This window comes from Contarinia nasturtii, unplaced genomic scaffold, assembly GCF_009176525.2.
Source record: "Contarinia nasturtii isolate CC-2019 unplaced genomic scaffold, AAFC_CNas_1.1 Cnas_scaffold_1182, whole genome shotgun sequence".
In the NCBI taxonomy this organism is placed as follows: Eukaryota; Metazoa; Arthropoda; class Insecta; order Diptera; family Cecidomyiidae; genus Contarinia; species Contarinia nasturtii.
In genome coordinates, this window is record NW_022198526.1 from 431,088 (window position 1) to 503,176 (window position 72,089).

General features: G+C 34.2%; 4 protein-coding genes across 8 annotated transcripts in view; 1 reads left to right on the forward strand and 3 right to left on the reverse strand.

Moving 5' to 3' along the window:
- Window positions 1-12,028: 12,028 nt before the first annotated feature.
- Window positions 12,029-54,845, reverse strand: LOC116344737 (dachshund homolog 2). 4 transcript variants are annotated; one of them, XM_031773433.1, is made up of 13 exons: window positions 52,820-54,845; window positions 52,118-52,511; window positions 42,844-42,870; window positions 28,621-28,754; window positions 19,838-20,042; window positions 19,697-19,756; window positions 19,497-19,570; window positions 19,095-19,226; window positions 18,673-18,939; window positions 18,108-18,191; window positions 16,314-16,460; window positions 15,997-16,068; window positions 12,029-15,505 (listed from the first exon to the last, which is right to left on the reverse strand). In XM_031773433.1, exons 1-13 carry the CDS (start codon window positions 53,211-53,213, stop codon window positions 15,378-15,380), a joined length of 2,118 nt encoding a protein of 705 aa, XP_031629293.1. In that variant the 5' UTR covers window positions 53,214-54,845; the 3' UTR covers window positions 12,029-15,377. The 4 variants fall into 4 exon arrangements, with proteins under 4 accessions (XP_031629293.1, XP_031629291.1, XP_031629292.1 ...); XM_031773431.1 differs by having other exon boundaries at window positions 19,095-19,280; XM_031773432.1 differs by lacking the exon at window positions 42,844-42,870 and having other exon boundaries at window positions 19,095-19,280.
- An 11,080-nt stretch (window positions 54,846-65,925) lies between these two features.
- LOC116344797 (NADH dehydrogenase [ubiquinone] 1 subunit C2) lies at window positions 65,926-66,840 on the forward strand. The gene is made up of 3 exons (XM_031773548.1): window positions 65,926-66,211; window positions 66,283-66,426; window positions 66,680-66,840. Exons 1-3 carry the CDS (start codon window positions 66,025-66,027, stop codon window positions 66,727-66,729), a joined length of 381 nt encoding a protein of 126 aa, XP_031629408.1. The 5' UTR covers window positions 65,926-66,024; the 3' UTR covers window positions 66,730-66,840.
- A 670-nt stretch (window positions 66,841-67,510) lies between these two features.
- LOC116344862 (galectin-4-like) lies at window positions 67,511-70,981 on the reverse strand. 2 transcript variants are annotated; one of them, XM_031773674.1, is made up of 7 exons: window positions 69,734-70,246; window positions 69,518-69,671; window positions 69,222-69,352; window positions 68,914-68,986; window positions 68,607-68,858; window positions 68,415-68,510; window positions 67,511-68,339 (listed from the first exon to the last, which is right to left on the reverse strand). In XM_031773674.1, exons 2-7 carry the CDS (start codon window positions 69,572-69,574, stop codon window positions 67,896-67,898), a joined length of 1,053 nt encoding a protein of 350 aa, XP_031629534.1. In that variant the 5' UTR covers window positions 69,575-69,671; window positions 69,734-70,246; the 3' UTR covers window positions 67,511-67,895. The 2 variants fall into 2 exon arrangements, with proteins under 2 accessions (XP_031629534.1, XP_031629533.1); XM_031773673.1 differs by lacking the exons at window positions 69,518-69,671; window positions 69,734-70,246 and adding an exon at window positions 70,568-70,981.
- Window positions 70,982-71,741: 760 nt separating this feature from the next.
- The window catches only part of LOC116344824 (protein amnionless), a 1,691-nt gene continuing 1,343 nt past the window's right edge, over window positions 71,742-72,089 (reverse strand). Inside the window, exon 2 of the mRNA XM_031773600.1 lies at window positions 71,742-72,089. This exon is cut by the window's right edge and continues 183 nt beyond it. Coding sequence (XP_031629460.1) covers window positions 71,806-72,089 — 284 coding nt within the window. The 3' untranslated portion in view covers window positions 71,742-71,805.

Consider the following 72,089-nt stretch of genomic DNA (forward strand, 5'->3'; position numbering starts at 1 on the left):
TCGAGGTGTTTCAACCTGCATGCTGTTTCATCCTGCATACCCTTCCCCTACAATTATTTCAAAATAATCGAAAAATAATCAATAAAAATGTGAAATAATTCTGAATGAAATATGAGGGGCTTAGAGGAAAAATGTTATGTAGAAAAGATCCGCGGAAAAATATTCGGGAGCTAAATGATATCAGTTGTGTAAATGCTGCAGAAAGTAGAGAACATACGTATTTGAACAACCTTTTCAATTAAAGTTGTTCAAGGTAGCAAGATTTTTCCTTTGATCGAAGCAAGTGTGTTTCGCTGGAATCAAATGATTAATCAAACAAAATGTGAAGGATAAAAACAAATCCCTTTTGCAAACATTTTAAACGTGCCATATAAGCCAGTTTTTATGTTTCGACTTCGAAGAAAATTTATTTCAATCATGAATGAGAACGACGATGAACATAAAATGAAAAAAATCTTATTAATTAACACTCAAACTATAAATGGTCTGTCTTAATTGATTTTTCCTTCCGCCGATGAAACTGCTTAGCTAATGTTAAAGTTAATAATGTAAGTTATTTTGGCATAGTATTTCGGAACTTTGAATATTTAGTTTATTGATGAACATTTTAAAGAGGTACGCAAGTGCCTTCCATTTTTTCGGATTTTATTTTTTTGATAATCTGAAAAATTGAATTGTACTTAAGCTGATTTGCATTTTCACCATTAGGCAATGCTCTTCAAAGTAAAATACTTTAAATATCCTTATTTAGAGATTTTTTAGTGAACTCCATACAAAACCCATTCATTCATATGAAACAGTGCAAATAACTCAAAACTTGAGCGAAAAATGCGAAGTGTTTGCAAAATTGCATAATTTATTTGAAGGAGATTTGCAAATTGCAAGCAAAAATATGCAATTGAAGCATTTAAATCAGCACATAGCCTGCAAAAACTTTTGGCTGCTTCAACATGGATTATATGAAATGGTGAACTATACGATGTGAAAACTTTTCCTTTCGTTCAGTCAAATAAATGAAGCTCGAGTTCAGAATTTTCTGATTTGTACACAATCTGTTATACAGGGTGGGCCAGAATAAGTGTCGCTTTTATATATGCTCAAAAAACGTATTGTTTTTTACTAAAATTGAACAAAAACTTAATTGGGATTTAGAAGAGGGTCCAAAATTTTGGATTCATGTTTTGGTTTTGAATCTTCCTCCATTTGCACGGACCACCAAACGCAAACGTCGTAAAAACGATTTACACGCGGCGCGCACCATTTCGATGGGAATATCGTTCCAAATCTTGACGATTTTCTTTTTGAATGCATCCAATTTTGTAATTTTATTAATTTTCATATCATTTAACTTCGATTGCATGTAGCCCCACACAAAATAATCCAACGGATTTAGGTCTGGAGACAATGGCGGCCACTCATCTTTGTTCAAAAAATCAGGCACATTTTCTCTTAACCACTGTTGCAATTTGTTTGCTCGATGTGCCGGTGCCCCATCTTGCTGAAACACCCACGGTTCATCACCAAACACAGCTTCGGCATGTGGCAACAAGTTTTTGCGCAATATTTCTTCTTCATACACAGCTGCGTTAATTTTAACGCCTTTTTCAACGAAAACAAGGGGAAATTTGTGGTCGGCCGAAACGGCGGCCCAAACCATGACACTCGATACATTTTGAAATCGTTCAACGACTAAATCATCTTCAGAAATGTCCTCAATTGACGCTGCATACACGCGATCATTTTGCGCATTGAGACTTGGCTGCAAAAGGAACAACTTTTCGTCTGAAAAAACAATGTTTGAGGTTGCGCGCCGGTGTAGCAGTTCTTTGCATTTTTGCTTTCTATCTTGCTTATTTTTGATTGTCAAGCCGTGTTTTCGGGTTTTTTTTAAATGGTTGAACTCCCAAATCTTCTTTCAACACTCGTCCCATTGAAGATCGACTGATATTGTGCTCACGAGCCAAGATTCTAGCGCTTCTTTTGTTATTTCGACGAATTTTGTCTCTTACCTTTTTGACCAGATCTTTTGTTCTTACGGATTTTTTTCTGCCCGGTTTTCGCTTCACATCGACTGTTCCATGTTCCTTGTATCGTTTTATGGTGCGCTGAATAAATCTAAAATTGATATTGTCGCTCTGAAGCTTCCGAAAAATATCAACTTGTCGCAAACCTTTTTTGTGCAAATTCAAAACTAGTTGACGTTTCACATCCATTGCTATTGTAAAGTAAACAAGAACTGCGCAATACTGTGCATCGTCACCTAGGGGGTGACCACGCTTTTTTATCCACCAACATTTAACTTTATTCTTAAAATCTGATTAAAACTCAAATATCTCAAAGTATTCAATTATAACTCACAATATCTCAAAGTATTCAATTCTGGAAGTTGGTTTTGGTGGATCCTCAGGATCATCAGAACGCTCCCAGTTCTGGAAGTGGACTCCCAGGATGAGCCAGGGCATTGTCAAACCATAGTCTGGTCCATCCTGAGGATCCACCAAAACCCACTTCCAGAACTGGGAGCGGTTCTGATGATCCTAAAGATCCACCAAAGCCCACATCCAGAATTCTTTTTAGATGAGAATGTCTGACAATATCTCCCAAAAATATAAATTTGCATTCATATCTCTCGATAGCTCTTGAATTCGTTGAAAACTCCTGAATTTGTTTATATTTCTATATATTTAAAATCGCGGTTACCCCCTAGATCATCACAGTGGATTGCACAAACATGAATAAACATAACGGTGAACCAAAGGGTGATCGGAAATCATTGTAGTTGAAATTACGTAGGTGCAAAAAAAAGCGACACTTATTCGGGCCCACCCTGTATACTAGCACTACGAGTATTCTATAGCGTATGCGTATCTCAAAAAAAGAATATGTGAACTAAGTTCATTCAATCTGCAAAGTTTAATCTGCTTATCCGGTTTTGCTCCGTTTGAAAAGTTTTTTTTGAAATATTTATGCAATTCACTCTTCGTGAAAGAGACAAACTCAAAGAGCGCAAAAGAGAGATATTACGGATAAAAGACGGTTCTTTATTTATTTGGTTCGAAGTCTCGACGATGCCATGCGTGTTATTTACAATGACAGTGCGAAAATTTCCTGCAATTTATGTAGATCAAAGAGAATATTAAACTTATTTGCTTTATTGTTAATTTTCAATTTGTCTGCCATGCATATTCTGGCGCATGTCGTTTGTGTCATCAAGTAAGCAATTTTCTTGGAAATTGCCATTTTTCCATTGATTTTCGATTTAAGATGAACAACAACAACACAAAGACATCACAATGAAAGCAGACATTTATATGCAGCTATAATTTACGTTAATTAAAAGCATTTTATAGTGTTCCTTTATTGTGCTGAGTAGCCGAGCTGTGCTTTTTTCTCCATTTTCCTCCATCTTTTATCTTTGAGATGCAGTGAACGTCACCAATACAGATACAGATGAATAAAAATTGTAAAGAGAGAAACCCCATCGTCCTCCTAGTCAAGCTATTGAACGTTGAGCCAGAGCGAGAAGAAGCTTTTTGAAACATATCGAATACGAAATCGTCCCGATGTGATTTCGGTTTGGTGTGTGCGCTTTTGCATTTTTATCGATTTCTTTGCTTCAATTTTTTCCCGTTTGATTCGCATTTTTGTGATATTTGTTTCAGTTGGTGTTGTGCAGGAGGAGCGTAGCAAAGAAATGCTTGAGATTTTATGCCAAATGAAAAATTAAATACAAAAGCCTTACACACCCACATTCAGTCTGTTCGGATGCAAAATGAATACAATTCCAAAGTAGCAATCACAAACACGACACACAGAGGAAAAGAACCTTCTTCGCTTTCAACGGAAATGAGTTCGCTTTGTTGGAAAATTATTTCTACGTAGGCTGCTCCATATATTTCTAGAAAAGACTTATACTGCGACGGTGGTTATTTTTTCTTAATTCACCAAACACTTTTGGCAAACAAATGGTGGTGTACCAGTCAGAATTGACTGTTCTACGATCCTCTAGTGGAACTGTTGCCACATGTCCACTAATTGCGAAAAAACAGGCGACCATTTACTTCGCAACACTTCGAGCGCGAACAGCTTTCGTTGGATTATCTTCACTTTGGAAGACCCATACTGTCGACTGCTGTTTAGTTTCGGGCTCATACGCATATATCCACGATTCGTCGCCTGTCACGATGTTATAGACGGAATATGATGCACCGCGGTTATATTTGTTGAGCATATCTTTGCAACAATTCACACGAGCTAATTTTTGGTCATCGGTCAATTTATGTGGAATCCAACGAGAGCAAATCTTTTTTACGGCCAAATGTTCATGCAAAATCGTGAGTATGCTTCTCATACTAATGCCCAAGGATGCCTCAATCTCACGGTATGTGACATGACGATCTTGCTTTATCATGTTTCTGACAGCATCGATAGTTTCTGGAACAACAACCGATTTTGGACGACCTTCACGGAATTCGTCGATGAGCGAATGACGACCACGATTGAATTCAGTAAACCAGTGATATACAGTGGCCTTGCATGGAGCTTCATCGCCAAAGACCAAATGAAGTTGATCAAAACACTGTTGTTGAGATACACCCAATCCAAAGTCGTAGTAAATTATCGCACGAAAATGTTCACGAGTAAAATTCATTTTTTTGTTGAGACGCAATTTAGATGTCACTATAAACAATACAAATAGCGCGCGTATGACAGAACGTTCTGAGATCGTTTATGCTACCAAATGTTAAACTTAACGAATATGACAATGGTTTGTATCGGACAACACTAAATATTGCCAATTCTAGAAATATATGGAGCAGCCCTTGTACATTTTCATTGCAAGAAAGAGAGATAAAAACACTTCATTCATTACATTCCATCGGAACTATCAAAGGCTTAAGGGCGTTGCTTTTGAACGACGGAGAAATTTGGTTCTACTTCGTTTGAATTGAGGTGAATGCCCTCTTATGTTTGATTGAAATTAAAAAAAAAACAGACGAGTTTTCAGTTATTTTGTATGCGAATATTATAGTCTTTCAGACATTATAGTTTCAATTTCATGCATTTATGATTTTCTCGAATGCTCAACAGATTGAATGCCATTTTGATAAGATCCAAAACGAGCGACGAAGAATAAAAAATAATATGTGGATTGTTTGATGCAATATTTGTTACGCCAAGTCTATCTATTCGAAAAGCAATAACATCACAAATGGATACATGCTAAAAAAATCTCAGCCGAGAGCGTGTTGAAATATCATGTCCTCTCTGCAGTGATAAAAAAAAACATTTTGAAATTGATGGAGCCATTTTCTTTCATTTCTTTTTCTTAATATACTTTTATTGTACACTATTTCTTATGTGATTTTCATCTTTTTAATATTATTGCATTGTTTGGAATATTGATAGCTTTCATCGAACCATTTAGCTCTCTCACCAGCCAAACAAAATCGTGCCGTATCGATATTTTTTCTTCTACTTCAATAAATTATCTCAAGTTATGAACCGTCTGTACTTTTGATTCCATTCAGAATTGATAACAAGTATCTATGATATGAAATGTATGAGAGAGTACTCATGTACATTAATAGTCTCCGTTTTGAGAGCGTATGCGCTCGACAGAATGTTAAAAAAGGGAAATGTATATTTAGGTAGTGAATTCCCATGCGGCATATCTTCATAATCAATCTTCGATTTTATGGCAATTGATCAAAATGAAAGAACCTAACCGACAAAACAACGCCAAGTGGTTCACTTATTGTTTTCCATTCTTGTCGTTAAATCGACACCCAGCCAACTTACCGATATATATATATATACTCAATGGAATACACAAGACATGTCCCCCAAACATCCTTATTATTATAGTACCAAAAAAAACTACTATTGTTATATGCGTGTTTCAAATAATGCATGTGCGAGAGATACGGGTTTTGTGTCAGCGCAAATTCAGTATTCTTGGGAATTGAAATTATGCTCAAATAATGCATGGCCCAAAATAATTATTTATTAACTTTTGCTGCCCAGTTCTAGTGTAGTATACAGCAGTAAAGAAAAAGGATCAATTTGAATTTTATGGGCAAAATCTGTGAAAATCCGCTGAAAACCAGTTTTTCTTGATTTATGTGAAGATAAATAAAAAAAAAACATTTTTTATTTTCATTTTTTTTCACAAAAATTGAACACTGTATAGAGTGCAGAAACTTTGAGCAATGAGCAAAACTCACATAATTTTATTAGCGCTATAATCGATTTTTAGTGATCGTGTCAAATGTCATAATTGAAAATATTGCTTGCGTAATTTTTGACGTTGAAATAAAAACAATGAGAAATACGCCGCACCAAAAAATTGTGCATTCGTTTATTGTCATGAAAATTAACGCAAGCGTTTGCGGTTGAACGCCTACTTAACCTATATTCAAACCATACTGAATTAAAACCACAAAGTTTACTCAATGTTTACAGTTTAAAATTGGAAATCAATAATTATAGTGCTGAACAATATGTTGATGTGTGTTGTATGTATTTAAAACAATCAACTTTTTAGCAACATTCTGACAAAATAAATAATATTTGTATAACGTTGTGAGCTGTACATCCAACCTAAAACGATGGACTGAATGATTTCGAAGGACTAAATTTATTTTTAAAAAACTTCAAAACTGACCGATGACAGAAAAAACAATTGTATTATCAAAATGAATATTGTATATATATATACTGTTATTTTAAAGGAACATGCCACTTTGATTTTGCAGAAAACTTTTGCAACTACAAAACCATTTTGTCGTATTTTTGATAGTTTTCATCATTTTAAAAATCAAAGAACCATGTCAATTTTTCATATAACGAGTGAGCCAGCAGTTTTTGACTGAGAGTTTGTCCTACATTTGTCATAACTGAGCAGAGTGCGTTTAACTCTCAAACGGCACATTTGCATCGCATGCATGATCGTAAATAAGAATTAAATAAATTGAAATGGAAATATTAAAAACGATGATAATACAAAAAAAGTATTGATTATTCAAAATAATTGGAATAATAAAAATAAAATAAAATAATTTTTATATTTATATCATTTGATTTTTCGGGTGAATCCTTCTATCGTGAATTAAACTTACGTTGTTTTGTTATGATAGCCGCAGGGTTTGACAAATTTGCAAGCAATAACAGCTGGCTCTACTGTTGTAATTACATTTTGATCTCAGTTACCAGTTGAACTCACCTCGTAATTTTGTTCTCTCTTGCTTCAAAATACTATAAAATACTGCCGAAAATATAATAAATAAAATAAAAAATGCCACTGAATTTTGTATATGCGATTTAGGTTTTTATTCCACTTTTTTTTGTATTCCATTTTCAGTTTTTCTTTGAATGTGTAATTCAGTTTTATACATAATAATAAATCTAATAGATTAAAATTGAACATTCTCTCACTTACACATTTATACAATGCTTGACAATCGCTCTGGTTTATTACTTGTTCATCTTCCTCCATCTTCTCCATATTCTTTGTTTTTCTTTTTAATTTCATCAGTTTTATCATATTCCATGTATTATTTCTTTTTAGTTAATCATATACTTTTTTTGTTCATACTTTGTTTCGGATATAAAATGAAGAATATTTTTCTTAGAGTTTGTTCGTATTTACAGCATTAAAAATGGGTAAAATAATTATATAAATCTAAAATGAAAATTGTTGTCATGAATCTGCGAAAAAGAAAACAAACACACGAAAAATGTGGTTGAATGCCAAAGCAATAATGTTTAGTACATTGTAATCTCACTGTCTCTCTCTTTCTTGCTGATTTTGTCTTTGTGTTTGTGGAAAAGAGATGATAATTTGTTCATAAATACATAAAATGGGTTTTCAAGTGTATTTTATTGCTTGTTATTTCCATGAAGATCATATTTATAAAAAAAATTGCGTGGATGTTGCTTTTGACTCTCTCATTAAATCAGGCTGTGTAAATAAGTATCAAAACATGTGAACTTGGCGAGAATACTGACAAAGACAGATGAGGCGAGCAAGAGAGAAATAGTGAGAGATACACAAAACATAAAATGAAGACAATAACAACAATAAAAACAATGCGCACATTTTTCACGACGATCTATTCATTTGAATTTTGGTTGCTCTTTTTCGCACTTTATTTACAATGTGTCAGTTTCGTTCATGATTTTAAATTCAAAATTTGTTTAGTGTATTGTATTTTTTTTGGAGAGAATTATAATGATAAAATGCACATTCATTCACGAAATCACGATACATTTCATTTTATTGTATAGAACTTTCAACGGTGTGTACAGCACACAGCGTACTTTTTGAGTTAGTCTGTGTAATTTGGTTCTTATTCAACTTTTTTTCTCCGAATTTAGTAAAATTTCATTAATAATAATGTAAATCTTTGTATAGTCGTACATTTTTTTTTTCTCTTTTTGTTATTATATTCTAAGAAACTGTAGCGGCAATACAATGTAAACAAATGTAAATAACATAAACTCGTTGAGTTCATAATATCGTATTCATACGATTGATTTTAAGCAAATGAAATTTGAAAAACAAACCGGAAAAAAAAGAGGATGAAAATACAAATCTTACTCTCTTCTCTCTGTGTGTGTTTCGATTGTGCATGAATAAAAAAAAACATTGCGTAGGAATTTCAAGTGACTGTGAAATACATTTATAAATGTACCTTTTTTTTAGATTTGTTTGATTTGATTTTAGTTTCAGAAACATTTTTTTATTTTTTTTATTTCATAATTCAAATTCGAATTTCGAATTCGAAACATGTTTGAATGTGTACGACATTTGACAGTTGGTAGCTGTGTGTATTGGTGTGTATCATATCGAAGCCGATTTTTCTAATTACATTCAAAATGTGCTTCGTAAACATTGCATCGTATCAATTAATTTCTTTGAACAATGTATGAAATTATAATTCCGGCACCGAACTAAATAGGGATTTTTTCGCATCAAAATATTTTGAAGTTATTGTTAAGAATAAGGTAAGTAATTATGGTTGAGTTGCCATTGTGTTGAAAAAAAAAAACAAAATTCAGTGATTAATAAATGGAATTCTTGTACATGAGATTCATTTTTTGTTTATCGTCATTTTAGCAACGGTTTGGTGTGTTTGGAACGTAACTGTAGAAGTCACTCGATGTCAAATGGAAAGATTCACAGTCCGTTTTGTGACAGTCTTTGTTTTCATTTCAAAATAAAAAAAAACATTTTCATCGTTTTAATCAGGACACAGCGTTATATAGTATAAGAAGTTATTCATTTGAATTGTGATATGAGTGTGTTCTCATTTTTTGTTTGTAACAAATTGTGCTTTGCTTGTAAAAGGAATTCTTGAGAATTATGTGTGAGTGTTTATATTAGAGTATGAAATAATTTGTTTGTCGTCATTTTTGGCTAACATTTGTTCCAATGATTTTGTTTGTTCGATGTTAAACGGATAAATTCACTGTTGGTTTTGAGATTGTCTCTGTTGTTATTTCAAAATAAGAAAGCATTCATAAAATTGACGGTGAATATTCCAACAAAATTTTCATCTGCGGAATATTGGAAAACATTTCATCATTTGAATCAGAATACAGAGTGACATCGTTGAGGTAAGAAGTGATTAATTTGAATTGTGATATAAGTGATTGTCATTTAAATTGTGATCTCATTTTATTCGTAATCTATGCTATTTTTGTTGCATTTTTTTCTAAATTGGTGTCTATTTTTTTATTTTCGAATAATTTAATCAGTTTTTTGAGAATGAACAGAAAAAGACATGGATGACGACGAGCTCGATGATAATCAACGAGAAGAAAGCAAATACGTTGTAATAAAATGTGGACTTCAAACAATTCTGCGACAACAACATGAACGGATTGAAAGAGTTGGAGAAGTTGTGACCAAAATGCTATTCGAGCGCAGTGTTCAAATGACAGAAGTGGCAGCATTGGCATCACTTTTTATTCTTTTTATTTTGAATGAAGCACTTGATAATGACGATCGTGCATTTTTTTTGCAACCACATCCAAGCCTGTTCATTGCCGATTGTTTCAGAGCGGTATTAAACCAACACGTTAACAATATTAATAGTGAATATCGGATATTGCCCGAGTTTCGTTTCATGGTAGAAAGAAACAGTGAAGAACAGTTCCGATGGCCAGATGATGAAAAGTTGGGAAATGGTTTGAGATATTTTTATAAACAATATATCACAAACATTCAAACCAATACCAACACATGGTGTGAAAAACGACTTGAGAATTTTTTTCGAATGCGTTGTTGGTATCGCAATCGATTCAACAATGGCTCAAGATTTGATGGCATCGACATCAGAAATGCCAAAGAGTTTTCATATCGATTTAAGAATTTAACAAATGGTGATAATGGTAATAATGTGGATCCACAACGCGTTGAAAAATTCAATATTTTAATGAGAGATTTGACTGAAATTGGATGTTCGGGAACAGTGAGTATGAAATTTTTCGCAAAATATCGTTGGTTTGAATCACTGTGGTTGTTCGGTCAAATGCAACGGCAAATAGAAGTGTATCACAGTCATGCCGAACAATGGAATACCATTCATGAAATGTTTCGTAACAATCCGAACTTTCAAGAGCCAACAATCAATCGACCACCAAAAATAAGCAGTTTTGCTCTTATACCATTATGCGACTACCATTTGAAAAACGTGCGATTGGACATTACGGACTTGTATAATAAAATTGTAAACGAACTTGATTTGGTGCCTTCTTTTCTCAATACGCGGACCAACCGGATGAATAAGAGAAAAGTAAAGTACTACACCCAAACTGATCGATCAGGTCTATGGAATATGTTGTTCGATGTCGGTAAAATAAATAAATTGGGCAAATCGAAATCATTCAATCATCAGATTTTGACCGATAGTGTTTCAATATCCATAATGTACAAGAAACCACAGCGACAACAACGACCACAGCAAACAACCCAAGCGAATCGGGGGCCGGAAAAACTCATTGGCAAGAAATACATCATTAGAATCGATCCGAATGAAAAATCGTGGTTAACTGTAGTGCGTCGCAACATTAAAAAAACACCTGATGAGCCGGCTGTTGAGGAAAGATATTTTGAAATGTAATTTGAAATGGTTTTGAATAGAAACTCATAGTTTTTTGTATCATTTTGCATTTTGAAGGAAAACATTATAATACCAAACCAGCGTTTTCATTGGGAAACTCAGCAGAAAAAACGCGACAAAGAAGCGAAAAAGTTGGCTGGATGGTTTGATATCGAAGAGAAGGAACATCTCAAAACATACCCATATCGTCCACCATCACCACGTAATTAACCATGGAAATCATACATTGAATATCGCATTAAAATGTTACGAAAAGGAATGGCAGCTTATGCGACGCGTGAATATGCACGACTGGATTTAGACCATCACATTCGCTCGACCAGAGTAAATGATCAAATCGCCGTGCGTGTGACAAACAACAAGCCGTCGTTGATTCAATTTGGTGCTTGGGCGATGAAACCCGATCGACCGTTTGGAATAAAAAAGCGTAAAAGATGTCCGGGATCGCGTAAGTTTTGTGTGAGCATTAAGAAACTTGGACATTCAGAAGTTGAAATGCAAGATGAATGGGGAACATCACAAACATGCGCGAATTGTCAGGAACGTTTTCCAAGGCACACAAAAGATGATCGATTTAAAGTGTGCTACGATTGTAGAGCGAAAAAGATTGATGGCCTGCCAGATTCAGTCGCTGGACTGCCAGATATCATTGTGTCAACGGTCAACAGACGTGTTTTGAGAAGAAAACGTACAATTATTAAGCGACAAATTATCGATGGCAATCGTGAGGCTGTGAACGAAAAACTTCGGACTGGGCGTTTAATGTCAAAGGTTAAAGTTACCTACAAAAATTGTCCATTAAATGTTGATGATGATGATGTTGTTCCACAAACAGTTACTTGGCACCGAGATATTGTTGCAGCAACATGCATTATGCTCAAAGGTATGAATCAATTGCAAACAGAATATTCATTATTTAATGTATTTGCTTTAAATTACATAGGACTTTGCCGGATCTTTGATGTACCATTGCCAGTTTCATTGTTAAGACCGCCGGAGTAAAACAACAATGTCAACTAACAAACATCATCAATTAATCATACATTCAAAAAATTACATAAAATAAAATATTTTAACTATTATAGTTAGCGTAGCTAGACATGAACAGACTATATAAAGTCTTGTGGTCTAGTTGTACAATAGTACAACATTGTACGGAGGGGGAGTGCCCGTAGGTGAGTAAAGTTTTTAATTTAAAAAAAGTATTTTATACCCAGTTCAACTGATACTAATGGTTGTCTTTCCCTTTTTCCATGTTTTCACACCTGAATGTTCCACCATGCCAAACCTATGGAAATTACTGAAACTACACACGAATCTAACCCCGAAAACGACCGTCAATATGTGCTCCATAATGGATGCATTTGCCCTATCAATTGTTTGCTGGGTAGTCGTATATTTAAAATTACAATTACAAATTACAATTACATATACTTTTATATTTAGTTAGAGTTCTCATATTCATTTAGTTTACGATTAAATGTTAATTTTTTTTGCTTCATTATCTTCTTGTGTCTGTATGTGTTCGTATATTTTCCATAGAAGTTATACAGAAGAGGAGAAGAGAGATGTATGAATGTAGAGAATATATTGTTTTCTTTATCGAAAAAAAAAATCATTTAATTCTGATTTTCAATCTTGTTCATGCTTATTGCGTTGCATATATGACGCACGCGAGCTTCATATCTTTGCGCCGGCTCTTCCATTGTTTATAGCGTTTTGCATTATGCAATGGGACTGTCTTTCAACAAATCTAGTATGACACTATTATGTCTTCAAATAGAGAAAATGACGCTAGAATTTGGCGACGGCAGTTACTTACATTTCAATTCGATTTCATCTTCGGCAATTCGATTGTCATCATCAATCACGCTTTTCTATTTCTTATTAAGTTCTAATAGATCTGCCATTTCTTTTAAGCAATTTATTATGTATTATTTTATCCAATGGTGAATTTTGCATCTCAGTATTTCATAAACCAAGGCACGAAGACAATGACAGCTGGGCAACGCAGCAACTTCATTATGGTTGCCACTGTTTATGTTGGGTGGCACAAATTTGTACCATTTTTGATTTGGGCGATCGAAATTTGTGTCATTTTTTTAGTTTCGCTGGCAACCGCACCATGGCGCTACTGTCAACGTTGCTTGTCATCGTCGCGCTTTGATAAACCTATACCCAATTTGAAATTCGTCTAAAAATGAAAACAACTTGCCAAAAAAATGTTGATTTGTGACTCGTCCGAAATGCCATGTGTGATATGAGCGCACGCCCATACCAATTATCAAAGTGCCAAAAGTGAAAACTTTTTGCCGTTTTTTGTTCTTGCAGAAAAAAGTTAAAGGATCTATGCGTGTGAAACGGTTGAAGATGGACTATAAATTCACACATTGTAAACACTCTGTCCCTTTCTGTATCTCTTAGTATTGTCTTGACATGCTTTTTCATGCGAAAGAGAGAGAGAGAGAGAGAGAGAGAGAGAGTAATTTAGGTGAAAATAGTGTGTAGAATTTAAGAAAAGTAAAAAGTCAGCACATAGTGCTGAGCATCGTGCGTTTGTTCACTATATTTTTACAAGCAAAAAATCGATCACAACAGCATATTGAAAACACGGAACATTTCTTGTTAATCATTAAAAATTAATTTAATTTAACACTAAAAAATTGGATGAAAACATCAAACGAAATGGTGTGTCCACTCACGCAGCTTCAAACTCAGAGCGACACAAGAACAAATAAAATGAAAAGAGTCAACCAAGGGTATGGCATGCTATATAAAATGTTGGCGAACAAAAACCTTACAAATTTGTCGGAATAAACCTTATAGTTCTATGTACAAAATTACACAAATATGAGATAGTCAATACGAAATTTGTAATTCAGATTCTATCCGATAGATGGCGTTACGGTTTGGCACGTCGCCATGTCTCTCATATACGTGCCATTCCCTTGGAGTCAACAGAACGAATTGTGAAGAAAATGGCGATTTTGCGCGTGAGCGATGGGGGAAAAATTCTATCCCTCCCTCCGTCGGTAGCATAATTAATTCTGTGTGTTTATTATTGCTAATGGTTAGCTTAATTATTAAGATTATTATTTAATTTGTTTAATAAACAATTTCTACTGTGTATGTGATATAGAAGTTGCGTCGGTTCGTCTCTTTCACTCTGAGATGATTCTTTCTGGCTTTTTCTTAACTCATTCGCACCCTTGTTTTTATTCCAATAATTACTATCTGGTTTAGTATTTCTGTTTCACCTATTACTTTCAATTTTAAAATTGCAATTGCAAAAGGTTCAATCATATCTCTCTTCATTTTTTAAATGAATCTCGATTTTTCTCTGCGGTTTTTTTATAATTTTATATTATTGTGATATTGTTACTTATTTTTTTTCTTTAAATTTTAATTCACCTAAGTTTAAGTTAATACAAATAATTTATGGCAAAGAAATAGGAATTTATAAATTGGTTAAATGTTAAAGTGGGCGTATGCATTTTTTCTTTCATTTACTCTGTAAATTATGTGTATGTATGTTTGTGGATTTTCTTCCGTTAAAATCTTCTAATTTTGAAATTTTAATTAGTAAATTACTCTCTATGCGAGTAATGCGTTAAATCATTTCATTTTTTTCTCTTTATGATAGTCTTACTTGGGTTTTTCCTATAAATACGCTTGTATTCTTACTACTGATTCGCGCGCGACACACGAATAAATCTCATCAATATGAATCTTTATTCACCGCATTCCTTTTTTTCCGCCAGTTTAACCTCTCTACTTTTTGATTAATTATTATGTGAAAATGTAAATTAACCTCATAGAAATTCACCTGCTAATACAATTTTTTTATTTCATCTTTAAATCTAGATTTATAAGAGATTGTGTAATCGAGTGTTGTTTGTATATGTATATGTTTGTGTGTGTTTGGGAAAACTTGAGATCTGGATCTGTATTAGTTGAAAAGAGTTGTTGCTGATGAGCACATTAGCACTTATTTTAACCAATATTACCGAACACACGGCAGGCGCTTCTTATGTCTCCGATATCATCATCATCATCATAAACGTTCACATTCACTCGTCGATATACTTCATTTTTATAAATTTTCTTTCACTTTTACGAACGATACAAACTGAATCATTGCACATTTTTTAGTTTCACTTTTTTAATCGTTTTCACTGTGTATGTTTTTTTTCAATGAAATTTTTTATCGATTTTATTTAGTCACTGTTCCGATGATGAGCCATTCGACTAAGTCGCACTGCTGAATAAAACCGAATTTTTGTAGTAATTTGGCCTCTCCTGAAATGGACTTTTCACATCACGATCGCCAGTTTGTTGACGTGTTTTTCGTTCCATTTCCATCTCATGCAGTGATTCTATTCAAAATTGAAGATTTCAATGTGAATTTTTTTCCATTAGTGAATTAAATTGAAAAATGGATGACTTTTTCTTTTAAGAAGAATTTAAAAATATTTTTTGTCTATTTTTTTTAAGTGAAAATTCTAATAAAGCGGCAATATAGTCAGCGGTTGAAAGGGTTATTTAAACGCAATTGTTTTGTCTTATTTCTTTTTTACTATTTCAAGCGAAAAGTGAGTTTTTGTATGTTTCTCAAATGCTATGCTAATGGTTAAATGAATCTATTATCATCGCAACGCCTAAAATACCCTTTACCATCGATATTATCGTAGATTGAAAAGTGGCGCAATTCCATACAGAATTTTAATTTCAATTTTCAACATGATTGAAGGTTTATTCGGTTTGAATACGCAACATTTCAGTCTGTCGAATCTTGAGACAGTACGAGTAAACTGTTCAAGAGACTACAGTTAATTAGTAAGTGGTTGTTGAGATGATAAAGACTCACGGTTGTTTGTGTAAGGACTCTCAGTGCGGCGATCGGCCGACGACGGCTTTTCTTTTCGATCACCAGATGATTCTACATTGTTTTTCGGGGACAAAATATCGAAAAAAAAAATTGTTACCAAAGAGTCGATGTAAAAATGTGTTAAAAATAAAAAAGCTGATTTATACGACAGAGACAATTAGAAACAAACACCAATTGAATAAGCAAGAGAAGCATTTAACAAAAATCAATTCAGACATAATTCAATTTACTTGCAAGAAACCATAATTAAGTAGAAAAAATCATGAAGGTGAGTATATATCTAAATATTTACTTACCAGATAATAAACGCAAGGCTTCAGCTGGAGCGCCAGAAGCCTTAAGTGCATCTTCAATTTGAGTGCGACGTTTCGTTTCAACTTCCAATTTTTGTTCAAAACGATTGCGTAGCTTTCGTTCTCTTTTGAAGCGCTTCTGATACAGAACTATAGAAAGAGAATAAAATGATATATTTATTCGTAAATTATTGAAAGCGAATGACATAAATAATTATTATTATTAATAAAACGATCGCTGTGTTCAAGTCCTGCTTTAGTTTGAATATAAGACTTTAAATTAATTTTAAATGAACTGATTCAGTTTAAACTGATTCAATGGACATCTTTTCATTCTAATAAAATTAAAACAGCTGGAAGAACTTATTTCAAACAAATTCCTTGAAAATGCGGACATTTGTGTCTTCATTCAAATGAAAAATGTCAAAACGGTTGAATAATTATTTCTTCAACATATGACATTAGTAAAAAAAATGTTTGCTGAAATCGTATCTGACAAAAAAATGACCAAAGCAAAAAAAAGTGCCAGGAAAGTTGGTATAAAATGTAACTATGATCCTTTTTTCGTTTGTCATTTAAGAAGTTCAAAAGGAAACAAAAGGAAAATCGATTAATTGGAATCGATGGCGCAAGAAAAGACAACAACCAGTGGATTGGGCTCACTCACGAGCGCACGCATGTTCCAAAAGCCTTTGTTGGATTGGCAAAAGGCGAAAAAAAGAATGCAAAATAAAAATATTAATTTGGTATCGTATAATATTGAGACGTTGGCGCCGAAAAGTCAACCGCAATACGCAATCCACTTGACATCCTGTGTATACGTGTGCTTATTGAACATGACCGTGTGTCTTAACCTGGTGCACACATTAAAACTAACGAAATTTAATATCACACAATGTTCGTTTGGTTGAAAAATAAGAAGTAGAAAAAAAGCAGCCCGTAGCAAAACATTGCAAAAGACATATTTTTCTCGTTCGTTCGATTGCATTCTTTCTTGTTTAAATTATAAATTTCATAAGTTCGGTTGCGAATGGGTCTCATTTGCCATATGTTGTTTTTGACTGAATGCACACACATCGAGTGAGTGTGTTCGAAATTGAAATTCAATCTATGTCCAATAGACTCCTCCCGAAAAAATTTACCAGAAAATACAGAGTCCAATTTGCATTTATCTGATTTTCTAGTCAATGACTCAAGCTTCCTTCTCACTTCAATAAATCCAATGACAGATATTAAATCGCACAAAACATAAAAAGAAAGAATCTGTGTCTCTTTTCGAAACGAAAACGAGATGCAGTCATAATTTGTTTACTTTGTGATCGTTTACAACCATCTCGGAAATGACAGGACGCTACTTCGTTTTTATTTTTCTTATTCATTTTTGTTGCTCTCTCTTTCTCTCTACATTTCTGCTGAGTGGCCACACGCTAGGCGCGTTTTCTTTTTGCTTGGATAAGCACTTGGATTCATTTCATTTATGGCTGCATTTTCAAGGTATGAAAACATTTTGTACGCCAAAATACTATTTCTCTCGTTTTTTTATTATTTAAATTCGGATGCACAAAAACAATACATAAAACACAGTCTACGCCGAAAAACGGAATGAACTGGAAGAAATGGTGGATTGAATTTCCGAGAATCCGCACAAATAAGGCAAAAAATTATATCAATTTAAACGGAATATAATTTGAGCTAATCATTTTTGACATTCGACTTTAAAATGAATTGACATTTTTCTGTCGTCTTTCATTCCTTTGGATATTTTAATCAAAGAGTCATAAACAAACTTTAACTTACCTCGAAGTTTTCGCTCATCGGACAGTTGTCTCTCCAATGTATCTTTACATTCGCGCTCTCGCAAAACGTCCATTTTAAGTTCAGCTAATCGCGAAAAAAGTACAAAAAAAGAGAAAAATAATAGCAAAGATAATTAGAGTTGTATTCACTTTGAATTTAAAAAAAGGTTTCATGTCTAATTTGAGCATATATTCTTTATCCGTTTATGTGATGCGATGCCGACAAAGTGCCGACGGCTTTTTTCTGTCTTTATTCAACATCAATATGGTACGTATACAAGTTAATTTTAAATTATTTAATAGACACCTTCGTTAAGTGGCTGTAATAGAAATTGATTTTTGATTGCCAATTGTTTACGACGCGACAGCCACCACGCGAATAATTAATACAAATCGATAATTTCGGCCGAGTCAAGTGAAATACGGCTGAGAAAGAAGGGGCGCAAAAACTATGAACCAAACAACGAACCATGCTTAGTTTAATGAGTTGCACTTTTTTACTGGTCGTCAACGTTGTTGTTGTTCATCGTCGTCAATGCTACTAAAACATTTTCATATACACGTACCTTTTTCATAGCTGATTTGACGTTCCTGTTGTCTGGCATTGTCAGCGGCGACAGTCAATAAACTTTGGATGTTTCGTAATAGCGTCTCGGTCGATGATAAATTCTGTTGTTCTTGTTCCGAAACATTGCTCTTCACACCACTGGCTACCACGGCTGCAGCGGTAGCCGCTAACGATGTGTAATTTATTGCCTGCTGATGCGCATCGGAATTTGGAACTTGTGACGATGGTGCTTGGGCTGCGTTATCACGTTCATTATCACTCAAATCTACATACCGCGTGTGTTTTTTTTTGTGGTTAGAAAATGAAGAGTGTTTTTTTATTTGCGGTCACCATCATTAGATTGTGTGTGTGTGTGTTTTTAAAATCGGAAGTGTTGGTTTTTGTTGTTGATGTTTTAAGCTGACATTTGATGCGACTTACCTTCGTCCTTTGCTTCGCGCTCATCAACATCGGATATATTGTCTTCGCTTAGATTCTCATCTTCATCGTGAATGGATGGTGCTGGTGATTGATTCTCACTTCGATCACTCTGATCGCCGGTACTGCCTTGATCTAAACCACCAGATTTTGAGAGATTTAACACCGGACTATGACCATTTGATGAACCTTATTTTGATTTGAATTAAAATGTAAACGGATTGGTTTTACGATTGATTTCGGAAGAAAAAAAAATTTGCTCAAGTTTTTCGTTTCAATTCAATTTTTAAAAGTTCAGTTCAATTTTAAAGGAAATACATCTCTATCCAAGGATATTAAGGTGAAATTCAAGAATTTCAGGTCTGATTGTAATCTGAAAATAAAAATAATTCGAATAAAGCTCACCATTATGTGATGTGTGCTCCCTTGATTTTTGCTCGCTGATTTGGTTTCGATCGTCAACTCTTTCTTCTCGCAATCTGTATAACGAAATGAACGAAAAATGATGGTCATTTATAATGAAATTTAAATTAATTCAGTAACAGCTCTAATATATTCGAATGAGAATTGATTTGATTGAAATGTAAAGAGAATCGAAAACCTACCGTTCTAAGTGCTTAACAATGTCTTCGTAAGCGGCTCTACAATTTTCCCAAATGCCAGACCTTGTGATGAAACAATGTAATTTTATGAGTACATTTCATAATAGCACCTCCATTCAATATTTTCGTCTTATGGTTTTTTACCTGGCAATGGCATCCATGTTGGGTAGATTCGGTTGTCCTTTCATGAGTTGGCTGTCGTGTCGTGGTAGTCCGTGTGGCGGTAAGCCAGGACTCATCATGGCACCAGGATGATGGTTCATTTGCATAAATTGCATGTGATTCAAATGTGTTGGCGGTGGATTGTAACCGTTTGCCAAAAGTGGGGATTTCTCCAACCTCGAAATATCTGCAAATTTCATATCAAAAGAGAAAAAAAACGTTAAACGTAATGTTAATAGAATTTTGCTCATTTTTTCATATCATCGTTATCAACGCAAAACACTATTGCACTCTATCGCTTAAGTGGAATCACTTAAAATTGATACGATAACGTAATGAAATACATAACGCACGGTACTGAAAACAGAGTGTGCTACGAGTACTACACATACATCGTATGCACACCGAAAACTGCCAAAGAGATAGATAAAAATTTGCCACTCGAAATGAGTCGAACGAAGAAAGAACACCAACAAAAAAGAAGACAAAAGGCCTGTGAATAACAACAAAAATATGTTATCTAAAATGAAACGCGTTAACGAATCAAAAGCGCAGGTTAAACACGTATCGTCGCAATAATTCCCATTTGAAAAAGAGAGGATACATCATCGCTTATGTTTTTGCCAATATATTGTACAGCAAGTCGTATTTAGCATGTAATCGGTATCGAATGAGCATAACCAGGGTAACCAATTCATCAGATTGAGTGTATAATGTGTTTATGTACTTAATGCTTTTTTCTCTGTTCATTCGATCTGTGTCTATGCCTTGATGCCCTCGATGTGTGTGTATTGAAAAAGATCCAAAGAAAAACTCAAAAACCATTCAATATATTTTTGTGAATAGAATGTTAAAGAAGACTCTTTTAATCATCACATTGATACCATATTGAGATTGAAAATATCTGTAGCTAAGATAACTACTGAAGTGGTGTGTGGCTGTGGCTCTCTCTCTCTTTCTCTATGCATGGGTGAAGGCGCACACAGATTTGCAACATGGACTCTTGTGCGCTTTTTGTGCAATACGATCTATGGCTATGTGCGAAGGCAAATGAAATCGCATAGCAGCAATACAAGAAGAAAGAAAAAAAGAAACGATTACGTTTTCAATCTTTTTGCAGTGCGCTTTCGTGTTTTGTCTCGGTTATTTTCTCATATTTTTTTCTCGGAGTTTAGTTTTGTTCCTTAATCAGCCGCCGCATAGACATAAATCAACAAGCCACACGTAACTACGCGAATAATACAACATACACACGATCGCGATATTTGCTTTTCTGTTCAATTAAACAACGAGACTTTTATTCCAATTCCAATGTTTGAATCATTTTCGCCGTTTTTTCGACTCGCAGCAAAAAGATAGATATATAAAGAATGTGTGTGTGTGTGAGAGAGAGAGAGAGAACAAAAGTAACAGAGAAGCGATGAGCAGGAAATTGTCAGATAAAAACCAGAAAATTGATTGCTTTCAAATGCTTAATTAAAATGAACAAAATGCGCACCAGGAATGACTCATTTTAAATAATGCACAACAGTATTTGCATTGTGTCGAATGTAAGCTTTCGCACGTCATTTTGGATAAATGAATTTGTCAATTTGTTTACATTTGAATCAATGTGTGTGTAATTGATTTACCGGCATTTTTCTGGTTTTGTAAACGACCATTTCGGTAGCTCGCCAAGGTTCGATCACACACAAACAAAACAATAAAATTGAATCGGAACATTATTGTCGGCACATTTCAAAATAACCGCAAAAATTCCAATCAGACATTTTTTCCCATCCGGATTGATCTGTTACATTCTTCGCCCGTTTATAAAATGATGCCATGTTGGTGCTCGCTCTGCCTCGTTGACATGATGTAATTTTTTTTTAATTCATATATGTTCGTTCACAAATAATTCAAATATATTTTGATATTGAAAAAGAAAAAAAAATCAAACGTAATGTATGTTGCGATGGGAAAACAATGGAAAAACCAAACAAAAACAGATTTGGTAAGCTTAGCCTGCGGAGAATCATCTCCCGGAACAACGAAAAAAAATTATGTGTTGTAATAATGTAAGAATAACAGCCGGGATAAACAGAGAAAATTGTTTGGCAAAATTTAAATGTGAAAAGGATAAAGAAAAAAACCCAAAAATGTGCATTACGCACCCGAAACGAGAGCAGCAGAGTGAGAAATCTACTCTATAGATTGGCATCGGGTCGCAAATGTGCGTTGCACAAATTTAGATTACTAATAACGAGAGACAGACAGACATCAACATAAAAAATAATGCACATTTAATAACAATGTACGCTGAAAAATATTTGTTAGATATGTTATTATTATTATTAGGTCGAACATTACACGCAATAATTCTCGAGCTGAACGCACTGAAAAAAGAGACAGAGAAAAAAACAACAACAATGAACGGCACTGTAAATAAACAAGATGAAAGAGGCGACCAGAAATAAATGCAACAACAATACGTCGAATAAATACAGAAGAAGCAAAGAAAAAAATTATTCATTTATGCAATTGTATTTGTTTGTAATAAGTATGTCGATGTGTGTATTTCATTGAAATTGACAAGAGCTCTCCTGCATGTTGCTCTCTCACTTCGTTATAAGTACATTATAATTCGTGTATATTTCAATTGTTGGACCTGAACGTGTCGATTGCACATATACACACGAAGACAGCCGCATGTATTGACGAATGAATGTTAAACCAACGAGAGAGCGAGATGCACACGGCGAGAGAGAAGGAGAATGAGTACATCTGTCTCGACCGCTACAAACAAGGAATAATCATTTTTCCCCACAAGCTAGTAACAATTTTAGCCATCAGTCAAAAAAACAAAATACGCCGTGTTTGCGTATGTGAAATTTAAACGCGCATTTTCAAAAATATGTTGAAATGGGCAAACTACATCGATTGTCGTCGTACTCTTTATTTCACTTTGTCTCTCTTTCGCTCTCGTCGTTTTCTTTTGTTATTATTAATAAAATGCTGCCATATTTATTTTTCATATTAGTTATTAGCTACTTTTCATTTCCATTCCCGTGTGTTTAATTCACGACTCGCTTCGATTTGGATTATTTACTTTTGCCACGGCGGTTCACTGTTCGCCAACAACAAAAAAATGTATTGTAACAACTTCAAAGTAAAATACATATGCATGGAAAATCCATGCCCAAAGTGTCTTTCATTTTTTGTTTTTAATTTTATACTGCTTCACCCCAATCATACGCACTTTACTTGCAAATACTAACAATTGTCACTGCCAATTCAATATAAATGTTCGACTTTCATATTTTTACAAAGAAAAATACAAATTACCGGGACAAATTACATAACAATCGGCAAGGAAAAAAGTGACATTTAAAGAGAAACATTTACAATGTAACAAGCAATTTGTGTGGTTCGACAAATTAAACTGAGGAGTGAAAGAGATACGCATTATTTAACCACAATCGTACCAAATTTGGACGCCGATTATTGACAAAAGCAATGGATTCCAACCACAAAACACAAACAAAAACTAATCACTCTTACTTATTGACTTTAATAAAATGTTACGCAAACAAGGAAAAATATGCCCATATAAACATTATTCGAATGGAAAGGAACGAAAACGCGAGACCAACAAATAATGGCAACTCATTATTTTTGCATTAAATTTTTTTTTTGTATTCTAATAATAATGGAAAACTTTTGCAAACTACACAATAACATCTTTGTTTGAAAAATCGAGTTATTTCGAGATCGGATGGCAACATATATCATGCATCAATTGATTTTTTTTCTTGCATTTTTTTGGTCGCACACAATTTTTTGTGAACATTTGGTGCAAATAGAAACAAAATAGATAAATCGACATTCTGTTTCAGCAATCAACCGAAAAAATTGAGGAGCAATACATTTTGTTTGTACTTTTTCGACTAAAATGATGTAAGCAGGTCAATGAATCTAAAATTCTGACGATATATTTCTATTATGAAATTATTTTTCATCCATTATAAATTATTTGAAATGGAATCGATGTCAGAGGATGAAATATAGTACTTTTTATTAGAAAATATGCATTTCTTTTTCGGAAGAAAATCTTGCAATAGTGAAAATCAGACATTTCAAATCATCAAACAGACTAATTTTTACTATGCAAAGCTTTAAGAAAACTGAGCGAATTGAAAAACATATTTTGAACTGAATAGCAAAAAAATCTCAAAGTGAATTTGCATTAAATATCACGAATAATCAGCAATTCATTTAACAAAGTAGTGTAAATGCGCTGTCTCTATGGCACTTCATTTGTTCGGCACTGTTTAATGGAAACCGACAGTCAATTATCGCAACGAATAACTTAAAAAACGATGAGCCGGCATGACGTATCATATCGTCAAGTTCATTGATTTAAGAATGCTGGAATGCGCTGTGTATCTGTGCATTTCTCAGGCAAATTGATCTTGGTGAAGACGTCTCACATTCGCATGACAATCATTCATAAATATTAAATAATACGTTTTGGACTATCGTGAAGATAATGAGCGTAAGAGAGAAAGAAATCACCCTGCAAAGCGGACGAGATAGGAAAAAAATTCCAACTTCAAGTCGAGATTGGGAAAAATTGTGTTAAAATAATAAAACACTTCGTGAAAAAAATGGTTTGTTTGGTATTGGACGTGTCCATAAATTTTCAATCTACACGAATCGAGTTATGTTATAATTATTTGTTTTGATTTAAATAATGTGCGTGTTGATCGCAAATCGATCGCCCAACAACGGATTTTCTATACGTTTTTATCAGTTTTTGTTTGTGGTTGTGTCTTTTCATTCAATTTTCGGTCGCGTGTTAAGAGCTCAGGTACACACAATATAACCTACTGGTGAACAGTTACACACCACGAAAAATTACCGGTAACGTACGGCTGGGCGGACTAAAGCTCACTGGTTCTTTCTCTTTCATTTCAAAGAAACGAACTAAACAATATGAAGAAGTGGATTTCCTCTTTGGTTCGGCAGCTTTGCACGGCAATCGGATGCAGACAGCAATCGAGTTTACCTTATAAGAGGAAGTTAACCAATAAATTACACATTCTCTCTCTTACAAATATTACGAAATCTAATCTCCACTCGGCTCTGTTAAATATGCTGAGCAGTCGACTGGGTAGATAGTGAATTGAGAGAAGATAAATAAAGTGCGTGTGCCGGCTGTGGTTTCGTTCGTGAAATGCGGTTTTGTTGTCGTTCTTTTATTTTTTTAAAAACATTTTTTTTTTCAGAATTCGGCAGGCACAACAACACCATTCAGATAAAAGAAGATAATGCACCGATTCGTATGCTCTTTGAAACGACAAATTACCAATTCTCGGGCTTGTAGCACAAGTGAAAAGACAGAGTCGAAAACAAGAGATGCAAGTGAGTGCATTTTATATTTCAAACCAAATGAAAAACTAGCATTTGGAATGAAGAATAACTTCGTTTACTCTACAATTATCATACGAAACAAATAAAAATGAATTATTTAAACAGTTTAGCATTTATGTTATATTTTTCTTTCTTTTCCGTCTTGTTTTCTTTCCTTTCTTTCTTTCCTTATTGCATTTCTATAACTGCCATTCATAATTACATAGTATTTGTTATTCTTTGTTTCGAATGCATTTTTTGGTTCCGTTCTTGCTAACTCCATCTCAGTGGCATTGCCGGTGTTCTCAATGCACGTGAATGTGTGTACATTTCCCTGGAAACTGAGCCTGACTCTTTTTTTATCAAGTGTTTAGTTTATGAATATATCTTCAGTTGTGTCTTTCATGTGTGTGCAGTGTACACGTACGAGTATTCGGGAAATAAAATGCAAAATACGCAAGGCGAGCGGCACATCGCGTTCGGATCAAAAACAATTAAAATAATAAACATCCATGAACACGACTCTGAACGAACGGGATCGGACTGTATTGTGTGCAATGTATGCATTTCAATCGAAGTGAAATGAGCACAGTGCAACCATCAATTGAAGAAATATAAGTACGATTAATATGTTTTGTGTATAATTTTTTTATGATGATGATTAAATTGTGCATGCACAATGCACTCGATAATGTCGTCCCGTCGCTGTTGTTGCTACCACGCCGATTAATTGCTTCGACGTACAATCGTACACACTCTGAATGAATGTGAATTTGTGGGCCAAATTCGATGGATTTGAAGTTGTGCATTTCGCATTATGAGTGTTCGCTTACTCGCGCACACACATTCCTTGTTTTTTTTTCTCGCAAAACACTGCTTCTAATCGGGACTTCAATTACACATACATAATTTTGGTGTGTTTCGTTTTCGCCGTTGTTTTGGCGTTTATCATTGCATTACAAAAAGTACTTTGCACTTTGCGACTTTATACTGGTTTTAACCTCCAGTGTTGTGTGTTTCAGTCTGTCTCTTCGTGTTTTTTGCTTTGACACTGTCACTCTCTGATGTACAACTCCAAAAAGTGTTTTGTATTTATTGTGCGCTCTTTTCGCATATATATGTTTATTCTTAACATATGCGATAACAAATGCTCACGCATGTAAATTTCACATATGTGTGTGTTTTTGTTGTTGTTGCTAACACTCCGTATAACATACAAAAGGTGGATATCTGATCATCGCGATATGTCGGCCGTGTCTCACAACCAGTTCCAGCAAATGATACAACAATAATATTCACGTGTATTTATTGCCTTTTATTAACATTTTTCATTCGATTTTGCGGATTGTGTCATTGTTCGAAGTAGTTATAACACGAAAAAACAATTGACACAATACAGAGTGAGAAAGAGAGAGAGAGAGAGAGAGAGAGAGAGAGAGAGAGAGAGAGGGAGCAATTGTACAGCGAAGGGGATGTGCGTGCAGACATTTGGCGTAATCAATTTTTATATTGAATTAGCCTTATCAAATGTACCTTGTTAAGATTAATCAGCTAATGGCAAAACAATTTCAACAATGAACAATATATTTCATTCGTCCCTGGTTCTTTTTTTTTCGCTGTCGTAGTTGTTTTCAAGTTCGAATTCCACGTATGCAAACGCCACTTTTACTTTTCGGTCAGAATGACAACCAAAAAAGAGCACCGAATAAAAAGGAATTCCACAATAACGAAAAAAAAAATCGAAAATTCCGTACAAATTGAATACTTGATAATGCATAAATCACCAAGAAATGAATTCGAGCGATCACAACCTGCAATTTTGATGGACCGAAAAAATATGTGGCTGCAAAAAACGTCATTTCGATTCATTACAAATAACTGTATTTCGTTGTTAAGCACATCAGATTCTTAACGTTTCGAACGTGTTTTATTCGTTGCTTCTTCGGTGTTTCCGCCAATTTTGTCTCGAGACCTTTTGATTTTGTTCGGAATCTGAAATATCACCTGGCACCATTGAACAGTTTTATATGGTTAACAAATTGTTTTATCAAAACTATTATCGTCGTTTAACCTGTTTTCGAAGCAACGAAAAATTGGATAAAATAATATAAAAGACATCAACAGCCGATCAATGGCAAAAATAAAATCTGCCCGCGTATTGATTCTCTCAAATTATCTCTGTGTGTTTTTTTACATTTCGATCGTTCGTGCACACAGATAACACGCTATTAATTCACAAATGCTCCGGGTTATATTTACACATTTTTAAAACTATTGTATTTTCGCCTATGGTTCGAAATCGAAAAGAAACAGAAAACGACGACATCGAAGAAAGAGAGAAAAGTGCATTGCCGACCCAAAATCGAAATATGGTATTATGCGTTTAGCATAAATTCCATGGAGGGATACAGAGAGAGCTAGAGAGTTTTGATGAACGCAAGCGCACGTTTATACCAGACGCGTCATTAAAACAATACGCGACCGATCAAGGTAAATGAAGAGAGCAACAAAAAATCGACCCACAGAAAGCAAGAGTCTTAACGAACAGAAAATAAAGACGAATCGCTTCGAACACAATCGAAGAGAATAAATTTTATTGTAAAATTACAAAATTACTATGTATTTTTGGTCAATCGTTTAGGCTCTCGTCAATTAAGTGATGGTATTATTGGGTTAGCGTTTATCATTTTATAATAAACGTTTATGTTGTGCTTCAATTCTTTCATTTTTTTTTATTCTGGTCAGTGTGCTTTCAGTTTCTATCGTTCGTTGTTCGGTTTAAAGTAACTAGTATTTTGTGCAGACTTATGCATTTTGGACACTGCGTGCGCCTATTCGATCACTCATCACACCATTTAAAGTATAAATATACAAATGGTGATTTTCGCATTTAGCAGACTATTTTCGTTGTTGTTGCTGCACAAAATGATTGGTTTGAAAGTGATGCGCCGCTTTTGCCAATGCCACACAATCAATACGCATCTATTGATGAAATTCCTGCGTATTAAATAACTTTTTCACGATCGGAATTCGGACGTGAGTGCGATATTTATTTGATTCGTATTATTAACGGCAAAAACTGCGAATATAAATTTCGATATTTAAGAAAAAAATGAAGAAAGAATTTGAACCATAAGTTCAATGATTTGTTTTTATATTCAAACGAACTCCCGATTTAATTGCAATCTTTAAAAAAGAATTTAAAGAAATCGAGCGCATCGATGACACGAGCAAATTAATCGGCTATGTTTAAACGTTTTGACCTAACAGTAAATCACATATTTCCACGAAAATCGGTTTGAATTAAAGCATAGTGTTTGAGGTTGGCGCGACACCAATTTATTTGGTTGATTGAAATGTATCGAAAGACTCACCATTCATGTGCCCATTTTCATATGGGTAGTCACCGTTATCCAATCGATGTTTTTTCATCTGTGGATGATGCGATAAATGGCTGGAAGGTAATAGTCCGACAGGTCCTCGTTTTGGTGGTCGGCCCGGTCTAGAGCTGCACAGATAAATTAAAGGCAAAGGAAAAAAGATTGTGTTGAAATTTTATTATTAAATATAATGAATTTTATGTATGTCTGTATAATAAGTTTTCTTTTCAATTTCTGCAATAAAATGTTGTATTGTAAAGATGTGCGCCGTTTGTTGCGTGTAATAATCATATTCTTTTATTAATTCATCATCACAACCAATTGAATTTATGTAAAACAGATGTTTGGCATTTCTCAACGTTATTCAAACTGCTGATTGATTTGTTTCATACAGTTATTTATATACACACACATGCACACCTCAGAAAAGCCGTACCAATAATTATTTCATTTGTATCGAACGAAAAAGCAAGACACATATGTCTAAAAAAAATGTAAATTACAGAGATTTTGATGCGTACGGAGAATTACAGATGAATTGACCAAAGCGGTTATTAAATGACTTTTGTCACATGTTAATTATAAGTCATTTTCTTGATTTAAAATTATAAAAAACGATTTTAGCAACTGTTACCAAAATTTGGTTCATTTTTGTGAACAAAAGTGATTAGCACATGTCAAATTGAAAATAAAGAAATGAACGAAAAGCGAACGTCTAAACAAAAATAGCTGTAATTTATTCAAATTAATCACTTTGTTGTATTGAAGAATTATTGTATTCTTTGATTTCCCGAGGAGACGGTACTGAAAGAAATGGCATCGATACAATACTACATGGTAATAAAATGGATTGGCGCCAAATTGCCAACCGAACATCCACCACCAATATTTAGCCGTGATTCGGCCGCAAATGCCGTTCAAGACATTTTAAATTTTCATTGAATAGCGCACATTTGGCATACGCTTCTGATGCAACAAAGTCGTAAAATAGCTTGTAAAATTAATCAAAACAACAAAATTGTAATCCTCAATCGAATGAAATATGTGATTAATTTCTTTAACACATGATTGAAAATGTGCGATGCAAATCAAGCTTGCGATTAATGGCGCATTTTTTTATTATTTTATTGTCTCTATTTTTTATATAATGGCATTTGCCATGGCATCGGCGGGCATCGATGTGGGTAAGGAATTTGTTTGTCAAAATCAAGATGAAAATAAAATGTTTGTGCTCGATGTGTTTTTTTATGAATGCCACCACCAAAGTTTATGTGGCGTATTGAATGAATTTCGAGCAAATGAATCGAAACAAAGTCAATAAAAAAAAAAATACGGTACGTGACACATAAACAAACATACAATTTTCTTCTTCATCGTCATTTTATCTGTGTGTAATCGTGCTTGCTTTTTTATTATAAATTTCTTTAATGAATAAATTGACGCGCGATTGAAAGCACATTTGTTGAATATTGAAGTGTGTTGAAAAGAAAGGCGCTGCGAATCCGTTGGTGGGCACATACACACCGTGTGTCCATTATATAAACATAAATCAAATCGAAATGAAACTGAACGAAAAAAATATCCGTGTATATTGTAAAAAAAACCACTTTCGCTCTTTGCCTGTATTGTTCAGTCGGTTTGTTTTCTTGCAAATCAAAATTTTTAAACAACACCGAATAACATTGATTTTCGCATTTGCTGAAATGTATTTGATTTATTTTATTAGGTGCGCTTGTCGTTTTTTTCTTCTTCGTTAGCTGGTCGCTGGTGTGTCGGCTTAAATGCATTTAAACACGAAATCCCGTTCACTCTCTATCGCATGCTGTGTATATATTCAATGAATTTACGATCTGACTCGGTTCTCTTCGAGTTTATATTTAAATTTGAAACCGACGTTGTCGTTTTTGGAAATAAAATGTGCTTTTTTTGGTTATTTTTTTAATGTACAATGAAATACAAAAAAATGAAATTAAAGTATACACTTGCAAGAGTAACTATTTAATTTGACTTCTAATTGAAGTAGATCGAAAGATAAATCAAATATTATATGGCAAAGTGCAAGTATCTATGTGTATAAACTTTCTATTAGACAATTTGAATTCGAACAGAGGCTTAAAAGGGGGTTCGTGTGCATTTACACAGAAAGATAAGAACAACGTGTTTTTCTTCTTATTCTTCTTTCTTCTTTGGAGCGAAATTCGACTCTCTCTTCCATTCATAATAAATTCGATGCAATTTTATTGTGTGTTTCTGATTTCAAGCCATTAGGACGCGCGCGGGCATTTTATCTTCTGAAAAAAAGAAGAGCTCCATCATAATGAGACAAATCGGATCGATAAATTTTTCAACTCGTTCTCGTTTTGCCTTAATATGGAAGTCATTCGAAATGTGATCACATTGCATGTAGTGTAGCACAAATGGCATGCGCTCATACCATTCAATTCTTGATTGTCTATACATTGGGAGTGAAACAGATGACTTTGTCAAACCAGACATCTGAAATAAGTCAGATTTTACTCTATTTTATTCGTTTTTCTTCTCAATGGGGGAGATCATTTCTTGACGTAACTAAAATGAAATTTTCAAAATGATGATGTTCATTTTGAACCAGACGAGACAGAAAAAAATATCGTTCGTATTTGTCGAATTAGTGAATGTTTCATTGTTTGGTGTACATGTTTTTTTCATCATTCCGTTCCGTGATATATGTTTGCTTTGTGATATTGTGCATTGGAATGTTGTAATTTGTTTTTGTTTCAAATGAAGATATAATTTAAGGCCATGTTAAAAGAATAACATCGAAAAGCAAATACTGAATAAATAATAATAGAAGCTACTGTATTAAGCAGATAAAACAGCAATTCAATTGAGAATCATTTGTGTAAACAGCAAAGCAAGAAAAATGATACAGCACAGTAGCAGCTTCCTCCTTATCATGCGACTCAATTTAAATATGAGATTTAAATAACAAACAAACGAGAAAAAAACGCTCGTAAAACATTTGATTTGAGCTAGAATTTTCGAAGCATGGTTTCACAATCGTCATGATTAGTTATTTGATTTTAAAACGCACGCGTTTCTATTTCCAGAGTAATTTGCCACGAATATAATACTGACATCATTTCGATAACAACTTACGCTGTAAATGGCTTAATATCACGTTCATTCCATTACAATGATGTGCGCTTGACAACGGTGAAAGACTCATCATGATGAAGACAACAAAAACGACGACGACATTTTTTCAATAAAATCATTTTATTTACAGCAGTTTTCTTGGCCGTAAAAAACGCGCTCACGTACACTCGCTGATTGTTTCACACGAAGACAATTTCGCCTCACACTGTGACTGACATTTTATTATACAATGAATCAAAATTGTTTAGATTCACATGTGTGACGTTTTTCAACAATTGCGTACATTTCATTTTTTATTTCAACATTATAACAAACAAACCATTCTCATTTTGTATAACAAACAAAGTCATTTGAATCGATGTGCAATCAAAAAGTAATTAATGAATGTAAACGAGAGAAAAAAAGGGACACACACGGAAAATTAAGATCGGGTTTTTGTATATTCAAAGAGGCGCCACCGCGTCTTACATTGGCTCGATTATCCACGCATCATCACACATGGAACGAGTTTCCAGTGGTTTTCTGAAGGTGTTTGAGATTGGGTGAAACAAAAAACACCACAACAAAAAACAATGAAAAGTGTCTATCGATCGAGAAACTCCAATGCGCCGCGAAACATCAAATACGTTTATGGTAATTATTTCTTTATCGGCGCAAAACAGCAAGTACTTACTCATTCGTTCACCGATACCGATCTATTTTTATGATTTGGAAATCGTAAATCTATTGATAGTTTTGAATTTAATAGATTTCTTTAGGTGAGCTGTAGAGTATGAGTGAAAAAAACGGATTCATTTCGATGTTTTCATCAATCATTCAACGGTTTCGTTGTTATTCAATTGTAAAAGCATGACGGTAGAATGAAAAAAAAGTTTTGAAAGATAAAAATCATAACTGATACATTTGCGATGAGTGCGCGCTAGAAGGAGATGTAATAAACGATAGAGAAAAAAAGGTAGGATTTTAATAGAAATACAAAGACCAGGAAAAAAAACTACCGTCGACTAGTTGGGAAAAAAAACTCCAAAAGGAATAGATTAAGGAAATTCGATGTCGAGAGTCAAGAGAATGAAATAAGAAGCCGAAACAGATTAATTGTAAACATAAAGAGAATTGTACGAGCGATTCGTTCAATGAACAAGCATATATGAACTAGATCACATTGTGAAAATAGGGATATACGGACTGTAGATTTAAAGCACCTTTTATCTCTCTTGCGCATTCACACATCTATCTATTCATCCTTTTGTATTCCAAGCCGAAATCACATACGCACATATCCACCAAAATGATTTACAAATTTGTGCAATATAACACAAACAATGATATACAATCCATAATATCACTTCTCTGACGCAAACAAAGCGAACAAATTGGAAATGAAATGGAGAAATAAAAAAAATCTTTACAAAAATCATCTTTTAGATTTCTTGCTGTGTTTTGACGGATAATTATGTTGTATGCAGTTGCATTATTTCTCGAGTGTGTGAGAGATTGTGCGCATGGGTGCGATGAGTCAAAAGAAATCGGTTGTGGCGGTGTCTATTATTGTGCTGTTGTCGCTCATTTTTTGTTACCTCAGTGAATGATTCTTACAATCACACTCATCCATATACCTTCTTGAGAAAGTGCGCGCGCGAAAGTGAATCGTTAAATGAAATGAGATTGCTTTCAAACCAAACCAATCACATAAAAATTGAATGCAACAAATGCTGGAATTCAGATTTTTCGTTGTTAAGTAGCAAAAAGTTGTTAACTGATTTCAAATCATTGACCTTTTTTTATTTGCGCCTCTCATTTTATTGAGAATATGCAAAATTTCTGCGAATGCATTATCATTAGGCGCATACATTTCATTCGTAAAATATAGCATGGTTTATATTGTCCGAAAAATGAAAAATGTTACATTTTATGCCCCAGAATCAATATTTATTGAAACGAAATAGGGGCCTTTGAGCGCATATATGCGTTTTTATGGATTTTACCATATCCTTGAGAAACATCATAACCACACGGTTATTATGACGATTGTTATTAGCAACATTGTAAATAAAAAAAATATTTATTTCTTTGACTGTCTTATGAATGGCACCACCACCGCACCACACATTCGTCTCTCTTTCGTTCATTTGCGTTGGCATGAGTTTTGAGTGTCTTGGATGTTGTGTGTTTGAACATAGGTAAAGTCGACCGTTTATGAACAATAAAATAAGATTCATTCGCAACTGTCTGATTGCAACCATTCGTATAATTGAAAAACAATAAAATTGAATGTGTTTTTCTCAAAGCTGGTGAGAAAGAAAGAGTAAAAACTTCCTATGTGCGGCAAAACCGCTTACTGTGCGTTCAACCAAAAACCATGAAAATGCCAATTGATTGACTGACGACCTGCAATTCTTTTTCTCTTCAACTCTTCCACCGTTCCTTTTATGGGAAAAATCACCATTGCAAACAATTTATGCCTTTTCCATCTCGCTCTGAACTTCAGGATATGTGTCATCGAATTTCGTCAGTTGCACAGATATGAAAAGCAGACCAGACAAAACCATAAATTACATTCAGAATATGTGTACCGCGCAGCTCCTGTGCATATGTGCGAGCGCACACTATTCAATGGCCATCAAATGTTTTGTGATGTTTATGTTTCGGTTTATTTTTGCGATTTCAATGTTGATGAGAAATAATCGCTTTCAAATGCGAGAAAAATTGCCACGAAGATGAAAGAAAATTGGCAGAAAAAAATGAAATAAATTCGAAACGGTTGAAGAGAAAAAAGTCGAAGATACTGCCGATATCAGTCAATTTTGGTGTCGCGCTGGCAAATAAAAATTGATAGTAAAAATGTCTCATTTTATAATTCCAATCATTTGTTTTCTCTTGTGCGGGAGAGTATAAGACTTGTTTCAATCAGCAGATTAAAAAAAATGGATAAGATGAGAAAAAATTAAATAAATGTCTGCCACAACACATTAAATTGAATATTTATCTGCATCTCAAACGCAGCTAAAAAAGAATCGAAACAAGATTATTTTACTTTTCTTTCATTCACGTCCATTTCGATCGTTTGCATAGACTGTATCCAGAAAACGCAACAGAAGTACGATCCCATAAAATAATATGAGGTAACAAACGAAACGCGAAGAGAAAACTAAATGACAGACAAAATCAACTGGAGCTCACGTTGCCGACTTTTTGTTCTCTCTGTATTACATGTATTTTCGACCTCAAATTTTAGCATTAAATCTTTTTTTTTGCTCACTCCGTTTATGTCTCAGCAACAAATTTGATAATGTTCACACACAAATTTCATTGTATTTGTGCGCAAATCTTTTGTTGCAATGAAAAATTGCAGCATTACAAATTTCAAATTTATTATTCTCGCATGATTATATTCAATGGCGTTATAATAAAACAGTAACACAAACGAATATATAATTTTAAAAGACGTATTATTATTCGTGTGTAAATGCACGATTGATATGCATGTAGATTTTCAATTTTCCATTTCAAGCACCGATGCAAATGCTCTTTCAATGCCGAAAAAAAGGCCGACGAGAAATGCCTAAGTGATATGACACATAAGTGAATGGCGGTCGAAAAGTAACCAGCTATTATTCAAATTCAATAACTTCAACTAAAAGAGCCACGCTTCACTTTTTTTTTCTCAACACATGCTCATATTCCGCCGATGAATTGAATTCCGAATGAAAAGGAGTAAATTAGTTGAGTTCATGTCACTCAATGCATAATTGCATGTATGGATTTTCTTTTCAAATCTGGATTTCATTTCAATTTCATTCAGATGTTCTTTTATGTAACGGACCGAAGTCGTTTGTGTGTTTAGGAATCTGTTTTTAAAACAGATGATTTTTCGTTTTTCGTTGATGCGTACTTTGAATACGTTTGATTTTCACATCGAAATGAAATGTTGAATTGAACATGCCGATCGATTTTAATTGCGACGATGAGTGGTGAAACAATTATAATTACCATTGTTTTTTATTACCTCTCTTCAGAACATAAGTTTCGGAATTCATTTCGTTTGATCTTGCTTTGAATAGAATTGTTTCGATAAATTCGACAAGTGTCGAAATGCGATCACCGCCAAACGAGTTGAAAAAAAAATTGTTGTCGATTTAACATTCAAATGAATGTTGAGGTGGAATAATTCTTCGTGCGGCAGCGTTTTGGTTTAAATAAGAGTATTTTTACGAACTGTCGGTTATTTGAGTAGATAAAATCTAAATGGATGTTCACATCGTTATCGAAAGAGCACAATTTGTTTTAGTTTTTCATTCGAAATATGATTACAGTTACTCGCGATTTGATATCAGTGTTTTGATGTGAACAAGTTGTTGACAGTTTGAAATTATCTTAGAACCACGAGACATCAAAATAGAAAAAAATTCCTCGGAGAATCAATACGCCTGTACGTATACGCATCTCATAAAAGCGGTGTGCTCATCTCCATTGGAAATGTTCAATGTCCAGTTTGAAATTTGTCGATTGCTTTTTAAATGGTGTTATAATTTCCATTTGCGAGTGATCAAGATTCATGCATAAATTATATACAAAAAATTGCCTAATAAAATATAAATATATGATAATCTTTAATTGTATAAATGGAAATAAAAACATGAAGTAAATGTTCGGGAACGTTGTTAACATTCGCGTGGATCGATCGTTGAATAGACAAGCGTAGTGTATATCGTGCGAAAATCAACATCTGAATCCGTCACACTGTTTAACCAGCTTTTCTTCGACTCGAATACTAAGTGATTCGTTCTTTTGGGTAAAAAAAGATAGAGAGAATGAGAGCGCATTGTTTCATTACTCATACAGACACTTGAGGCATAGAGCGTGTACGTACAGAATCAAATTGAATATATATCGCATAAAACATGCATAGAAAAATTGAATCGAGCAAACGAGAGTCGCGAGGCCCAATATGCCCGAATGTGACGAGACAACAAAACGCCGTGTATGCAAAAAAATATCATAATAAAATATATCGTTCCATTTATACGGCAATAATAGTTATGAGCCGGTTCTTAATTATGTTTATAAACATACTTAAAAATAGCATGGAAATATCTCGTTCGCCGCTTCTTCTTTGTTATATCGCGTAGTGTCCGTTTGATGTACTGTTTGTCTGTATGTTTGCCTTGTTCGAAAATGTGCCGAAGAAAATCGGCCCCAATGAATGCGATGAACGGACAAGAAGAGAGCAGTGGTGAGCGTGAGCACATACTTGACAGTGTGTGATTTCAATTTGAGTGTATTGTTTTTCAAGTCCAAGCCAGAGGAGAACTCACGACATTGGCTGTTTTTGCGCTATTTTTAGTCTGTGTACACTGGTTGTTATGCTCGTGCATCATATCATCGCTTGTTAATGAACGATAGCTGGTCATATTTTGAGACGCATGAATTTGAAATTTATGTATCGCACATCGTAGGAACCAATGGCAAATCACAAGCTACGATTGTCTTTGCGTTCTTTCTGCAGTTCAATTCAGTTTCAACAGACCATGACCTTCTTCACCACCTCCAACACTGCGTTGTTTAAACGCTATCGCTAATGAAGCGTTCAATAATTTATACTTTTTGTCTGTTTGGTCACCCTCTCTCTGTCTTTGACCAATCGTTCATCAACCGCGAGGTATTACACAGTTTTAGTATTGCTGGCTATATCGATTATCCTAGTAATCAAAACAATTGTTGAGATTCCATTTTGCAGTGTGACGCACACACACACAGAAATACGCATGTATAAATATCAGATATACATATATTTTTTTAAATTTTTGTTTCCGTTAAATGAGGAAATATTGACGTTTACACGTTGCCTCATCACACTTAAAAATATTATTTCCGAGTCAGCAATGCTGATTGCATTCTAATTGAAAATAATTGGCTGCAGTTTTCAATTAATTTAACAGTTTGTAAATAATAAATGATTCAATGTGTGTATTTGTGTGAGTGCGTATATGTGCCGGAAATGATTGGTATTATATTCAATTTTTATCAAGAAGTTTGTCGAGAATCATTCATTTAAAATAATAAATTCTGTTAACAAAAACCGTACAAAACAAAAGTGCAAAACAATTGCTCATACAAAACATATACGAGTTGGGTCTTGTTAAAGTTGCAGGAAGATTGTATTGTCGACTTGAGTGCCACATTTTCTTGGGTTTTGAGACATGGCTTACACATGTGAGTGACATGCCATTTAAGGATCATATCAAATTCAATGAAGGTTGCAACTTTTTCGTCCTCTGCATGTACAATTGTACATCGACAACAACAAGACAACTCGTTCCAGCAGTGGTTGACAAAGTGTGAATGTGTGAAATGGAAAAGCCAAAATGAGAACAGCAGTCAAAACAGGATAATGGACTCATTGCTGTTGATGTTGTTTTTCTTCATTTTTTTCTCTTGTCTCTCTTTTATTTGTGAGTGCTGTGATTTTTGAATGCATAACATTGCGATGTAATTGTTGCAATATGACAATGCATTTCAATGAAAAATACAAAGAAAGGATAATCTCGCACTCCCTCTTCATTTTCCATACAAAATTACTATCATCATTTCTATTATTTTCCACTATATGATTATAACCATCATCATCCCATATCTTAGACAGTTAAATATGTGGTATAACATATTTGAAATTCGTTTAGGTAGCGGCTTTCACAAGGATATTCATTCCATGTCAACTATAAAATTCGCTACAAATAGTTTTCGACTACAATTCATTCACTCTATATAATAAGAGAGCACCGACATTCATGCAACAGAGAATTAAACAAAAAGTGGCTTGATCTGCCTTCTGTTGCATGCTCTTGAGTGTTTACATTAACAACACTCTCAGCGTGTGTTATCTTCCTTTTGTATGTACGTGAGTTCTTTTTTTCTTAGTCTGTTACTGCTGCCGCTGCTTGTTGTGCCTTCAATTCAAGTGAATAAATGAATTTTGAATGGCATTCATATTGCACAGTACACAAACACACTCACATGCGGTGGTAATTCGTGTGTTGTGAGTAAATAAACAGCGCGCAAAAAAAGCAGATTAATATCGGCTCAATTTCGCCTCGGCTCCTTAATGGAATGTCAAACAATGGCAAACACAAAATTTATCTCGCTCTCTCTCTTATTGTAAAAGAAAAATTCTTGATTATGCCAGAAACTCTCATTTATTTAATGGAATTTTAATGAGTTTGGCTTCGAAATTTTCCGTTTTGGTACACTTCAACTATACATTATAATATTTTTTCTCTTTTCTTCTTTAATTCGTTATTTGATTGATATTCGTTTATTATTTACAATACTGTAAGAGACATTCAATCAAATTTACACGGTTCCATGATTAATAATTCCTTTGGCGCACCTTTTCATCTGCGAGCACAAAACACATGCTGATTGATTTTGAAAGTGTACGTTTTTTATTTGTAAATTTGGCAATAGTATTGTAGTTAACTTATGGGTTTCTTTCAAATTTCAGTTAAACAGTCGGCTTTAATTCAAATTGAATATGAAATTGGGACTATCAAATGTCGATAAAAGCGTTACCAAAAGACTAATCACTTTATCCGACAAAAATCGAAACGGAAACCCCCTTTTTACTACTCTGATTTTATCTACGTTTTCAAAACTTTGTCATAATTTAATTCCCATTTTTCTTACTGCTGCAATTGCAAAAAAAAAACTCCTTTTGCCGCCATTTAATAACGATATAACTGACACATCATTCGAATCAACGTTAGATTGTCATTGTTCCATGAACACACTTAGTTATGATTATGTTTGGTAATTATTTTCTATGAAGTGAACAAGTCATCTCTTTTGGGTGTGGAATGTTTGAAATGTACGATTCAGGTTACAGACGCACTTTAAATCGAATAGAGTCTATATTTTCATTCTATAAATGTAAAATTAAATAAGTTATGCGTTTCGTTGTGTCGTCTTTTTCTATTCGCCGCGTGTCTCTCACTTATTTGCTTCTAATGGCAAAGCGATTTTTCCTTAGCTTATTTCATGCGGTTCTCCCCCTTTCTTCTGTTCAGTCTCACTTCGATAAAATCATACACGACACAGATAGAGATCGAACCGAGTTTCCAACTGTGCCAAAGTGTAACGTAAGATTTAAATTGATTTTAATTACACAGCAAAAGCGAATATTATTGCATGTGATTTGGAAGGGAGCCGATGCTGATGCTGTTCTTATATCGTTTTGCGACAAAAACACAAAACTTTCTGAAAATGAAAACATTCTTCTCATCCTTTTTTTTAAAACGATATTAGATTTCATAAATATCATCAAAACATTTTTGCCGTCTTTCATCTACTTTCATATTTCGGCTCCGGTTTTATGAACATTGCTATGACAAACGGCAATTTATCATTTTTCTTTGACATTTCGGAAGATATTCAATTGAAATGACTTTATTATTAATATATCCGAATTGATTTTGTGATATTTTACAACATTACTTTCACTCAACGATGACGACGACGACAGCGGTTGTAACAGCAAAATGTACAATCAATTCAACATGGAATTTTTGCTTAATTACAATTAAAAGTTTGCGTTATATTTAAAATTGAATAACTCTCTTCAAACGAGCGAAACATAGAGAGAGAGAGAGAGAGAGAGAGAGAGAGAGAGAGAGAGAGAGAGAGCAGGAGAATCTAGAAGAGAATTGTATACAATATCAACTTTTAATTGAAATCAAGTCGAAAATAAAATGCTGGAACATCCTGATTATATTGAAATACATAGCATACCGTGACTGACGTCATTATTTATGTTTCAAACTCACGAAATGGCTGATTAATTATAATCAATTATTGTTTCATCGTTTGAGAATATTGCAATGCAGACGACACTATGGAAAATCAGCAATGAACAGCGGAATAGAATTTAAATCAGAAAACCAATTAGAACCAATGGATTATTGACATGTTAATTTACTATTTTACGGTTCATTGTGTCGGTTGCAAAAATCGAAAAATATATATGAAAAATATATGTTGTAATACACAGAGTTCAAATTATATAAAAAGCTTAAATTGAATGACAAAAAGTCACGAACGATTATTGGAATGATTCGAATCGTATGTGAACGAGTTTAAAATAGAGTTCAAATCCTATGATAGAGAGACTTGTTAAAATCGCATTCGAAACGAAAAAAACGTCATTCAATGTGATCTTTTTAATATACTTTTTTCTATTTGTTCAGTCAACTTTTAACACTCGATCTACTTCAAATAGTTAGATTTTAATATGTTTTTGTTTGTCAATTGGCTAGTCAAAATGAAATATCATTTCTTTGCATCTGATCAACATCACTGTTTTTCCATTCGGATGAAAAAAAAAACTGTCGCATTTGGTGAGAAATGAATGAATAAAAAATGAAAATTATTTACATTAAAATCGTTCATATGCGTTGAGTGTGAATGGCTATGGTGGCAGCTCCCAAATTGGGCATAAATGGAATAATGCGTGTCCGCAACAGTGAAAAGGTTGCTGTGAGTTTTTATTGTTGGATGTATATGTTATTTGTGAATTTTTTCTAAATGTATGAGTTAGTTGATTGTTTTTAATTTACACTACTCGATTGGAATCAAAGTCGTGAGAGAGCTGGTGAACAAATATTTTTGTTGAACAAAAAATTGGTGAACAAATATTCAATGGGGAATCAATATTTAAACAACAACAATAACAGGAATAAAAAAAATAGTGGAAAATATGCAATAACAGTTTTTCGTCCAAATCATGCACCAAAAAATCAACCATGAATTAAAATTATCGCATGCAATTTCACGATTATTGTGAACACAGCACAACAATACGAATAATAATACTTTCATTTTGTATCGTTTGTATTATTATAATACCAAACGGATTTACAATAACAATGTGGTGTCCACTTTGTGCGCGCGAGCACGTACTCTCCAACAGTTAAAAAGTAAAAATCTATGTGTATTATAAAACACGGAAAGTATAGCATAATTTCATACGACAAAAAAATAAAAGTCAACTATTGAATTTCAGAGTTGAATAAAAAAAAAACGATAAATAAAATGGTGAGGTGTACGCGATATGTAATTAATGTTGTTCTTTCATTTCCATAAAAATAAACTGTGAAAATAAATATAACGAACAAGTTGGGAATAAAAAAAATGAGACATTTTCGAGATATGGCAAAAAAACTAAATGTAACTGAGAGAAAGAGAGCAAGAATGGAGAAGAAAACGGAGAGAATGAGAGCGCCCACCAATATGGTCACTAAAAATCTATTGAATAGATAGAGAGAGAGAAAGGAAAGAAAATCTCTAAACATGACAGAAAATTGAAACAAAAACTTTGTATAGCTATAAAATTTTTTACAAAAAATGAAGAAGAAAGTAAAAAAATAGAATTGAAACAGTTACTCTTGGTGGTGATGGTGGTTGTGTGTTTTGTTACAAACAAATAGTCCTTAGGGCCAACAAGTGAGGTGTAGCCGCAAAGGACTCCAATACAAATAAAAAAGGCACATCAAAAAATTACTCTTGTGTTGTTTTCTCTTGTATAATTTTTTTGCTTCGCTTTTCGTTTTGGTCATTTTGGTTTTTCATGTCGCATTTGTGTATTTTTTTAATAACATAATTGATTGGTCTTAGCGAAGAAGAGTGTATGTGTTTATGTTTGTGTGTTACTTGGCGCGCTAGTTGTGTGATGTTGGGTAATTTTTAAGTATTCAATGTTTTGTCAAATGCTTGTGAAATTGTGAACATGAGATGCGATGCGGACGATGTGATGTGGTTGGTGATATCCTCTGTTGACTACACCCCAGCCAGTTGAATCGCCTGCAGACATTTCCTATTTCCCTCAAAACTCTTTAATTTTTTTTATCAATTCTCTGTCATTGTGTCTGTCTCTTTGTCGCACAACACGCTCATTCGACGCGCAAATAACGGACAATTAACGCGAATGCGCGCACGTCGCGTGCATTGTGCATTTTGACATTTTTCTTTTCTCATTTGTTTGTTTGTTTCTTTCAATAGTTTATTTTTTTTTCTTTTCGAGATAGATACCTTTCAAGGGGTTTAACCGACAAGCATCTGAAAATAAAAGAAAAAAATCGACCGTTCGTTCATTGAATTACTTATTCTGTTTTAAGTGTGATTATGTTTTTTTGTTTTAAATATTCAAATTGAGATTGGAAGTACAAGTTTTGTGTTTTGATGATGAAAAATTAACAAACAACAACAAAACAAAATGGTATACATACGTCTATATATAGAAAAATTATTTTTTTAAATGAGATAATAATTGTTATCATTTTTCGTGTTCTAAAGATAGGTTGGTTTTTCGTTTACAAAAAAAAACAACATAAATCATACAATTATATCGGAAAATGGAGTATTAACTTTTCTTCATCATGTGTTAGAGAGAACAAGATTTGAGTAGTCCATCTGTCGTTATTTGTAAATCGCTTCAATTAAGGATGTCGATTAATCACATCACATTGGACCAGTTCTTTTTCATCTTCACTTAGACGTTAATTCAGTCACCAGTTGTAAATCATTTTCGAGAAAGAAAAATCAAAATAAAAACCAAAGACTGAAGATGAAACAAAAACTATATGTAGGCACATTTGCCAACTAAAAGAAACAAATCCATCAATCATTTCTTCAAGTGTAAAATTGTAAACATTACCGGATTCGGTGTGCGAGGTCGTCGAACAGTAGTAAATGGACAACAAACGTTAATCATAATAATAATCGAATTTCGATAAATGTTTTAACTAATTTGCTCGGACTAATGATGTGGCTTTGAATATGTGTAGAAAAACATTAACGATTCTTTTTATGATGAATGTTTTTTTTTTTTGGACTTTTTTCTCGCTCTTGTTTTTGTCTTTTCTGCCATAAATATTTCTTTGGCTTTCGAACAAATCTTCAATTCTATTTCTCTTTTTTCCTTCTTGTTGTTATTTTGAGAAACAGAAAAACAACAACCATAAAATAGTCACACAATACCGATAAATTACAGCCGCTCGTAATAAAACCGAAGTGAATATGAAGGTGTTTCGTTGATTTTTTATGGATTTGGTTTGTGTTTTGTTTGATTGAAGGACTATCAAAAGTGTGTGTGTTCATTTTGCCGACAAAAGTCAATCGGAAACCGTTTGAAAAATATGGAATTTTTTTCGTTCCTGTGTGTGTAATTTTGATTAATGAAAAATAGATTATTACAAAAGGAACGAATCGAAGTGTCAAAGTCTTCACAAAGTGCTTTACTCTAACGGTGCACATATAACCGGATGCAGCATTCAATTGGAAATGATTTCAACTTTTGAATATTTAGAATCAAGTTTTTCATATACAATCAACAGAATTAAACATTTGTTGGTATTTTTTTCTACAAATACGGAACAGCTTTCTGATTGATTTCCGATGGGAAAAGAATCGATTCAACAAATCAACAATCACTTGATTTTATTGTGTGAACCAACTTACAACTTATACATGCACACACACACACTTGAAGAAAGCAAAGACTCTTTTACTGTACTCAACACAATTTATGCCGTTACCAAAGTTTATGACATTGAGTTTTGATTTGCATTGAGCTCATAAAATCCATCGACAATGTTGCATACATTGTCTAATGTTGAAGTACAAGTCAGCTAAGAATTGAAGAAAGGAAATTGAAATCGATTTGAAAGACATGCAATACAATGTATTGATTCGGTTTGGTGTGTAAGCGCTCGCGCATTATAAATCAAACAAACGCATAAGAAAATGCAATTGAAATGATTTTCGATTTATTAATAAAATGAGCAATTGAAAGGAGAAAAAAAAATGCAATATCGATTTCATTTGTTTTGCAGCTCATAAACTCAACTCCAGTTCGCACACACATACAATGAAAAAGCCACTTGAAAATGAGATGTATTGTTACCAACGAGTAAATTAGTCTAAACGAAACGAAATATGTAATGCGCATTGCAAATAGTTTTCATTCCGTTTTGCGTTTAACGTTCTTCGGGTCTCGCCAGAAATTGGCCTTTTATCGAGAGAATTCGCATTTCATAGAGTTTACATGTATACTGGACTATGGTTTAGCGTTGTGCGTTTTTTTTTGTATAGAGCATGAGCTCGCGCGCGTTTTTAAGCGAAGAGAATGAACGAGTGAGAGAGAACACATTGCGCGTACCCATAAGAAGCACAGATAGACACAACAACAGCAGCAGCAGCAGTAACTGCACTTATAAACAATATTGATTAGCAATTTTTCATAGTTCGTATCGTGATTTAATTTCCAATATCAAATAATTGCAGTAAGAAAATTAATAGTTTGCAATTTAGTTTTGTTGGTGTGGTTGGTGCATGCGGTATTGCAGTGAACGAAACGAACAGTGATATATAGATTCAAGCGCGCATTTGCGCTCGCACCAGCCGACCGAGGCTTAACGCTTTGTGAGTCTGTGAGTATTTCTCTCGCTGTATTCGTACTACACATAGTTGCACAATATAAGTTTTGATGTGATTTTCCGTTCTTGTTATCTGTGCGAAATCGAAAAATCAATTTCTTCGGAATTCCACTTTAAATGTTTTGGCACTGCCAATGTGTATTTGCAATTACACAAACTTCAAAACAACTATTTAATCAAAAAAATGGTTGTGGTGCATTTACGGTGGTGGTTGTGTCTTTTCTCCTTAATATTTTATGGATTCGAGCTTCTCTCTTGTGCTTCCGCTTATGAGATTAGCCAAAAAGGTCTTTTAACTTGTCTAATCATCAATTTTACGGATTTAATTTTGCCCGGATGAACGAGAGAGGCAAATCAAGTAATTTTTCTAGTCAAAACAGTTGTAATCTTTGAACGCCCTGCACAATTCTAGTTGCACATTAAATTTATTGCTTACACTACGTAAATTGAATGCATATATTCATTTTGTGCGGTTCGTTTTCCATATGGTTGAAGAATCGATTCGATCATTGCGCAACATTTTATATGGAAAACATATTTTATTTTATTTATTGTTGGTATAAAAATGATTGGAAATGCCAGTAAACACGTAATGACACCAAAATTTACCGATTACACTGAAAGATTACAAGAAAAAGAAACGGTTGCTCTTGATGTTTTTCCATTCAATTCAAATATAATGGTACTGGTCAATTGCGATAATTGAAGTGATGAGTTTGGTTTTTGTGTGCATTTCTGCGCCTCAAAGAGGTTTTTTCATCTACTATTTTTTTTTGGTCTGAAGCCGTTTTGATGGAAACTTATCTCTCTTTTGTTCATTGAACAATGTTCAAATACAAAGCCTTGCAATAGGAAATTAGAGTCATTTTTTGAATGTGTAAAAATAAAATCTTGCCAATTAATTTGTTTTTTTTTGTTTATCAGTTGTAATGCAGTTAATTTCAATATACTATATTGACTTGAGTCGACTGATCGCTGCAAAGTATAGACATTTAAAAAATAACACACATCGAAACGTATGTACGACAATTGCATATCAGCAAAATGATTCTGATGATGGACGTAAGCTCTGACAACTCCATACGTCGCATTCGATCAACATCGGCAGCATAAATGGCAAGTGAGTAAAGAAGCGAAACAAAAACAAAAACCGGATTGCATGCAAATCATGCATGTGTAAATGTTGGTAAATTTATGAAGCGCGTAGAGTTGAAAATGTGTTTGCATGCATTCACGCATTTCACTTGAGTAGTCGTAAGCAGATATCATTCTGCTCTCCTTTTCGGGGTTTCTCTCGCTCTAACTCCTCTCGATTATCGCACGGTTTGTATCGATGAAACTGACAAAAGAACTTAAAAAAAAGTACAGAGAATTCTGTTGCTAGTGTGATGTCGATGTGATGCATTTAGAGCTATGGGGCTCCCTAGTTTTTTATCATTTTCAAGGGCATTTCATTGCATTAACTAATTGAAACTGCAATGCGAGAACAAAACGCATTTAATAATTTCATATTCATACATTCATATTTATAGCGTAGCTCAAGCACACAACTTAGCACAGAAGCTATCAAGCGCTAAGTGCTCAACAACAAGACACATTTGTCCGATAGTTGCTGTTGCTTTAATTTTGTTTCTTCTTCTTTATAAATATCTTTAAGTATTTTTTTTAAAATCGTTTAGCGATTTTATCGAATGATTTCTTTTGAAAAAAAAAACAATTTCCACCACATTTATCGATGTAATTGCTTGAGATTGTGAATGTTCAAGACTACATATAAATAATAATTTATACATAGAATTAACTTAAATCATTTTGTTGAATGTTGTGTTCACAGCTACACCTGCTCTATGCAGTTCTTTTACTTGGCTAATTCACGAATTGAATGACGAATTATTTGTGAATCTAATCGACACTCTTTCTCTCTCTCTCTCTCTTCATTCTCATAATTACGTTCGGCTAAACATTTTTCATCGATTTGAATGTTTGAAGAAATCGTCGATTTAAGTGGCAACTCTCATCTCTTTCTGACGTAGCCATGTTGACTATCTCTTTCTGACAAAGAAAAAAACTACGTGAAATAGTGTTTGTGGCCGGAGCTCACATCTTGGAATATATAAAGTTGTTAACAAAAATCGTGTTGATATGCTACTCAATTGGCTCGAAAGCCTAAATCACAACCGAACAGTAATTAATGCTGATGGAATATTTAACTGAGTGAGCCGCAAGGCAAACGCACAATAACAACAACAACAACAACGCAGCATTTTAAATACAGAAATTTTTTTGAGGTTTGTACGCGCATTTTTCTTGTTGTTTTATTTGGTTTTCAATTTGGAATTTCTCATCATTTTCAATATTCCATCCATTGTGCGGTTTTTGGTGTGTTCGATTGAGATTTTTGATCCGCTTTAATAATCAATACGTTCAACATCGAACAATATAACAAAACGTGAGCTTCTTTCACTCAAATAAAATATTCAAATGGATTTTTGCATTTTAACCAAAAACGCTAATAGCTGCTATTGATATAGATATCGCTTATCAAGCCCGACCTAGGCTAGCACTTAAACGAAATATACATTCAATTACATATTCTCTCATATAAAATTTGCATCGCGCGAAAAACACAATGGCAGATCAATTAAGAACAGGTGTAAATATAGTGTTTTGCTATAAACATGCAAAAAACCACACAGAGAATATTATACAATTGATTTATTGTTTGCGCTTTATTTATTCTCGCCTTCCACTTTTGTCTTTGTCTTGCTCATCAATAATGAATAAAAAAAATGTTCGCAAATGAACAAAATAATAGTGTGTTATTTTTCTTTAAATGGGAATTCGAACAACGATAACAAAAATATAAATCGAGATACAATTGTAATAAATGTGCAAATGCTATTTATTATCGGCGCGATTAGATTTCGTTTTTGTTCGAATGTCATAAAAATGCGGTTCAAGCACATTTTGTGCACATAATAACCATCAATATCAATTTGTAAATAACAACTGACAAAATAAAACGAAAAAAACACATCATTTTCAATCGCAAGCAAAGAGGGCAATTCATCTGCCTCAATTGTAATAAATCGACTGGATTATTATTTCAATGAGGTATAGTAAATATAAAAGATAGACATTTTTATCATAGAATTTGTATAACAGTGCTCTTTATTGCCCGAACCAAACTTGTTAACTCGCATTTAGAGAGAGAAGAAAAAAAAACAATTCTTTGTTGCATAGTGAAATTGTTTTTAGGCGATACGAAAAATACCAAACTTGAATGCGAACAGACATGCCTTTGAAATTTCTTGAAAAATGTGTATTTCTTTCATCGATAACTATCACATAAAATGTACATTTACACATTTCACTTGCTGGAGATGTCACAAATTTGGGATATCCGTTTTATTTGTGCATTAGTAAAAAAAATAATTCCAACACAAATCAAAACTCGGCCCACTTTAAAAAAAATGTCGACTTGAAACATACACAGAACTTACTCTTATTCATTTAAAAATAGGGACATTTCGTGATTAACTTTTCTGAATTGACGGGAAAAAAGAGATGAAAACTCATTATAGACAAATAACAATTTTGGTTATTCAATGGAAACTTATACAAATGGCATAATAACAGTGTCTATCTTTGTATTGCGGAGTATTTCGTATTAAAATAATTGAAAATAATAATTCACTTGATTTATGAAGAGAATGTAAGTATATGATGATCGAAGCCCAATCACAATTTGTTTGCTGTTTTCACGTGTTGAAATTTGATTGAAAACTTGATCCAGCACAATAAATTTATTGATAATCGTGAATACACTTGGTGACAGGTAGTGTTATGAACTTATCAACTCATATTATGTTGTAAATAATTCCACGAATGAAAAACAAGTTTTGTAATAGTTTTTTCAATGTATTGTTGTTGAAACAAAATGCGCGTGGAATAATGGAAGGTTTGAGACATGGTTAAAATAAAAGAAGTTTATCAAAGGCACAGACGATGAACAGAATTTCCCGACACTTTGCTCGTGGATTATGTTATAAGAGAGAGAGAGAGAGAGAGAGAGAGAGAGAAAGAGCATGCATCGCACCAACTGAAAACTGGATGAGTTAAGGAGAGCTGAATTGGATTTGTGTGTGCAAAGTGGTATTAAAAGGAGTTGAATGGCCATTGAATGAATTCAAATAAGCCAGCCGATTAACATGAATATTTTATTTGGCATTTTGCAAATCTGCCTAAAATCATACACACACATTCTCTCTCTCTCTCTTTCGGTTCACACACACAAAACTTACTCACGTAAAAAACAAGATATGTCAAATTACTCGTGGTAATTTTCGGTGGGGACAAATTGTTTTCGGGAAAATGTATACAGTGTATTTTCATTTTTTCTTTTATTTTATGGAAAAATGTAATGGGTTCGAAAATGATCGGTCGATTAAGCATTGTATGAGAATATATACGATCCAATGTATGCGAACCGCTCAACGAGTGTAAGCAACAAAGTGGCCGCGCGTTAATGTACATATTGCAATTCTTGCCACATAATTATAGATTAGCGAAGCAGTAGTGACCGTTTAATCAAATAAATAGCAACGTATCAATTAAATTCGTTTGTGCGCGCGCATTTGCTTCTTAGTCGTCTGTGCCGATTTTTGCGAACCATATACAAGCGAACTTGGTCTGATTGACACAAAAGCAACATCCGTTTGGATTGCAAATAAGAAAAAAAATTATCGATTTGTGAGCGCGTGAATTGTGGTCGAACACCGATCGAAAACCAATTGTGGTATCGATCAAGTCTGTAGTCGCTCAATGTTATTGATTGAATTGCACCAAGTGCAGATTATTTCTAATTAAAATGACGATTGAAATGCAAAACAAGAATGCTCGAAATCGATTGAAAATAGGTATAAGTCAAAGAATTGAATAAAGAGGTGCGTAAATGATAGCACATCACAACGGTAAATGCTATTTGCATTTAGAGATCGATTTCCTCCTTACGCTCCCGGTTTGCAGTTGGAATGTTGGCCACAATGGGCGAACGGTTATGATTTGAATACATTATATTTATATTTATTTCTGGTGCGTAATTGATATGCTTGGAGTTGAGATGCGCGACGAACGTTTAGCATTAACTAGCACCCGTTTGAAAATCAATGGCCTAATGCAAGAAATGTGAACAAGTGGAAAAAGAAGCACAGTGTACAGTGCAGACATGATGCGATAAAAATTAACCAGGAGGGATAGAGAGAGAGAGAGGGAAAGAAACACCACAGAGCGAGAGACACTTGACAAACGATATCTATCGAAATGTGCGATTCCAATCGCTGATTTCATGAGCAATGATTGCTGTACATTTGCGGTTGCGTTACCACCAATTCAATAATCGCTTTTAATTACGATGTTGAATGCGCAATGGGCCTTCGTTGTCATTTGTAGTCACTGCTGCAGCAGCAGCCTATTTTGTCATATCTTAAATGGTCGTTCATGTCACCAAGTCATTTCGTGAAGCTGCTTTAATCAATTTGACCGCAGATTATTACAATATACAGTGAACGTACGAGAGTGCAACAGAAATAGAGCGATCTGAAATCGATGGCGAAAATGATGGTGTCTGCAATGAGATGTTGATGTTATTGGATGGCGATTTGGAAATTCCGAACTGGTTTCCAACAGATAACAGATGAAGATAGAGAGAGAAGAAAAAATAAACCGGAAAGATAACAACACGATCGAAATCGAGACATAATTCACTAAATCGCCCGTTAAATTGACATGAAGAAAGACATTTATGTGCTTAGTTAGGTGCTTAACTGACAAACGACTTAAACGCTTTGAATCAAATAAATTCTCGGATGATTTTTATTTTCGCTTCTCCGTATGTCGTCGAGGGTGGTTTTCTTCCTCTCTTTTAGTCAAAAAGGAACACGATATTTGTCGTTGGCGTGCGCTTACACACTCACTTTACAACCCTATTTTTTCTTGCTTTTCGAAGAAAAATTGCACTTCGTTCCCCCATATATACTTTTTTTTCTTCTTCGTTCGCGAAACCACTCTCACTCCAAAAAAAAACACTCAAAGAACAAAGTTTTGATTTTGTTACTCCGCTTTTTTTGCACGCGTTTCAGTTACAGTTCTGAATCTCACACTTAATTTACCATTATCCAAAGCACCTTTTCGAATCTAATTCGGGATTAAAAAGAATACATGGTTTTCTTGTGTTTTTGTGTTGTTTTGTTATGTTTAAATATTACCTTAATTTCTTCCTTCTCTTTCAAACGAAATAGGATTTATTGGTTTTTTATGTGTTAAGAATTTAACGCGTGCTTTGAGTTTCTTTTTTGCGTATTAAATTAGCGAATACACCTCGGTTGTGGTTTACACACTTTTATGCAAAGACCGAAGACATTATGGGCAATCACGTTTTGTTTTACACGCGATTTAGATTTTCTCGACTTCAAATTTCAATTGTTTTCTATCACCATAGTTAATTTTTTAGATTAATCTCTCTTTTTTCAATTAGCGAGATTTTTTTTCGACTCAATTATGGAGAATTAAAAAAAGTAAAATTTCAAATTAATTTTTTTTCAACAGATTCATGCAACTTGACTAATTTCTTTTTTTTCAATCAAATTAAAAACCGATAACGCGCTAAAAAAATATCAAACTCAAAACGACGAAATGATCAAAATGAACAAACCAAAGAAAATTAAGAATAATTCACACAACTAAAAAAGAAAGAGCAGTGAATAGAAAAATGTTGCAAATGAAGTTTGAAGAGAACTCTGGATTTTTTTTGTGTTTCGTTTGTTTGGTTTCGTTTGTTTTTTTTTTTGTTTCTTTTTGAAAACACGTACCTGGCCGTTGTGCAATCCCGATAGAGAATGTCGAAATCTTTGCAGGACAACAGCTTACAACGATTCACACCCGGTTGGATAGCACCCAATCCGCGAAGGATACGCACTTGTTCCACATTACAAACCAACGGAACAATATCTAATCTCTTTAGTTTTGTATAAACTGTGTGTAATCCACCAACGAGATGCTTAAGGAATAGCTCGAATGCTTGCGGCAAACACAACATTGTGTCGCCGGCGATGATAAATGCGGCCACTTTATGGCCACGATAATCGACCAATTTGCATTCATTTGCCGTGGGATCGGATGTCGAAATTGGCGGCGGACTGTTGTACGAACGTGGTGGCATCTGATGATGGGCAGCTGCCATCAATTCCAATGGATTTGCATGATCTGCAACAAAAATTCGGCAAGCAAAAGAAAAAGAAATTGCAGAATGTTTTTTAGTAACAGTCAAAAGAAGATGCAGATAACTTGGCAAAAAATTGAATGTTTCGCAGACGGTCGGAATTTCAAAGAATTCGTCCAATTAAATTTTTTCGCAGTTTTTTTCTGAATATATTTATTTATTTTCTTTAACTTTTAATATTTAATTTTTTTGAGTTAAACTAATTTCGAAAATCGTGTTATTTTCACACGAAGAAAAAAATGTGAAGACAAACAAAAAAACGAAAAAAAAAAAATTATAAAATCCAACTTACGCATCATTTGTAGTGAATTGAGTAAACCCAAACTGTGTGGAGCCAAGTGCGGTAAACTTTGTGCCATTCGTGGGCCCATCGCGGCTGCAATGCTATTCGGTGTGGATGTTTGTGGTGGACTTAATGGATGTGCCATTGAAATCATGTGCGGGCTACTTTGATGATGTCGCAATGGTGGACTCACTGGTGACGGGCTTCGATTATGATTGTGATGATGATTTGATGAAGTTGTATTACTGTTATTTGATGCACTCATATTATGATTATTGTTGCTGTTGTTATTATTATTTGGGCTGACAGCCGATTTGGAATTGTATTGAGGCGATGGTGGTGCTGAGGCTACGCTATGATCACTTGCAGTCGATAGCGAGTCCATTGCTGAATCCATACTCATCGGTGTTGTTCGATTTTTTGTCGAAAAAACACTAGATCCGTTTGTTTCACTCAAATATTTGCTAACCAATGGCAGCGGATACAAATCAGCTAAGCTCGCCAGAGTTTCTCACTTTTACACGCGTTTAAGCGTGTCACAAAAAATTTTAGTAAAAAAACTTCTTGTTCTTTTCGTCTTCTTTTTATTTTTGTTCGTTTAATATCTCACTTTGTTTTCATTGAGTTCAGAAAAAGGTTTTTTTGCACAGTTGATCGACGAATAAAACCGATTTCAAAAAAAGCAATTGGAAGAACTCGTATGTATGGCGATGTGAGAGAGCGCACGACAATCAAATCCGCATTCGGTTTAAATACTGACTCAAATAAATCCGAATTCGAAATCGAAATGTTATTGGTGGCAGTTGCTAGCGTTGATATATGGAAATGATGCGATTTTCCATTTCTTGTTATACATATGCAAATATGTATGGTTCTGTGTCTCTCTGTAGATATGAGGGATTTGCGCTTGGCAAACGGCAAAGCGAATGAAAGAGCGAGAGACCAAGTGAAAGAGGAGCAAATGGTATTGCGCTTTTGCAATATTATTTTCGCTCTATGTGAAATAGTTGTGTACAGATCTGGATGGGTCTCTGGTTCGTTGTCTTTCTCTCTCTGTGTATTTTAATTCATTTTTGTTCGCAAATATATGTTGCATGTATATGTATAAATCGAATTGGATGGTTTCGGATGAATGTGGTTAGTTTTCCGAAAGAGACAGAGACACACAGTGGGAAAAACTCTTTTTCCAATCACGAGTTTCACTGTTCGTGTATATTGTTATTGCTTTGCTCAAAATATTTCTCTCTCTCGCCGAATAATTGTGTATATGAATGCGTAGTATTATGTATGGCAATATTGGATTGATCTCTTTATGTGCAAATTTGTGCAAGGAGTAGCCGGCGGCGCTGCTACATATAGATATAAGCTCTCTCGTCTCGCCTTATCTCTATCTCGAAAGCGCGCTCCAAAATGCCGAAAATTATTCGTCACACTCGTTAAAGCTTCGTATAATTTATTCACACAATTGCCGAATCGGGTTTCACGTGTATATTGTTCTCTTAGTTTATATTTCTCTCACTTCTTTAATAAAACACACCCAGCACCGACGAAATAAAAGAAATTGACAAAATAGAACAATTGGCCGGCCTCAGAGTTGCTGTTGACGATGAAGTCATAAGGTGTCATCAAATTTCACATCAGAAAAAAAAATATTCACGTTCAATTATTATCACTACACTTTTTTTTCGGTCACCGATACACCAATTTTAATCTTTTCTTTTCAATGTTTTCAGTAAATTTAAGTTTTCACAATTTTATCGGCAATCTTATTTTTGTCAAGATCTCTTCAAATTTTTTCCATTAATTATTTTTTTTTTGATTTTTTCCGTATTTTTTCATTAGAAAATGTTCAGAGTGCAGATGAAAAAAAAAATCACTTTAAAATGTTTGGCAAATACTTTTGTCTTAAGCCCGAGATGAATGTGATATCACATGAAATTGTGGCGATGCTGAACAGAACGATGCATACCGTACGAATTTTACAATTGAAATGGAGACAAATCACAGACAAATCGAAAAAAAGACGTAATCAAATCGAGCGACCGAGTACGAATGTGAAATGTGGGCAATAAAAATCCAAATGCTACCTACAACTTACAAAACGACAACACACAATCACACACAAAAGCAATTCAGAGTGTTTCTGAGTTGAGAGCATAACACAGTTCGGGCCCTCGGCACGAAGCATGCATGCAAGCAGTTAGCCAGCTTTTCTTCGCTCTCTCTATATGTAAAACCGTATAGATGTGGGTATGAATGTGTATCCGAATGACGACGCGAGACACACACTCACAATCCAACCGAAATATATAATTTCTCGTTCTCTATCCGAATCGGAGAGAGAAGAAGCAACAGCAGCAATACCAGCAGCAACAACAACGGCACTCTACGGCAGCAGCAGCTTTTTTACAGGAGCATTTACCCAGTACAGTACATACAACAACAAACCGAAAGACAGAAATGAAACGCAAACCGAACGAGAAATGAATGCGAAAGAAAAATAAAATAAAAGAAATAACATTATGTGATCGCGAATGTATGAGCGAGCGAGCTAGCGAAAGAGAAAAAAATGATATAAAATAAGTTTTTCTGTTATGTATATCAAATGTTATGTGCGCACTGTTATTCGCTGTCTCTTTCTCTATTGAATATATCGTTACTTGTGCACAAATACACAACCGAATTATACATACGTATATACAGTCATACATTTGGATTCTTATCCAACCCGAAAAGGAACACTGGAAATAAAAATGAATAAAGAAACATACACAAATAGGGAGAGTGCGAGTGAGTGAGCGAGCGCGCACAATACAAACAGAGAGAAAAACGAATAAAATACACAACAACAATAACAACAACAAGAAAAAAATCATACAGAACGAAAACGAGAAAAAAATTGAATTGAAACGCGCATATACCAAAAGGCGCCGTGAATACAAATGTATCAAAATCAACATAGACTAAAGCGCTGGATGGCTGAATTGCTCTCTGCACACACCAACAGAGCGTACCACCGGTACAGAGGGACAGGAAAAAGGCAGAGAGAGCAAGCGAAAACGAAAAGGAAAAAACAAATCGAAATTGAAATCGTCAAAACGAATCACACACAACAAATACGCGCGCACATAAAACAGTTGCACACACCATCTATATAGACGGAGAGCCGAGCCGCAATAGTGCGCTGGCAAACGGCGAATACGACAAGAGATAGCATTCACAGAAAACATTTTTCATGGAAAATATATCAATCCATACGTGAATCGACGTAGTACAGGGCGAAAGAGGCATACAGAGAGTGAGAATATAGAATACGAGAAATACACTACCGGAGGTGGGAACTAAAATCGTTACATTTGTGTGCTATGATGGTAATGTGTGTGCGTTTGTCGATGCTTTTTTCCTCTCTTCTCATTTTCGTTTCATTCGCTTTTTTCGTTTTTATTCGCCTTTTTTATATTGATGCCGTTGTCGCCGCTGCTACTGCTGCTTTGTTGCTCCGTTTCTTCTGCATTTCTATTTCTTTGACTCTCCGTTTGTTCATTTCAACTGTACGAATGGTATTTACGTTTCGTTTCCACACTCATACACCGAATGAGTGCGCCCCGTTCACACACGTACATTTGTGCCCGACATACATACAAACATTCATATGTATGTAGCGATTCCGTATTTCGGATGTGTCATGCGCTATCGTCACATTTAAACGATTGGTTAGCAAACACCAGATAGCAATCGTTTACGATTGGCGGACCGAATGCGACACTATACATGTATGCGTATTTGCCTCTTATTCCAAAGATTATCCGCCTATATTGTGCATCTCGCTCACATTTTCCATCTGTATTTATTCATTTTTTTTTGAATTTCGGTTTTCTTTTGTATGTTTGTATGTCGGTCGGTCGGAGTTTGAACGGGTGCCGAGTTCGTTTGTTGTTGCTTCGGTTGCTTCTGCTGTTCGGTTGTTTGTCAGTCGATTTGGGTTTTCTTCGAGTTTGTTTGAATCCAGTATTTGTGTTTGTTCGGATTCTTCATTTCCATTCAGCGTATGTACATAAGCCATCGCTTTGCATCTAATATTGTAAGATGAAAGCTTCTCGGCTGCCAGCGGTTACAATTCGCTGTTGTTGTTGCTCTCTTGGTGTTGCATTGGCTCAGCTTGATGTGTTATTCGTTCTGCACAAATAACAATTTTCATTTCAATTTCTATTCGTTTTTTTCCTCTTGGTGCAATACATAACCGTTTCGTTTTGTTGCTCCTTCGCCAGATCACTCGAGACAGATTTCAGGCACAACTTCGTACAAAACGACAAAGCAAAAGAAAAAAAAATTAAACATCCAACCATACATTATGCATACAGCGCGAATGAGTACGGTTGGTTTATATATTTCTCGATGTGGCGTATGTGTGAGATTGAGAATTCGAACTACTTTATATCATTTTAGCATTTGCCATTTTCCTTCTCTTGTATATTTTTCATCGTCGCTTTTTCGCATTCTCTCTCCAGATCGTCCTCAGCAAAAAATGAGCGAATGAGCCAGTGCGAAAAAGTGAGAAGTGAAAACAGAGACAGGGCGATTTCATTTCTTTTTGTTTAATTTTTTACGCGAGCGAATTTCATTCCACTATTTTAAATTAAATATTCATTCATGTACTCGAAGTGCGCACTGTGTGTAGGTTTCTTGATTATTTTCGGAGTTTTTTTTAGTTCGAAATTCTTCTTTTTTTTAATCATTGTCGCTGCTTTTTTATTCCTATACACACGCAATTTTTATTTGTATTTAACGTTTTTTGATGATTTTTTTCGCCGTTTCAATTTTTGTTCATTTTTACTTCTTATTCGTTTCGTCAATTGCTTGTTTCTGTTATGAGCACAAAAGGGCGAAAATTACATATTTCAACATTTTCCTTATTCCATTCGCAATATTATTCCGTCTTCATTATACCTCTTGGAATAAAATAGAAATTTAAAAAGATTGCTAGACTTTAAAAAGCGAAGTTTTTAAGAAACTAAATTAAAAAATGTTCGATTGAAAACAGAATTGCGTTTGAAAGTAGTTTCATGTTTAATCGATTGGATTTTATATCCATTTGATTATCCTATGTGAAATAACTATGCATTGACTAGCACGTGCGCGGTCGCGTCATACGTTCTATTCTATATTTGATGGACGAACGATGGTTTTCGTTGAAGACTCCCATTTACGTTTATAGTATTCCAACAATACAAATACTTCTCGTCCGCAATTTCGTCACTTTTTGCTTTTGTGAAATGACATCAAACGAATTCAAGTCCAAAAACCACGCAAAAAAACATTAGGATTCTTCTCCTGTCAAAAAGACTGAAAAACGGGCATTCCATCACAAAAACTCATTCATTTTTGCTGAAATAAACGGCACAATGAAAGAATTGAGTAATTTGAATCTGCAACAAAAACAATCAATGCATTTTTTTCTCAATTTCATTCGTCTATCTCGTTTCATCGAATTGGAATCGTTTTTTTCTGTTTGTTTCAAGTGTGTTTGTGGGCATTCATTATCATTTTCAATGGTTTACTACTCACAGAAAAATTTCCGGGTATTTTGAACCCAGAAATCGGTTTAAATCACAGCGGAATGATTTCTGGGTTCAAAAGATCCGAAAATCCGAAAAACCGGATAACACTTAAATTTGAGACTTTCAATGAGACTTGAATCTGTATTTCAACGTTCAACTATCATCTTACGCATTTCTCTCACAGTTTATTCATATACATGAATGTCCAGATCATTTCTCCTCGCTCACTCTCATACGATATCATATGGGAATATGAATCTTGTGGAGTAGGTGGATCCGACCTGACCCAAAATGTTCTAGAAGTTGAGCACTCGTGGTCCACTCCCTTTATAGGTGGTACCAAATTTTCGTTATTTTTCTCGATTTCCCATCGGAAAAGCGAGAAAAATCGATTTGAAGATTTTTCTAGTTTTCTTTATATAAATAAACTGTGAGAGAAATGCGTAAGATGATAGTTGAACGTTGAAATACAGATTCAAGTCTCATTGAAAGTCTCAAATTTAAGTGTTATCCGGTTTTTCGGATTTTCGGATCTTTTGAACCCAGAAATCATTCCGCTGTGATTTAAACCGATTTCTGGGTTCGAATTATCCGGAAATTTTTCTGTGAGTATACACCTCGGAATTGGTAGGATGTTGTAATTTGTATTTATAACTTTGTGATATGCATAATTTCAGAATACGAATATAACCATTTTTTTTTCTTATTTTCTCTCTTCTCTTGTGTGTTTTGTCTTTCTCGTGTCTGCATTTCGATCATTCTTTCATAATTCTCCTTCTTCCTCTACATTTTTTGTATATATATATTTTTTATAATAAATTGTTCTGTACGAAAATGAAATGCACAAGAGTTGAGCGATAACATGCGCGCAACAACAAACTAAACACAGACAGCATAACATTGTATATCAAAGTAAGGTACACGAGAATGGTGGTTCATTTAAAGAGCGACATTGCAAATGTTGCGAAAAGCTTCGGGATACTGAATGGGTGACTATTGGTTGCTTGTTTCGTTCATAGGAAATGTTTGTATGGAAACTAATTCGGCTGTTACTGCTGCTGCCGATGTGCCACACTAATTTATGTATTTGTTGAACAAACACATATTTATGTAGATCTTTTTTTGATAATCTCATTGCATATATCAGGTTTGGTATGTGTGTATGCCAGGAAACGACGAAAACAAGAACCATTATAAACCACACCAAAACGCGCGGTGTATGCGTCGCTTACCATACACATTACACACAAATTCAAATTTATTCGTTATCTCGCTCTCATAGTGTGTGCTTATTTTCCAAACTATCACATACCACGATTGTATATAATCGTTTGCTGTTTTACCTTGCCGTCTCTTTGCTCCTTTTTTCGTCTTCGTAGTCATTTCACAGCCTGAATTTCTTTGATTGAATCTTTGCGTTTTAAGCCGAAAAAATAATTACGACAACAAAAATGAAACACAGAAGCAGAATGCAACAACATGATGAATTCACATGTTGCGTTCCATCTTTGCAAAACTAAATAGATCGCTGTGTGCTCGAACTCTCTTCGTCAATTTTTCATTCACCGCTTGGTTTGATTGAATGCTTCAGTCTTAATTAAAATACAAAAAAAAAATTTTTCTGAAGGTAACATCATATCCAACAATCAGCTACAAAACGAAAAGAAAAAAATTACTTTCCATGCATTTATCTCAAAGACGGGTTATAGTGCCACTTTTTTGGGGAAAAAAATTATCAAACACGTTAGATGGCGTTAGTTTAAATGTAAATTTCTATGTACATACGGTGGCGCCGCCCTACACCAAAAATGACTGAAGTAAGACTGAAGAGTAAGGTACTATTGATTTATCTCTCTTTTTGATCTTATATCAATATGATTGTTTTCATATTTAATATGGAATGCCATTGCATTATCCCATGGACATGTTGCTACTGCTGTTGCTTTTCGTTAATAATTTGGAGACAAATCATCAACAAACCATGGTGATTCTTCGTTTAGAACAATTTTATTTTTTACGAAGTAAAAAAATGAGAAATAATCAACACGAAAACAAACATCTTTCAGTAAATTGTATCAATTGCGGGGTGTATTTTCGTATTGAAGTAGCATTTGATGAAATTGAAGATATTGATTTTCTTGTGTTCACACAAGAACCTTGTGAGCCAAAGCCGTGAATCGATTTAATCATATAATTGATGAGTAAATATTGTTTACAGAACTCCATTCCATTAACGGTGATTAAAACCAATACGATACGTTCTAATAAACTTATCAAATGCTCTTTTAAGTTTATAAATGAAAGCACAATCTTCAAATATGAATTTAGTCTAAATGTGAAAAATTTGCTTTGGCGTGAATTCAGCAAAGCTGTCGATCGCAGATTTAATGCATTTAATCTAATTGATTGAAGTGTGAGCCGAAAAACTCGTTGAAACTCCCATTATGATTATTGTGCATAAATATATCATCGATATATTTCCATTCTACATTCTATGCTGTGAGTTTAATCAGAAAAATATCTTAATGTAGTGAATTGTAGACCGGAAGAGGCGTAATTTTATTTACTGCATCGGTTTTAATCCATCGGCTCTGTTGTGTTCGAAATAAGCCCGTTATTGTATTGTATTTTTGGTGGTCGAAAATCAAGATCGAGAGTGGCCATCATATCCTGCAGCAGCAGCAGCAGCATCAACGACACAAGCAGTTAACAGGCAAATGCATTGGTTAATCAAAAAAGGCCAGTTGGTACGGAGATCTATCATCATCGTTAAAACATCTATATATTCGAAGCATTGAAGTGAATTACCATATTTCAGGTCTATTGATTTATGGCATATGAATGGCAACCGAATCACAGCAATTATCTCATTGCGTTTAAAATGCTGAAAATACAAGATAAAATGCCCTTAAACGAGTTCGAAACCCAAAAATCTGTAAATAAGCTTCGAAGAGATTCAAAAAACAAGTGAGCAATAGATAAACACTTCTAAAGCTTTTTCCCATTTTTCCTTTACCCTTCCGCTTTGCCTCTCCCTTTTGGATATGGCATATTCATCCCCCCAGAGAGATAGAAAGACATGATAGATACAAAAGCAAAAACTCTTCATACGATCCATACTCTACGTGTGCTCGCTCTGTGTGTGGAGCACAAACAGTAGACATATTTTGAATTTTGTATCAAATACTTATTTTTTACGTTCCTCGTCATTGACTGAAATTACGTCCGTCGTTTGCTCTCTTTTGTTTTTGTCTCGCTTCACTTTTCCTATGTGTGGTACTCGACACACAACCCCAAAAACTTATGAACGACGAAAAATTATTCGAGAAACGGAAGCATACGTGAAACTTGCTTAGCAACTTTTGTAAATATAAATTCATACGGCATCCGAAAGCAGGCAAGCAAATGAGCAAGGAAACGAGGGAGCAAGTGAGCGAGTAACAAAGAGCTACAGAGCTTTGGTCGACTGTTTTTTAAGCGAAGGTGCTGTTATTATCTATGCAGTGCATGCCATCAGTGCATCGGGGAGCTCAAACAATTTCGTGGCCAAGATGTGTGTGCATTTTATAAACGAACAAGTATATATATCTGTATGTGTGTATGCATAAAGTGCCTCTAGTGATATCTATGGAAAGAGTTTTATAAAATATTCCATTATATTAAGCTTGCGGATGAGCGGTCAGAGAATGAGAACACTATGAATTGCTGTTGCTGTTTCAGTCGTTGTTGTTGTTGAATGAGTGTGTTGTTGTTCAGCCTCGTCACGTTGCCATTTTTGCAATGCATTTTCGGTAAAACAACGACAAGAATTTCCATACAAAGAGACATTTGCACACATTATCTAGTTTAATGTTGTCGCTTATGCGAATACGGTGCTGCTGTATGTTTACGGGGTATGGACAGAACAATGTGTATGCCATTTGAGTAGAAAGATAGAAAAATAGAATGAGAGGCCGGAAGGTGATAGTATACAAATCTAGAATGAAAAAGAAGCGCATCTCATCTATCACACAAAAACAAAAGACACGCAGAAAAGCACTCTCACACACAAACACACTCCACACAAAAGTAGCAAATAACAAATAGTAAATGTGCAGATGTTTGGTGTTCATTTTCAAGCAACATCAGTTTCGATATATCTATCGGATAATTTTCTTACGTTTGTACCACAAGCGCACAAGGTACGAGGACGCGAGTAAAAATATATGTATATCGACATTATGCGAAATAATGTGCTCGTTGTTCAATGTTATGAAGGTTGTACATATTTTTTTGTATTTTGAGCTTATAGTGTTTCGGGCCACGACCGAAAATAGACAACCACTTGAAATTGTTTAGACGCGCATTCAAACTCATCTCAAATTGCGATGCAATCAAACTCGAATGGCAATGGAACAAGAGTAAAAGAATGAGACTGCCGATGTTGATGTTACGCTATAACCGAATCCACAGTATGAGTACACATTGTGCATAATTTGAATCTACTTACGATGTAATAAATGCCTCGCATCGTTATAGGTTAGGTAATTTTGAAAATGCGCGCACTCACATTTGCGCGCGCATACATACAAAAAGATAAATAAACTTGATCAAAACATAATTTTGGCTTTTGAAAGTTTCGCCATGGCAAAATAGCAACACATTTTCTACTCGTTCGCATGTTTTTACCCGATATTCACATCATCATATGTGCACTTGCACATTCAATAACAACAGCAACAACTCTTTCTCTCTGCATATGCATGTGTGTGTACATGTCATAAAACACGACAATAAATTGTATCGAGGAAAATCGCATCGTTTCGGAAGCATTTTGCCCAAATACCTTCACATCTTTTAAATAATTTATGGGCAAAAATGGTCCGAAACTAACATTGTTTTCATAACATCATTTTTCCGTTGTATTTTTGCGGTTTGCTGACTATTAATGACACTTCGAACATGAACAACCAGACCAGCTACCGTTTACTCTTACCAAATTAATAGCATTTGCTTTTGCCGATGCCAAACTTACTTACCACATATACTCAAATTGAATGTGCACTTCTTAGATTTTGGACGAACAATTTTACACACTGAATTCCAAAAAATAGCATGCAACGAAGAATTGGTTTTCCTCCAAACGCAGCATGCGATATGAGAATTTTCAAAATATTTAGCATTTAGAATCATTTAATTTCAAATTTTTTGTTCACATTGTACAAAAACAAATCCATCGCAATGTCAGCATGTTTGGTTTCGTTTGCTAAACATATCAACATTTCTTCACAGTTAACCTGGTATGCCATATTACTTCCAAAGTGATTGACTAAGTCAAAATCTTTTCACAACAGAGTAACGATATTGAATTGTCCCGAAAAAGTGAATTTTAATACGAGTCTTTATTTCAAATGCGAAATGCCCCTTTTTCATTTGCCAAGAATCCTTTTATAAAATGAAAAAAAAACTGTGTACGAAATTTAATGAACACAATTAAAAATGGCTGAATATGTCTGAATTAAACAGAGTGCAATAAATCACAGCATCGATTTTTGGCAAATTAGATGGTTGGGAACTGAAAATCCAATAATTTGAATAAAATACGAAATGCAGTAGAAGAAAAAACTCAACTTTGATCGACAGACGAATAAGATTAACGAAACAAGATGAGTATAATAAAGATTCGAATATAAGTCGATCACCGATTGCATCTTTTGATGCGTGTTTTTTGCTTCATTGTGTGCGTGAATAAATTACAGACAAAGCAGAATATTATTATATATGCCGAAGAATAAAAAAAAAAATCTAATAAAAGAGAAAAAAAAGAGTTTACAAAAAACTCTAACATATTGCCAATATATTTAAATCATTTTGTTTGTTGCTCTTCAATTCAACGTATTTTATTCAACATAAAATGGGCTAATTATTTTGGTATTTTGTTCAGTAAAAAGTTTCAACGTATATAATATTTTATCAGTCAGACTGCAATTTGAGGAAGTTTTGAGAGCCCACGGCCTATAACGACGAGAAAAATTATTGGCAAAAGAAGTTTTTTTATTACATCTTTTCGTTTCTCGATATTCATTTTCATTTCAAGCACGGCTTTCGATTTGATCCAATAAATAAGTTTGTGTATATTTTGATATAAAAATGCATGTGTTTCGCTCGGCATATCGTCAAAAAGGCAAATTTTTATTGTCGTGGCATCTACCTTTTGCTTTTCTTGCAAACGAACCCAATCATACAGACACACACTCATACACACAAATTTGCCACAAAATGAATAAATAAATGTGTGTTTTTTTTCTGCAAAATTTTATGTGATGAAAGGAAATTTATGTAAATTATTGCAATATTGCGCATACCATGATTTTTGATACACACAAAGATTGAAAGAAAAAATAAAGAGAGAGAAAAAACCACGAACACAAGCACTGGAAAAAAGCAACATGGAAAATCAGAAAGACGCGAATAAATAAATCGATAAAATTCTCTACCCGTGTTGTCGATTTCGATCCTTGACGTTCATCATCGAAGTTTTTGTGTGATTTCCATTGCTTTGCATGCTTCCATGTTGTTGTTTTTTTTTTAAACTCATGTGCCTCTCTTTTGTTTACCGAAAAATATTTTGCGGGTTTGATTTTTTTAGCGGTAGAAATCATCGATTCAGTGTTTTTTTCCTTTTTCGATGCTCGAGTATGGCAAATATTTCCGAATCAATTTCGATAAATCGCAGTCATCGATTCCAAATTAATAATAGTTGTAAAATGTGGCATTTTTTCTGTTTATTCTGGGCCGCTCAGTCAGTTTCATTGCGTGGATAATTGGTGAATTCCGATACACGCCACAAAAATTGCTTTTTAAATATGCGCTTCTCTTCAGTCAGATCTTTTTTTCACTCGTCATTTTTACAAAATTACGAATGCATCATGTTTACGCGCGGACACACACTCACAAACACACACAAACATCCAGTTTATCGAATTGTCACGGCGAATGAATTATAGTGGCAAGAACAGAACGAAAAGAAATCGTCTTCGCTTATTGTAATTGTTGTTATTATTCAAGAAAAGTGCCTCCGGTCATTTTCAAGTGTTCTCTCATCCACACGGCAGAGGTCCAATCACACAATCGAAAACATGCCCGTGATTGCAACGAATAATGCATACTCCATTGCTCGCAACTCTACGATGAAATGAGATGAAGCACACGGTATAATGATTGTATTTTTGAAGCGAAAATACGATTATTATATCTTTAATGAAAACATTTAAAAATGGGCGTCTCCATTTCAACCGACTCCAAATTCCATAGGAAATATTAAGATGGCGCAGCATTGATGCGGTTTGCGCCCAAGCTCATTTGTGTCTTGGTTGTATTGAATTCAAATTTTCAAATGAACGTACTTCTACCACTCGTTCCAATAATTTTAATTCAGTTTTGGTTCACTGATATAATAAGTAAAATTTATTGTATACCATTAACAGTTTCCTACCATTCCGTTCCATTCAAATAATCAGATTTCATTCTACTACTTTTTTATTCGAATGACGTTTAACCTCACAATTTTTATCATCATCTGTCAATTGTATTTTTTTACGTAATTCTTTTGATAGAGAAAAACATTACCGAAAAAGAAATTGTTTCAATCGGCACGTTGGAATAAAAACGAACACAATGAAAGTAGACCCAAAAGATGTGCCGGAGCCAAAATTTGGCAAAACAGCATTGGAATTATTGGACAGTAGAAGCGCAGAACCACCAAGCTTAGCATCAAAATATGGTGTTCAAGCTTCCTTAGGTTTTTTGGGAGGTCTTGTTCATGTTGTAAAAAACTGGACTTACAAACGACCATTGATAGCTGGTAATGATGAATTTGATAAGTATTTATACACACGGACATGTGTTTTGTAATGAATTTTTTTGTGCTTTAAGGTGCTTATTTGTATCCAATTTATGCCGCCGTGGGTTGGTCCGCTGGGCAATTGTGGAGAAACCAACGTGAAGCATATTGGGCAGACCGAGATGCCATGTTACGACATTATATTCAATTGCATCCAGATGACTTCCCGCCACCAGGTACACATAAAGACCCTACACATAAAGCATGAATTTTATGCGAGATTTTTATGTTGAATTCACTTCAAATACAAGTAGAAAATGAAATTATGGCAAACAAAATTGGAAATTGGACAGTATTTGTATCCAAAGCCAAACTTTGGTTTGAAAATTTGATTGACTTTCCACTTAATAGTGTTGAATCAATTATGTCGCACATTTAAATCTACTTAAAATTGATTTTTAATCCCATGTTCATTATCTCTGTTTACAGAACGCAAAAAGTATGGAGATATTTTGCTTGAATGGACCCCAATTCGTTAAATAGTATCCATTGTCCTTGTGCACGCATTCGCTGATCGGCATCGATGCGATTTAATAGTTTAAATGTATAAAATTTACTTGAAATCGATAATAAAAATTCACATTATGGAATTCTAAGTGTTTTTTCTAATTTGATGTGCAATTTAAACTAACACAACAACATGATTGAAGAAATGCCCATCTATATCTTCAATAAAATTCTAATCCAGAAATTCAAAATAATTAAATAAATAAGTAAAGTTTAACAGTAAAGCAAGCCACATATAAAGACAAATATGCATTCACGCTTTTTACATTTGGACAAATCGGGCAAATATCGTGTCTCTGGCTTTTATCTGGTGAAATGAGACAATTTTTTATTACATCAGTATAGTGACTTTGAAATGCTGGGACCTATAATAATGCAGCTGCAAGTGAACTTAGAAAAATGTCATAAAACTCAATCTAAGTTGAACTTTAGTTAGTTTACCAGTTAATAATAATTACAAGGCCTGAGCCATTTGATAATTTGTGAATAAATTGAGAAATAATTTAATTGACATATTTTGTGTCTTATTTGTGTACGTAACGAAATGACAATTTTAAGCCCTTTTTTCAATTCATACCATTCAAAACAGCTTTAACAGTTTGAACTCGAATATTGTTTTTTTTTTTTTTTGTTTAATTTTTCTTTCATTCAGAATTCAAAACTATTTTGGTGGCAGATATTCAGTAAGTTTTTACATTTCATTTGAATTTTGAGCATTCTATATTTTATCGCAGAAATAAAATCAACTCTAGATCATTTGAACTTTTTGAGAAGAATTTTTTTTATTTCAAATTCAAAATAAAGAAACAAAACATATGTTAAAAAAATGAACTCAAATATAACTTGAGCCAGTTTGTATACAATGAAGATTTTTTTTTTGAAATAGAATTCTGAGCGCATTATAAATCACACTACATGGCACTCTAGGTGCGATAGTGATATTTTTCTATTCAAGAGTAAACCACAGATTTATTGTCATATTTGGTGAATGCTTTAACAGTAAATGTTACTTTTTTAAACAATAAAATCGGACAGACATGCCCCTGAAACCAAATTGTATATAGCAAAGCTGCATGAATACATTTTGATAGACTACACAAAAATCGGTTTGGTCGGTTTAGGCCTAAAGTTACTTAGTTTAGTTAAGACCTTTCTCTGGTTCCTGAGACACGTGTTTCAGTTTGATATCACCATAAATGAAAACGGTGTCCACAATGCTTGGATCAGTGCGTTTATGAAATTCGGCAATTAGTTTGTCATTTAAAAAGACGTGATAGATGCCCGATGTATGAAGAATTTCGAGATGAAATGTACGACTTGGCATAAAATCTGTATGTATCTCACTACGTTCCTCACGATCCCATCTGCCGTCCAGCCAAGAATTTTTCACTATAACATTTTTGCCGCCGATTGTCGTAAATCGAACATTAAAGTGAAATGGAATTGTGGGGTGCGGCCAAATGATATCACCTTCTTGTAGATTTATATAAAACATGTATGGCAGAACCTTGACACGTCCAACTATATGCAGACGAGAACCGTTTATTAATTTTCTCGATAGTTTTCCATAAAAAGGCATCACCTAAAATGAATTTTTTATTTAGATGTTATTATTTAAGCTTGACCTCGATAAAGAACCCAAAAAATTACAACTTACAAGCTCCGAATTAGATTGCACAAGTGCTTTATCAAATCCGTTAACAAGGTCTATGTTGTGAATAATATCGGTTTGATCAGCACGATTTGGATACTCCTGAAGTATAACGATGAAAAAAAATATTCGATTGAAATTCAATACAATCTATCTATATAATTGAGTGAGAATATTGTGAAAGTACAATTTTCTTACCATAATGGGAAAATGTTCTACATTCACATCACAAATGTCTCCTTTGACTTGGACGCAAGTAACTCTTTCATAGGGTATACGATGAGCAAAATTGGTGAAATGTAAACCATTCACTGACACCAAGTACTTGTCTTCGGTGACAAGTATTTGAATGGCAAATCGTTCTCCGCGCTTCAATTTAAAAGGCATCGATGCTGTTGTTTCTTCTTTGCCCCATCGTCCATTGATCTTCGAGTTGCGCACAATAAAGTTCTGTATTCAAGTAAAAACTGATTAATATTGGCAAACGCTCGAAAAATCAGAATACCTGAGGGATGCGAATATTAAAATGTAGAGCTATGTCGTTATGTGTATGACCAAGTGTAAGATTTATTGCAAATCTGTGGAAAAACAAAAAGTTTATTGCCTTTTTTCGTTAAAAAAATCACATTTTGATCAAAGACGTCTGTGTGTTTTATAGAACGAACCGATTTGTACAAAAGTGATAAGCTATATATTTCATACTATAATTCTTCCTCCAAAAATTATCATTATTTAGTTAGCAATATTATCATCATGCATCCGAGTGTATTGAGTTTCTTCAACTTTTTCATATTAAGAACAAGAAAAACTTACCCTTCGCAGTTCTTCAGAATGGTGCCACTGACATAAATACTGGTTCCAAGTTTTAAGTCAACGCGTGACTCAAAATTGAATGCACTTTCATTTCCACAGACTAATTTCGATTGTGATTCACTTACTGAAGACTAAAAAGGGAAAAAAATAATGAAACACAATAAACAATTGATTAGCAATTCGATTAGGTCATCGTTTCTAGTTTCTATTTTTGGTTTTAGTGCAGTGGTGATATAATAATAAAAAAACACTTTTCTTATCTTTCTAAAAGTAAAAAAATAATTGAATTTACATACTTGTTTTTGGTAAAAACAACAACCAAAAATTGATTGAAACAATTTTATACATCCCATCTTTGATTGAATTGGTACTATGTGCACATATTTACAAAAAAAACTCAACCAAAACTGTTGTGCGTACGCGTGTGCTTTAGTTTTATTTTGAAATTGTCTAGAATTTTTGGAATGTTCGTGTTTCAAATAATGAATTGAATAAAACAGATTTTTTTTTACCGAAACGTTCGATCTATAGCAATCGACTGAACGAAACAAATCAAATATTCACAATAGCAGTACAGTATTCAATGATAACGTCTTCAATGATATTTTTATTGAGTTGAGCAAGATTTTTTTTTGGGTGTGCTGTGTTCTGACTAACAATTAAATAACACGAACTAACGTAAGCGAAATTAAATGTATGAAAAAATAAATAAATAAAACGAAGACGAACACGTTAATGAGTTTGATGTGTGCTACTCGTCTATATCTATACACGCGTATGAGCTAATCGTGCAAAAATAATACAAATTGAACGCAAAAATATATACACACAAGACACACAAAAAGTGTAAGTATTTTTTATGGACAGCTTGTTGATTACTGCAGCACAGAACGAAAGGAACGAAAAAAAAAATGCCACTAGCACGATTTAACGGAGTATATATAGAGACAACGACAGGTTCACCGTCGACAGTCTTGGTATTTGCACACTTCAGCGTGTGCTAATGGATTGACGAACTGAATAGCGCAAAATCACCATGCATAGACGTTTCATTGTTTTGGATACACTTCAAATCATCCATTCGTAAAGTACTGTTATTATGATTCAAAGCGTAGACGAATGGGAAAACTACGTAGAATAAATTCCACAACACACATACACGCACATTCACAACACCCGAGCTGTCAAACACAATTTGTCTTTATTTATCCAGATAACCTCACATTGTTCGCTTTGTGTGTACACATACTATTTATGTGTCAGTTTTGCTGTAAGTCACATTGCGATTGATATTTTTGTTGCTATTATTTTGCGCAATAGAAAAAAAAACATAAATTTCAACTTACGTGTGACAAAATTTCGAATGCCCCTTCACAACCATCAATTGCGTATCCATTGTCAATTTCATTATTCGAAATCATCTTTAAACGCTGGATTTTACGACGACAATTTACACATTCAATGCCCTTCAAGTGAAATTCACTGTCGTTTTGATTTTCATAGATTTTGTCAATGCACTTTAAATAGTTTTCCGCACGAACTTCGTCGTGAATATCTTTTAATGCATTCAAAATACTTGCACAAGATAATCCAGATTCGATACAACGTACACCGACTTTATACAGATCAGAACCGAGACTAAGCGCGATAAGTATGAATGCAGCCATATAAATTCATTCAAGGAATTTGACTGCGGTACACTTAGATGAGAGAAGAAAAAAAATCAACAAAATATTTGAGCTTTTGTCAAACAAATGCGTGTATGTGTCGTGTTTTTCTCAGTCTCACTGAACGAAACGTACAACTGGAACGGCGTGAACATGGAACTATTACTAACTGACAGCAATATATTGCGTATACGTACATAGATTTCGGTTGGAATTTGAGAAATGACAGCATTTATATTTTACATTTTGAACGATGTTGTTGTTATAAATTCCAGTGTAATGTGAGACGCACGCAATTATTGCTTTGCTAATCGGTATGCAATTAGACGCTTTGAGCTACTTTGTGGCATTTTTCTCGGTGGAATTTGCATCGCAATCGTTTACAATGAGTCAATTAGGTTTAGTACAATTTTATTGATTTTTTTTTATTCTCGTATACACTACGTAGCATTTGTAAACGTAGTGAAGGCATTCTCACTGGGCTGGCGCAATACCACTTGTTGTTTCATCTATAATTTCAAATAACTGATTTGGTCACGCATTCAATGTGTTTTCATTTCAGTCAACAAACAATCAAATTATTATTCACGACTGTGATGTACGATGGATGTAAGTGTGTGTGTGTATGACACTGTCTTTTCTATCATTTATTTCATATTCTCGCGGTTAATTTTGAAAGTTATACTTTCTGTGTCGAGATCAAATGATTTGATTAAGAAAAAAACCACCTGTTTCAAAGCGCTTCAATATATCACTTCATGGAAATCTCAAACATCGTCGCTACTGGCGGAAACATGCTAATTAATGAAAATTATTGTTGTCACTATGTTTGAATTAAAAACATTTTGCGCAATTCAAACAGATATTTTATTTATTGAAATAATATATAATATATAATTTGTTTGACAGCGTTGATCTTACATTTCGATTGCATTCAAACTTATATCAACTAATTTAATATCAGTGCTTAGTGAGCCCGCTTCATCGGTTTGCTGTAATGTTGTACTTGATGGTTGCAACATATCCGTTTCAACACTACCCATTGCCACCTGTTCATACATTGGATTATTGCATTCATTCGGCTTCTCGTTGGCTTCATCATCATATTCGTCGCCGCTTTCATAGCGCACACCAACATCAATTCTACCGTTTTCATCATCGTTATGAAGATTTTCAAATCTGGCAAATGCCACCGAACGAC

Bases quoted from the DNA above. Each gene is read 5' to 3' on its own strand.
- LOC116344737 (XM_031773431.1), bottom strand. From the start codon at position 53,213: ATGAGTATGGATTCAGCAATGGACTCGCTATCGACTGCAAGTGATCAT. The intron at 19,757-19,837 runs GTAAAAAACCAT...TTTCATCACAAG, and splicing joins AACATGGATGCCATTGCCAG to GTCTGGCATTTGGGAAAATT. The intron at 15,506-15,996 runs GTGAGTCTTTAT...AATTTTGAATAG, and splicing joins GAGTCCTTACACAAACAACC to AATCACTGCATGAGATGGAA.
- LOC116344862 (XM_031773673.1), bottom strand. From the start codon at position 70,888: ATGGCTGCATTCATACTTATCGCGCTTAGTCTCGGTTCTGATCTGTAT. The intron at 69,353-70,567 runs GTAAGTTGAAAT...TTCCCTTTTTAG, and splicing joins CATTCGAAATTTTGTCACAC to TCTTCAGTAAGTGAATCACA. The intron at 68,340-68,414 runs GTAAGTTGTAAT...AATTCATTTTAG, and splicing joins TGCAATCTAATTCGGAGCTT to GTGATGCCTTTTTATGGAAA.
- LOC116344797 (XM_031773548.1), top strand. From the start codon at position 66,025: ATGAAAGTAGACCCAAAAGATGTGCCGGAGCCAAAATTTGGCAAAACA. The intron at 66,212-66,282 runs GTAATGATGAAT...TTGTGCTTTAAG, and splicing joins CAAACGACCATTGATAGCTG to GTGCTTATTTGTATCCAATT. The intron at 66,427-66,679 runs GTACACATAAAG...CTCTGTTTACAG, and splicing joins AGATGACTTCCCGCCACCAG to AACGCAAAAAGTATGGAGAT.